General features: G+C 38.3%; 2 protein-coding genes across 2 annotated transcripts in view; one reads left to right on the top strand and one right to left on the bottom strand.

Moving 5' to 3' along the window:
- Window positions 1-17,623: 17,623 nt before the first annotated feature.
- Window positions 17,624-31,199, bottom strand: LOC114653143 (GTPase IMAP family member 8-like). The gene is made up of 3 exons (XM_051928799.1): window positions 31,063-31,199; window positions 25,167-26,318; window positions 17,624-18,504 (listed from the first exon to the last, which is right to left on the bottom strand). The coding sequence occupies exons 1-3, from the start codon at window positions 31,118-31,120 to the stop codon at window positions 17,792-17,794; spliced, it is 1,923 nt and encodes a 640-aa protein (XP_051784759.1). The 5' UTR covers window positions 31,121-31,199; the 3' UTR covers window positions 17,624-17,791.
- A 16,948-nt stretch (window positions 31,200-48,147) lies between these two features.
- The window catches only part of bmb (brambleberry), a 13,546-nt gene continuing 745 nt past the window's right edge, over window positions 48,148-60,948 (top strand). Inside the window, exons 1-12 of the mRNA XM_028804263.2 lie at window positions 48,148-48,269; window positions 49,936-50,174; window positions 50,302-50,430; window positions 50,565-50,750; window positions 52,089-52,311; window positions 53,021-53,137; window positions 53,727-53,906; window positions 54,679-54,885; window positions 56,128-56,266; window positions 56,785-56,849; window positions 56,966-57,096; window positions 57,698-57,798. Coding sequence (XP_028660096.1) covers window positions 49,947-50,174; window positions 50,302-50,430; window positions 50,565-50,750; window positions 52,089-52,311; window positions 53,021-53,137; window positions 53,727-53,906; window positions 54,679-54,885; window positions 56,128-56,266; window positions 56,785-56,849; window positions 56,966-57,096; window positions 57,698-57,798 — 1,706 coding nt within the window. The 5' untranslated portion in view covers window positions 48,148-48,269; window positions 49,936-49,946. The remainder of the gene's footprint in view (window positions 48,270-49,935; window positions 50,175-50,301; window positions 50,431-50,564; window positions 50,751-52,088; window positions 52,312-53,020; window positions 53,138-53,726; window positions 53,907-54,678; window positions 54,886-56,127; window positions 56,267-56,784; window positions 56,850-56,965; window positions 57,097-57,697; window positions 57,799-60,948) is intronic.

The following is a 60,948-nucleotide window of genomic DNA, read 5'->3' as shown; positions in this document are numbered from 1 at the left end:
AATGAATGGCTGTTCTTGGAGTGCATTACCAGCATTGTGAGGGAGAGTTACAACACTACGGACATATAGCAGGATTTCCCAAAGGCATGCAAGATCCTCATCACTGAGGACCTGAGCGGCTGGACCAGGCCAAGGGGACGCCCTTGTAACATGTGGTAGTGGCAAATAGATGGCTATTTCCAGAGAGAGGGACTGGACTGCCTGTCTGCCTGGGGTGTTGCCAACCAGGATCCCGAGCTGTTCCGTTGTAGGGTCGGTGCGGCAAAGCACTGTACCAGTGCATGCTCCCCAACCTGAAACTGACCTGACCTGGAACATGAGCAAGGATAGTGTTACCTTTGGTCCCAAATGATTGGTGGCATGAATGTGCAGGGAGGCAGTGCATGAGGCAGATAAGAGCTTATGTAGCTGCATGAAGGGAGTCATGGATCATCAGGGTGGCATTGCAGGGTGGCTGAGGAAAGAGGCAACAGTTTTGGTTGTAGAATGATCCTTAGAGAGAAATTTTCCTTGCTTTACACCCCCCAAAAATGTAAAAAGCCTCAAAAGCTAAATTTTGTGAGCTATGTGTTTCATAGTTGTGAAATCTCAAACAAAGCATATTTTAAAGTCAATTTCTCAAAACTGTATGTGAAATTAAACTCTAGTGTTTCGTTCTACACTACTAATGCTTTGAATTTTTCAAATGGTAATTTTTTTGCAAAAATATATGTAATAGCATTGTCAACAAAAATATATTTACTTAGTAGAATGTCACATTCATAGACTGTTTGCTTGCACATCATTGGTGAACTATACTGGAATTTATGTAAACCGTATTCCTGACACCAGTTTTCAGGTAGACCAGAGTACACTTCCCTGGGCTGCATCCGAGTACAGAAAACACTTTCACACCAACCACACAGACTGAACTTTAAAGTCAGACAGACCAAAACCTGTTGTGTAAAAACACTTCTGATTGGCCCAGAATGAGTAAGTGTTCCATATGATAAACTAATGTCCCTTCCAGGATTGGTTCATTCTTGTGCTTCATACTGCTTGTTTTGGCTTCTGACCCTCGTTATTCTTAAATATTCTTTGATGCTAAAAGTATCAAAATTTTAATTGGGAATAATTTCAATTTATAAGATCAAATATGAAAGACAATCAGCAAAGTTCCAACATGAGTGGACTTGGGTGTGTGAGAGAATAGGCTTCACCTTTCTGCAACCCCTATAATGGAGAAAATGGATTTTAAAATGGATATAATATTGTATGGAAGGATGGGTGGGTGATAATGTTCAGTTCATTATCACAGCAAAAACATTATTAAATGATAAGTCTTTAAAATTATTTTTTTTCTCAATTATCCCCAAAAGCAACTAGATTCTTCAATGTTATTTTGTTGGCACCTTGGAATGTTCTGCTGTTAGGGGAAAACAGGAAATAACCTTCATCCAATATCTCAGTTCCAGAAAGGTCTCATCATTCAGTCTTTATTTAACTCATATTCAATTACTATTGAAGTGTGTACAATATACTGAGATCCTTACTTACATGTCTTGAGCATTCAAATAAATAAATAAACACCTTGAGCATCCTACAAACTATGACAGTAGACAGGGCAGGCAGTAAATAGATCCAAGAGCAAAAAATTAATTCAGCGTCTAATAGTATCCTCAATAATCATTTGAGCTGAACATTAAATAAAGTTTAAAACAACATTACATTAACATTTAATTCATGTATTATTATTTTTCATGTTATCCATATTACTAACCGAGAATAAACCGGATATGGACGCAGGGACACAGCGATGGGACCATGAGACGTACTGCACAGGTGCGCATCTCATAAACCGCAAGCAAAGTCGTATCCACCGCGAACGAAGGAGTCACGGCCCAAGAACGAAAGAGCTCAACTAACGTGAATGAGAAATGAAGCATCAACGCCCCCATAGCTACCACTAACGACACAACCACACAAAAAAGAGGATTCTGCGCTGCACCCCAGAGTCAAACGTGAGAGGCTATGGAGGCCCCACAGGTCCACAAAGATAAAAGGCGCAGGCGTCACCGCCATATTGTGAGTGGCACTACTGCGGAGTGAAGGCGCAGGCGTCATCACCATATTGTGAGTGGCACTACTGCGGAGTGAAGTTAGGAATAATGTGCTGCTTGGGATTGTACAAACCGCTGAACACTTTACACCAAATTCAAACACAATACAGCTCAACGATACAAACACGAGCCCACCTGGATAAGATCAATGAACGCAGGCGCCTACAACGCGCATCTGAAACTGCGGAAGCAAAGCAGGCACGGGTTCAAAATGAAAGACCACAACTGACGAAGATAAATAATCTCTTTCAAATCTATTTCGGGTTACCCAAGACCAGGGGTTGGCGAGCGACGCGAGCAGGGGGCAGAGCCCCCTAGTTTCATGTATAACAGTGTATTGTTTTTTTCTTTCATTAAGTGTCCATTTTCATGTTTGGAGCTGCAAATTTTATCTGCTGTGGCATATGGCTGGGGTCCTTGCATGTCTGCAGTGCAGGATTTACGTATAAGCTACACAAGCTATAGCTTAGGGCCCCCGCTTTCTTGGGGGCCCCCAAAACAAATTGTCCGAGTGAGCAATTGTCATATATACTTAAATATACTACAGCATTATTTTTCCCAATCAGGCCCGGCCTTAGGCATAGGCGAAGTAGGCGACCGCCTAGGGCCCCGGCGTCTGGGGGGCCCCGGATCGACTCCTTGGTCTAATTTACACGCATTTCACAGAGCTTCCTAGGGGTTTCCGCCCCCCTCAGGGGGCCCCTGGACCCCCCTTTTGCCTAGGGCCCCATAATACCTAAGACCGGGCCTGCATGTCTGGGACACCTATGGAGTGGAAGGACTGGGGAAGAGAGCGTATTCAAGGCATTACCTCCCCAGGAATGCTAGATGGCAGCTCCTCTGGATTGCAGCTGTGCCTCGGACTTCCACAGGGGTCCTTGGGAGTTGGAATTTGAAGGAGCCAAAGTTGGGTTCCATGGGCTGAGCCCCTTTGGTGGAGCACTTCTGCCAGACCCGGGTGCTCTATAAAAGGAGCCGCCTCACTCCAGTCGGGGAGCCAGAGTCGGGAGGTAGAGGACAAAGCTTGCCAGGAGGAGTGGAGGCAGACAGAGAGAGAGAGAAACAGAAGAGGAAGAAGAAAAGAAAGTGCTGTCTACTGTACCTGCTGTAGAGGTGGGAAATGGGGGAAGGCGTTTCCCACGAGGAAAAACAAAAAAATAAAAATGTATGTGCAGAACTTGTGTCCTGTGTCTGTATCAGGTTTGGGTGGCAGGAGTGCCCTCTGCAGGCCACACTACTTACTCCAATTTTTATGGTAGGTTCTGCCAGTCCACAGGATTCTCATGACCTTTACCTACAGGCTGCAAGCTGTTTAAATTGAATATCAAGTTCAAATTTAAAAAAATGATTCATTGATATTAAATTGATTCATTTGTTTATTATATATAAATTTCTTTCTGTCATACATTATATTTTATTTATCCTCATGGATTAGTAAAAAATATGTTATAGGGAATGATGCTGCATTTGTTATGTTTAAGCAATGTTTAAGTTTCCTTTTTGTGTCATTTTTGTTAATTTTAAATTCTTTGATTTTGATATTGTTTATGCCATTTCTGTTATTTATTTATTTTTGCTATTGTTCTAGTTATGCATTTTATGCAAATTTTATTTTATTTCTTTATTATTTAGTTTCTGTATGCATATTTCTATTTTGCTATATTCTTTATGTTTTGTGGGTGAACCTCCAAGAAGCTGAGCTACCAACACCTCACCCCAAGGAACAGCCCCCATCTTTTATAGGCAAGTCAGGAGAGTGAGTTTCTTTAGTGTTTGAATGAGTATTGCTATTCCTTTGTTTGGTGTTCTAGCTTTGTGATTTTTTTTCAGCTATTGATTATGATTTGTGGATTTAGAATTGGACTTAGTTTCCTTGGATTGCCTTCTTGGCAACTCCTTTTGCTCCTTTTTTTTAGCCTTGAGCTATTTTCTTGTTAATAAATATTTTTATTGATGGACATTTTTGGGGGACTATTCTTTACTCAACCTAGAGTATTTTTTCCTTTCCCTTTGAAATGATATTTAAACTGTATTTATATATTTTTAACCCAAAGTGCCACTTGTCCAGGTGTAGGACAAACTCAGCCTTTTGAGTAGTCACTCAGACTGCAGGAAGTGAGCCTTTTCTGGACAGGTTAGGTAGCATCCTGGCCTGTGGTTGGCTGTAGTTTGGAAGAGCAGCACCTTCTCTGTTTCAGAGTGCACTGAATCAAAACAGTATTGCTGTTTCTCAAAGCAACTTGCACCATATCATCCATCCATCCAATATCCAACCCGCTATATCCTAACTACAGGGTCACCGGGGTCTGCTGGAGCCAATCCCAGCCAACACAGGGCGCAAGGCAGGGAAACAAACCCCGGGCAGGACACCAGCCCACCGCAGAGTGTGCACACACACACACACACCCAGCACAATTTTTAGAATCACCAATGCACCACTGGACTGTGGGAGAAAACCAGAGGAAACCCATGCAGACATGAGGAGAACATGTAAACTCCATGCAGGGAGGGCCCAGGTAGTGAACCCGGGTCTCCTAACTGTGAGGCAGCAGCACTACACACTGCGCCACCATGTCCCTCTCACCATATCATATCACACAATATCATACTAGAACATGTTTTTGTAATATTGCATCATCATTCAAAGTATGTTTTATCCAAATGAATTGTTTGTTTCTGTATTTTGATAAGTCCTGCGGTGGGTTGGCACCTTGCCTGGGATTGGTTCCTGCCTTGTGCCCTGTGTTGGCTGGGATTGGCTCCAGCAGACCCCCGTGACCCTGTGTTCGGATTCAGCGGGTTGGCTAATGGATGGATGGATGGATGTATTTTGATAAATTTACCAATATGAGGTTAAACATAAGGGCTTTTATTACAGAAAAAACTGTTCTGTACTGTTATGGATGCCTCAAACTATGATAAGACTTGCATGGTTTTACAACAGGTAAAGTTTATATATGACAGAAGTTATGTCTCATATGTTATGTTGGCCCGGGTCAATCCTATGTAGACTGTAGACTGCATGTTTTCCCCACATTGTGCTTCTACTGGGACTCCAGTTCCCTTCCATAGTGACAAGTCATGCTGTCAGTCATTGTTAATTGAGTGAGCTGCAGCTCTAATGGCCAGGAGGTTAAAAGAAGTGGAGAAGAGAAAACCCTGTATCCTCTGCTTTTAAGCATACTTGCTCTGTGATGGAAGCAGTCTGCTAAAAATGAAAACAGTAAGATTTTGTGTGCTCTAAAACAGATGTGTTTTTGGTACCAGATGCAAAAGCAGATTAGTAATAAACCTGGTAATAAGCCTGGTAAAATTAATTTGAATTTACCACAGATCTGCATAATTAAACTCATATTTTTTTTAAAAATTGTGAATAATTATTTTAATTTGCATTATTGGACAAGTAGATATGGCTAAAAGCCTAATAGGTGTCTCGAGAGGGCATGGCCATCCATCATGCATTTTTGACTTTAACCTATCGTATATAGTGAAAAGTCAAGCAAAATGACACCTTTTATTGGCTAACTAAAAAGATTACAATATGCAAGCTTTCGAGGCAACTCAGGCCCCTTCTTCAGGCAAAGATGTAATACAGAAACTGGATTTCTCACTTAAAGATTTACCAATGTTGTTTGTTGTCCTAGTGTGTATATAAACACAGGGAACTCCAGTTTCTGTATTAGCCAATAAAAGTTGTCATTTTGCTTGACTTTTCACTACATTCATAATGGCTAACACAGCAATAAACTCACAATTATTCAGTCCTTTACTTTCCTTCAGCCACCTCCACTCCTCTCTTGCATGCTCCGTCCTCTTCTACCCGACTCCGGCTTCCCCCCATGGAGAGAGGCGGCCCCTTTTATAATGCACCCAGATGTGTTCCAGGTGCTCTGTGACGATCTTCCGGTGGCACTTCCTGGTGTGGTGGAAATGCTGCAGTCCAGGGCTCCATAATCCTCCGGGTCCCATCTGGTGGTAGCCATGGGCCCCAACAGGGTTGAGCTTCTAAGCTCTGATCCCAGTGTCCTGATGCAGACCAGGGTGTCTGCCCTCTCGTGGTCCAGGAGAGGTATTGTCCCTCTCCTGGTCCTTCTAGGCATCCCGGCTGGGCAGGATCCCCAGCTGTCCGCCATAATATATATATATAATATAAAAAAATTGTGGGTCGAGACGTGATCATCTTGGGGAGACACTTTGACGTCACACGAGACTAGACATCACAACCTTGGGAAGCAAGACCCGTGAGATGGTGACTTTTGCACGACGCGCCCTACTTACAAACAATTTTTCACAAGTTCATGGACATCTAACCTCGCAGTTGTTGGAATGCTATTGGGAGACACACTTCATGTGCTCCCAGCTCTTAAAAATGTTTTACGATCTAGATGGCATGTGAATGACTAAGAAGGCTTCGAAAAGAGACATGAAAGTGTTGGAGAGAAAAGAAGGCAAAAAAGGATGCACAAGAGAACAATAATAAGCAGCTGCTGTATTAATGCATAGTCCATGGGAGATTCTATTATATCCCCCACAAGCTATAATGAAATGGAATATTCTAAATACTTCTTGTCCCTCTGACTACTGATTAGTGCCTGTTTGTGATCTGACCTTACAGTTGGTAAGGCATGGAGGGCAAACAGTTTTCAAAGCATATTGTATCCTATTGAATGTATTGGCCATATTGAATGTTCACTAAAGCTTTTTAAAATGAACTTTATTGAACTGAGAAATTTCTTTTGTTACACGTTTGACTGACGCTGGATCCTATCCTGCCACCTCAATAGGTGCTCGATTTTGAGAAACAGGAAAAAACGCAGCTACAAGATATATAATTGACAAATAAAACATACACTTTGTGAAAAAATGTTACACGATGGATAGAAATGATTTTCATTTTTGAATTCAGTGCCCAAAAATATATAAAAAATATACATGAAATATTCAAAACAATGTTTTCAATGTACAATTCTGATTAATTTTATCTACTCTCTGGATCTGTCTGTTGGATGTGCACCACACCCCAAACTGCATTTCAGGTTGGACCAGCTGGTATCAAAACAAAGGCGTTTTTGGAATCCAGCACATAATTCTATGTACGATAATCAGAAGAATCAAACTTATCAAGATGAAACAGCAAATATCTCCATAATGAGTTGTTTGTTTAAAATGTCACGAGGGCTGCCAGTTCAGCCATACCAAGTTGGAGGTTCCGCAGGTTGTTATGGGAACTTGCACTTACAGCGTATTAGAAGGGTCTAAAAGAAAGAGAAAGAAAGAAAGAAAGGGTAGGTGGATCAGTGGAGGTAAAAATCCAGAGAGTTGAAAAGAACAAAAATGCCAGGATCAGATTGAGTTGCTACAGAGGAAAGTAGGCCTGGCAGTCAGGGTGCCCTGTGTAAGAGGAACAGTGATTGCTCTGCCGGTTGTCCTATGTACACCTAAGGGAGGTGGTAGGACGAGGGAGTCAGGTTTGCAGTGTCCCTACATACGCCAAAGGATGTACAGTAAATGATGGTTGCTGACATCTCAGCTCTGCTGAGCAAACCAGTAGGATGAGTCGGGGAGATGAAATAGAGAGAGATAGACAGGCTATGGTTCAAGAGGAAGAAGCAGAAATTTAAGCTATTCCAGACTTTGGATTAATTCTTGTTGATTTAACCTAATTATTGGACTTATGTATTGCTTTTAACCTCTACAAATGCAGTTTTTATAAATTTATTTATTGAAAAATGTTGAATTGCACTGCACCTTTTTGAACACTGTTCAACTTTTGACTGTTTGGAATAAAAGCACTATGCAGTTTTGCACCGTGACCTGTGTAATACGAGTATAAGTTTAATATGTCACTGTACTGTGTAAATATATTCTATAAATCTGCCTTTTTCTACTCACATGCACAGTTGACACAGAGCCAGATTTAGCACAGGGGTTCACCATATAAGAACTGCTAGGAAAGCCTTATAAGATAAGACAGACAGACACAACTGAGAAATGGCCAGTCAGACTGATGACCATTGTATACTATTTTTGTCTGTCAAAGTCAGCATGAAACTGTAACCTCTTCTGCCTTGTTTGGAATTGGATGATTCACCTAAGTGGGGGCCTGCATGTGAAGAAAGAGTATAAAGTCTTGGAACATTGCTGGCACAGCTTTGAAGCTGATGGACGGATGGGAGATAACGTCATCCAATCCTGAAAATCCTTTCACAGCAACGGCGAAAATGGCAGACTCTACACATCGGGCCCCCACTCCTTAACTGGATTCTTGCCATTGGCTTCCTTTGTCTGTTATACAGCGTAAGCCGTAATTAAAAAAAGCTAAGTTATTTCTCTTATGTGATTTCTTACCACCATATCACTAAGGGAGGTGTGTCACGTTTTTAGTTTATATCTCTATAAAAACGGGTTATGTAAAATGCTGCAATCATGAAAGAACTAATTCCCAATGAGCTAGCACTTTCTGCTGGATACCACTTGTTTGTGTCCTCATTCACGATAGTCAGTCTTGGTTCATGACTATTGATGCCGCAGGAGACAGTTGATACCAAGGCTATGGGCACCCAAGGAATCACGATTATATGTGATATTTAATTTGGTTCTAGCTCTTCTATCAACAGCCAGAACTTAGAGTGCAAGAGAGAAGCTATCCTTGGATGGAGCACCTTTCCATCACAAGACCTATTCATGCACACATCTACCCTCACACAGGACCCCTTAAAATCATCTTTAGGATATGGTAGGAAAATCAGAGTATCCAGAAAAAATCAGACATGGAGGACATTTCAGCACAACAAAGACAGCAACCATGACCGTGAATAGAACCCAGGATACTGGATTTGTGAGTCAACATTGTGCCACTCATCTATATATATAATTTACTAACATGGCAAGCAAGACAGAGCCCCACCCACCAACAATTCACTAAGCAGTCGGCCATGGCATGCAAGACACACACAAGTCCATGGCAAGCAAGACGCACGCAATACAGAGCCACGCCCGCCAACTCACAGAGCCCCGCCCACCAACTCTAAGACCATGGGATACGCACGACAGAGCCCTGCCCGCCAACTCTAACCCTCCTCCCGAGTCCACCCTCGCTATCGAGGCACGCAGCACCTCACCAAACACCGCCTCAGTCGCTTTCGTCTCTGCTGCAGTACACATGCACCTCTGAGCCACGTTGACTTTTCATTGTTCTTTTCGGTTTCCAGTTGCTTTTCTATATATAATCCACCAAGTCGCCCGACTATGGGATACGCATGCACGCAAGACAGAGCCCCGCCCGCCAACTCTAACCCTCCTCCCACGTCATGGGGTACGCACGACAGAGCCCCGCCCACCAACTCTAGCACTTACTGTCACCGGTTGCATTAACAAGCAACCTTTGTGGCGTCACATGCATGTACTTGCACTGACGACAAATATGACAGCTCTTCCTCACGAACAAGATTTCACAAGACGGGAAAAACGGAACACCTGCAACATTACCTTCACATTGTTTTCCTTTTATTTCTGATCCCGTTCAACAACTATGTGGCAACATCGACTTCTCAACTGTGACTCTGGAACAACTCAGATACGCAAGCTATATTAAGCGTCACCAACGGAGACTCGCTACACCTTAATGAACAGGTACTGAAACTTATCCCTACCGACGAAGTAACTTTCACCAGTGTTAACTCCATCGTCACAGACGATCCTGCACATCAACTTTCATTCCCTAAAGAATTTCTTAGCAGTCTTACTCCCACTGGCATGCCTCCGCATAAACTCAAACTTAAAATAGGTTCAGTCATCATGCTTCTCAGGAACCTCATGCTAGCAAGAAGTCTCTGTAAAGGCACTAGACTGACTGTTACCAGCATTCACCGCAATGTACAAGAGTGTAAAACAATCGCAGCTGCTACCTCACAAACTGTCCATATTCCCCGGATTTCCCTGACCCCATCAGATTCAAATTTGCCTTTTACGTTTACACTCAGACAATTTCCTGTTAGATTGGCCTTTTCAATGACAATAAGGCACAGGGACAAACTTTCAAAAAGATAGGCCTGTATCTGCCAAAACCAGTTTTCAGTCACGGACAATTGTATGTTGGTCTCTCCAGAGTTCCATCTTTACATTCACTCACAGTCGTATCCTCAAACCCACCCCATTTGGACAACTGTGTCTTTCAGGAAGTGTTCACCCATCAATAAATAATTATGTGGCGTATGCTACACCGCGGGTTGGCTAGTTACAAATAAATCTAAATTAAAGACGCTTGCATTTCAATTATAGAGCAAGTTATTTTTAATTGAATAGCCTGTACTTATTTGCAACAGCAATTGTGTACATAATTTTGGCATAAATACAAGCAGGAACAAATGAAATATTCAGTCCATCTTGGGAGCACCTAGAAGTATATCCACATAGGAGGAGGAAGAGGTTGGGAGCTTCTGCTGATAGCTTGTTGAAACACACACCACACGACAAACCACCTGGATTGGGACCCTATTCACATAAGCATGCTGCATATTTGTCTTCTATCAAACAAGAACGAACATCCATCTATTTTCCTAGCCAACATATCCAGGACAGGATGAGAGGTGCCCTATCTTAGCAATCATTAGACGCTAGGCAGGAACAAAAAAAGGTGTAAGTCCATCATAGAGTGAACAGACAGACACCAAGAGCCAATTTAGAAACTTTAATTCACCTAACTTACATGTCGGTGGAAGCAAACCCACAAGGACATGGGGAGGAAATGCAAACTCCAAGCAGGGACCACCTACAGAAAAGTATATTCTCAAAGTTGATGATTTCCATATATTCAAAGGGAATCATGAGCATATATTAAAATAAGCATTATATCCTGGTGCACGTTAAAATTGTAAGGGGTTACGGTTAGTCTTAGACCATGAAGGAGTTCATTAAGAGAGGCCACAATTAATTTTAGCAGAGAAGAGTGGCCTGCCTGCCCTTTTACTTGCTTTGTTTCAAATTTCTGTGAATCAAGGATGTCGTGTTCTTTGAAAGAGGTGAGCTAATGAGCTGCTAGATTTTGTTTTAGGAATGCAGGTGCTGGGTCTACTGCTTGACTTCAATTAAACAAGTCTCTCGAAGCATTCAAGGCTTAATTATGGGAACACTATAGGCAAGCTTTCATATTAGTGTGCATATATAAACTGCTCAAAAAAATGAAAGGAACACTTTAATGCTGGATATCTATACTGATATGGACTGTATAATGGGTTAGGAACGAAAGCATGCCACATCGTTTGATGGAAATGAAAATTATCAACCTACAGAGAGCCGAATTCAAAGACATCCCAAAAATCAAAGTGAAAAAATGATGTGGCTGGCTTGTCCATTTTGCCAAAATTTCATTGCACAAACTCCAAATCGTACTCAGTAGTTTGTGTGGTCCCCACGTGCTTGTATGCATGCCTGATAATGTCGGGGTCTGCTCCTAATGAGACAACGGAGGGTGACCTGAGGGATCTCCTCCCAGATCTGGACCAGGGCATCACTGAGCTCCTGGACAGTCTGAGGTGCAACCTGGCAGCATCGGATGGACCAAAAAACATAATGTCCCTGAGGTGTTCTATTGGATTTAGGTCAGGCGAGTGAGCGTGGGGGCCAGTCAATGGTATAAATTCCTTCATCCTTCAGGAACTTCCTGCATACTCTCGTCACATGAGGCCGGGCATTGTCGTGCACCAGGAGGAACCCTGCTTACTCTCTCAGGTGGGCGTTAGCATAGCATAATCTCTTGGACCAATAGCGTGACTTTTCCGCATTTGATTTATACGATCGACATTATAAAAATACCAGAAATTATACGGTAAAATCAAGTCCCAACTTATCTGCGGGAGAACTTAAATGCGAGTATATACAGTAATTGAACCAGCATTAAAAAGTGAGAGCACTAAAATGTGTGATTATTGGTGGAATTAACTGCTTTTACATATGTAAATCAGGCAAGTGTTAATCAATAAATAAACCAAAAAGCATAATGTGTCATATGTTTAGCTAGAAATTAGAAACCTGAAAACATAAAAACAAACCAGCTTTGCTGCTTATAGCATATTCATGGTCATAATAGAGCTGGGTTTATGCACAAATTAACTTGACATTTTAATATATGATTACAGTAAACACTTTGGCTTCTGAGAAAATTAGTCTAAAATATTTTAATGGTTCTGCAAGGCATTTAAGCCACTCCTATTAATATATTAATTCAGTCTTTCAATCATTAGACATTAGAATGACATGAGAACAATCTATATGACAACAGGCCATTCAGCCCAACAAGGCCATTCTTAACCACTTAATTCCCCCAAAATAACATCAAGTCGAGTTTTGAAGGCCCCTAAAGTCCAACTGTCTACCACACTACTTGGTCACTTATTCCATGTGTCTGTGGTTCTCTGTGTAAAGAAAAACGTCCTAATGTTTGTACAAAATTTACCCTTAACAAGTTCCTAACTGTGTCCTTGCATTGTTATTAAACTCATTTTAAAGTCACAGTTTCAATCCACTGGACTAATTCCATTCATAATTTTAAACACTTCAGTCATATCATCTCTTAGTCTCCTTTTGCTAAAACTGACAAGGCTCAGCTCTTTTAATCTTTTCTTATAATTCATCTGTAGTCTTGGAATCAGCATAGTTGCTCTCCTCTGGACTTTTTATAACCCAGCTATGTCTTTTGTGTAGCCCGGAGACCCAAACTGTATGCAGTACTCCAAATGTGGTATAGCCAGTGTGTATCCTTCTTGAACTTGTACTCAACACATCAGGGCGCTATACAATCTGACATTTTGTTAGTCTTCTTAATGGCTTCTGAACACTGTTTGGCAGTTGATAGTGTGGAGTCCACTATGACTCCTAAGTCCTTTTCATAAAGTGGACTTTCGATTTTCAGACCTCCCATTGTATATTTAAATGTAACATTTTTACTTTGTAAGTGTAATACTTTATTTATTTACATTAAATTTCATTCACCACAAATCTGCCCAAGCCTGTATGCTATCCAAATCCCTCTGTAATGATTCAATTGATTCTAGATTATCTGCCAACCCTCCTAGCTTGGTATCATCTGTAAACTTAGCCAGATTGTTATTTTGTTTCCTATGCAAAACATTTACATATATTCAAAATAATAGTGACCCTTGCACTACCCCTATGGAATACCACTTTTAACGTCACCTAATTCTGATAATTCTGGTAAGGTTCAACATTCCATCTCCCTGTGTCTCCTGTGTTATTGCCATTTCTGCACCCATCTATACACAACACTCTGAACTCCCATTTCTTGATGCTCATCCTCTCATGTGGCACCTTATAAAATGCTATCTGAAAGTCAAGATAAATATTTGGTATTTAAATAACATGATATGCATCACTATGAAGATATACTTCTGTTACTTCCTCATAGATTTCCAGCACGTTAGTAAAACATGACTTCCCTTTTTTGAACCCATGTGGACTGTACAATAAATCTTCTTTTCTTGTCATGTGTTGCTCAATCTTATCCTTAATAATTCCTTCCATTAATTTACCTTGGATGCATGTTAAGCTTGCTGGCCTATAGTTGTTTGGATCGGCCCGATCACCCTTTTTATACAATAGAATAAAATTTGTCATTTTTCTTTTCTTTTTTTTAAATTGAATTTATTAAAAGTAGTTAACATTCCATACAAACAAGTCAAACTTAACAAAACTAATTTTAATTCAACCCCCACCAAAGAGAAAAAGAGGCAGGCCAACAGCCAGAGTAAAACTTTTAAGAGTAGAAAATAGGGAGTAGAATCCTTTTCCACAGTATAAGTGCTTATTCTTAAATGTTATTGATTAGATCCTGGCAGGTTTAAAAAAAAAAATTGAACAGATCCATTAAGTGAGAATTTGATTTTTTCCAATTTCAAATAGTACAGAACATCAGTTACCCACAGACTTAAAAGAGATGGGCTAGGATTCTTCCAGTTGAACAAATTAAGTCTACATGACAATAGTGAAGTAAAGGCATTTACAGTTTGTTGTCCTTCTCCACTATAAGCCCATTTGGGAGTACACCAAACACAGCTGTTAATGATTATTGATTGTGACACCAAGGCTGTCTGATAGGCATTTAAAATTTTGGTCCAGAATGATGTTAATTTGGTCCAGTGGAAAAATTGTGTTGATGGGAAGCTACATTTGGAGTGTAATTGTTCGTAGGACGCAAAGAATCTCAAAATGATTTAATCTCATATCATATCCAAATATTAAAAACCGTGTAAGTTTGAGAGGGCTGAAAAAGTTGTTATTGTGTAGAGGTGCCACTTCACTATCTTGAAGTGCTTCCTACATTGATTGGTTCCATATTCTGAGTGAATGAAGGACAATTGGATTCTTAGTTTATTGATGATAACTTGTATTTACTGGGGCACAAAGCAAGGAATATAAAGAAGTACTGCAGGATTTTATTTCTATTGTGGATCAAGCCTGTGTGTGTAAATCTGTTTGTGTCAATGTCCAGGTTTTTATAGCTTGTATATTTGCAGCGAAATGAAATTGAAAATTAGGTAGAGAATGTCAATTTCTGCTTTAGGTCATTGTAGGGTTGCCCTTTGGTTGCATGGTGGTTTCAAATTCCAAATAAAAGAGGTTATGATTAATTCTAATTTCTTAAAAAATGATTTGTTAATGTATATGGGTAGGCTTTGAAATAGAAAAACAAGCTTAGGAAAGACGTTCATCTTGATAGTATTAATTCTCCCTGCTAAAGTGAAATGGAGAGTAGACCATCTATGCACATCTTGTTTAAGTTTTCTATGCAAGCAGCATAATTTTGTTGAAAAAGAGCTTTATGTTTACTTGTGATGTTTACCCCTTGGTATTTAAACTGATCTGCGATGATAAAAGGGAAGGTGTCCAATCTAATGTTGTGTGTTAGAGAGCTCACTAGGAAAAGCACACTTTTATTCAAATTAATTTTGAATCCAGATATCTTTTGAAATTCTGTTAGTGCTATTAGGACTGCAGGTACAGTATTTTATTAATCTGATATATATATATTACCATATCATCTGCATATAGTGATATTTTCTGTTCAAGTCCATCTCTAATAATGCCCTTTATCTCAAAAGCATTTTGAAAGCAAATAGCCAATGGCTCAATGACGATTGCAAATAGCAGTGGTGACAGAGGGCATCCATATCTAGCATCACGTTTTAGTTTGAAGTAATCTTTATATATAATCTTCATTTCGATCTTGATCTTTGTCCGCAAATACACTGCCTTGTGTGGTGTTCCTGCTGTTTTCAATAGAGGGCAGTAGTGATGGAGGAGGAGAGGAAGTGAGGGGGAGGATCGTTGGATGAGGTTGGAGTGTGGTGGTTAAAGAGGATTGAACTAAAGGAGACTACGTGCTGTTTGTACTGGCTGAATACACAACACCTTGGTTGTTACTTTTGTTTACAAACACTGTCGGTAGCATTCTTTGTGTTTAGATCTGGCGTCGACACCGTGCTTTGTGTTTAGATCTGGCGTCGACACCTGCTACGTTGTCGAGACTGTGGTTTTTTGTGTTTCTATTGACCGTCATTGGCAGCACTTTGTCCAAATATCGAATGTTCACCCACTTCTTGGAGTCGACAGTCAGAGTATATAAGTCGGGCACACTTCTCTGATTTTCCATCAGTCTGCGTTTGGAGTTCAAAAAAGAAGCATTGGTTCTTCCTTACTCTTTGGATTGCCACAAAGCAACCTGCGAGATTGGAGAAAGGTTGAGAAGAGATCGTGAGAGGAAACGACAGCGTCATGAAAACGAGATTGACTGTGAACGGGGAGAAGCAGAAATGCTCCTCCAACACCACATAATTACTATTCGGACAGTGATTCTGAGTAGGCCGTTCCTATCGAATCAGTGTCCAAGGGTTTTGTTTTGTAATTTTGTTTCCCTTATAAAAAATCATAATGCTGTGCGACGAAGGGCCCGGTTCACGACTGGGAGACGCGTTTAAACAGGGAACCCTTCACAGACAACTTTAACACGCGCAACGTAGTTGGGCGCACATGGCTAGTTCTGAAATAATGTTGTTAATACAAACTAAAGCTTCTGGACTGGTATACAGTAGTTTGCACATATGTTTGGGGCAAACCCAAATTTGTGCAAGGTAGTGAATAGGTAGTCACATTCAGCCATATTGAAAGCTTTTTCTGCATCCAGAGATAATAAGATCTCCAGGGTGTTGGACTTTATGGGTGAATATTTTACATTAAACAGGCATTGAAGATTGGAAGCTAAGTGTCTGCCTTTAATGAATCCGGTTTGGTCTCTGTGATATAACCGAAGACCTTTCTGAATCCTTCTAGCTAACATCATTATTCAGAAGTGAGATTGGTCTGTATGATGAACATTGTAATAAGTCCTTATTTTTCTTAGGAAAGATGGTAATTAATGCTTGGAGAAAAGTTTGAGGTAAAATGTTATTGTCCCTGGCTTCAATAAATGTTGCTAATAAAAGGGGGGCTAACTTAATTGAAATTTTTTTGTAGAATTCGGCAGGGTAACCATCAGGGCCTGCAACTTTCCCACTCTGAAGTGAGTGCAGAGCTTCTAGTAATCCTGAGAGTCTCAGAGGTTTATCCAATTACTCTGCACTGAGAGTACCTAGCATTAGATTGTGTCTTGTCTTCTTTAAACTGAATAGAATATAAGGACTTAGAGTAGTCTCTAAGTGTATGCATTATAATATAATATTTGCCATTTTTCAGTCCTTCAGAATTTCCCCAGTGTGCAGTGATTTCCTTAAAATATACATCAAGGGTTTATATCTGTACCTGCTAATCCACCTTAAGAACTCAAGGATAAATATTATCTGATCCTGGTGATTTGTTTGATTTCAGCCTATTTAATCTGAGTACCACTTCACCCTCTACAATTTCTAAATCACTCAGTACTTTCTTAGTAGTCTGGGAGGTTATCTAATTCCTCACAATAGAAGACCTCAGAAAAATGCAAGTTTAGAGCATCCACTATTTCACTGTCTGTATATTTTATTTCCCATTTACTATTCCTGATACACTTCATCTTCTCCTCGACTATTCATTGAGTTTGTGTTAGAGTTTGATAATGACCGATTGATATTTCCTGATTTTTCTTTTCTTGGATTTTTGCAACTACTGTTTGTTGGATTCTGCTTTTTTATTGTGTGTTGAGTGTTTTTTGCTTTAGAATTTATTTTAGGCATACTCTTTACTTTATTTTTTCTCCCTTTTCTCTGTTTTTCTACTTTTACCTTCTTTATAAACATTCATTATTTTGGTTTGTCTCCACAAGTCAGAGTTTTTCAGAGTTTCTCCCTCTTATGAAGCATTTGTGACATTTTAGGACTTTATATTTTCATTCGCAGGAATAATTGATTAGACACACCTATACATAAATAAAAACACCCTTAATCTTTAAAACTCAGCAAGATATTGAAAATATGACTCATTCAGCTCCAATGTATCTTAAGGTATAACATAAGACAGCAGGTGCTGGAATTTATGTGTGCCATAAAGTGCACACCACCATCCTTTATTGGCCTATCCAGTATGAATGGAAAATGCTTAGCATTTTTATATATTCAATTATTATTGCAATTATAATTTTACCAAACAGCATCAAGCAAATAGTAACATAAAGAGTTGAAAGCTACCCTCATGTTTACTGCTATTATTTACTTGGCAATTCCCTTCAGCAGCTCTTCTTGACGCTTTACAATATTTTCTTCAGCTTTTCTATATATCTCATTGGTGTAGTGTGTGCCTCCATTACTTGCCACCATCTTGTCGATTTTCTCTAAAAGCTCTATCACTTGCTTTTGGTTGTTTGGGTTCTTATTGTTAACAACATGATATCTGTAGCCACATTTCCTCACCATCTCTTGTAGATCTTTGCTGCTGCGTTCAAGATAACTATCCACTGACTGAGCTCTGAGGTTATCCCCATGAGTAAACAGGATCATTGTATAACTCAAGGCCCGATCTCCAAATACGTTCTGGATGATCTTAATGGCATCACTCTCTTCTTTGCTGAATTGGCCCACCTTCAGTACCAGCAGAAAGACGTGAGGCCCTGGCGATGATAAAGAATAGCATTTTCCAATGTTGGACTTAACTTCTTCTACTGATAGTTTTTTGTCCAGCAAACCAGGGGTGTCAATAATTGAGACATGTCTTCCCTGAACCATTCCTTTTCTTTTCTCTACCTCCTTCACAGGCGAGGCTGAGAAGACCTCGTTCCTCGGCTCATCTGCCCCCAGTATTGTGCTGATTGCTGTGCTCTTTCCAACTCCAGCTTTTCCTCCAAGAATAATTCTTAAATCAGGGCCTGAGGCCACCCTTGGTCGTCTTTCCTCTGCTGGAGGTAGCTTTGCTCCTCCATTCTTTGCTGAAAAATAGAAAACATTCTTTCACCAAACTTTCTTGTTTTTATTATATTTGTTAAATGAAGAAAATCCAACATTACCAACTTGATTTTTACTTATATTGTGCATTTGTTGTTTTCTTTCTTTCATTGGTTCCTAAAGCAGAATTCTAAGAGTTTCATGTTTAATTATTTTTGTAATGTTCACAATCACAATGATGTTCCTTGGAGCACAAAGATAAAATGTAATTGCCTGTAATAAAGTTCCAATAAAGAATCAAAAATAGAGTGGATGAAAAAACACACTCTAAAAAGAGAAAAAGGGCTCTTTTTGATTTAAGGTAATTTTAGTAGTTGTAATGAACTATATTAATATGTTTGTTCACCTAACATAATTTTTTGCTTTCCTTCAAATTGAAAAACCTTGCTGTCGCTTAATGTAACTTCTTCTATTTAGTCTAAAGCAAAAAATCGCTTTGGAGACCGGGCTCGCACCAATGGCAGAAGACCTACATGAGCCCGACCCCTTTGACTTCACTTCCTGTCTCCCCCTTTAAAAGCCTCCACCTTTTCCCTATTCCCTTAGTTCTGTTTGGACTCGGTTTTGTGCACATCAGTGCTGTATTATTTTGAAAAGCAACTTTGCAGCCAGGAAACCAAATTATACGGGTGGCTGCCCCAAACCTTTATATGACTCTGCCTTGAGTTTGTGACAATATATATAGAATTTAAGTTGGCATTACAGTGAATACAATAATGGACAAAATTTTAATTTGAGTTCATCCATCCATTATCCAACCCGCTATATCCTAACTACAGGGTGACGGGGGTCTGCTGGAGCCAATCCCAGCCAACACAGGGCGCAAGGCAGGAAACAAACCCCGGGCAGGGTGCCAGCCCACCGCAGTTAATTTGAGTTTTTAAAGAAATTTGGTTTGAGCTAAATACATTTTTTTGCTTTTATTCAAGTTTTTGAAAAGGTTAAAACAAACTCAAATGAATTACGTTTACTCAAATACTTTTTAAAACTTGAAAGAAATCAATTAAATTGCTTGTTACCTTGTGAAGTAATTTATTTAGGTTGATCCAACAAAACATTTTTTACAGTGCAACAAGAAGGTCAAAATTCAAAAATATACAAGAGTGCAAGCACAGCAAAACACAGATAACTCACAGATAACTCATAGACTCCAGTGCGCATTCACCATGAACCACCAGGAACTGCAGGAACTCCAGATTTATAAGGCAGTTCCTTGTGACAATTGTCAGGTGGAGGACCACCCACAAAACACACAAACCATAACAAAGGCAGCTTATATAAAATAGTGTTTCCCAACCTTTGTTGATGTCCTAACTCAGTTTTTCACATACCATTGTGTTCGTGACCCACCATTCCTGTGAATTTAGCATGACCCAATCTCCCCTTTGGTGTATCGAGCACGATCATCAAACGGGATGGAAGGAGGCCCACGTGATCACCAGAGCGTCAGAGCGTTAGATGAATCAAGGGCAGTCATTAATACTTTTCCTTCTTGGTGAATCAAGCACAATTGTCAAGCAAAGGTTGTGGAGGTGGTCCAAAATTGGCCATGATCCACCTGCGATTCTGCAGCTGTGAAAGTACGGTTGTCAGAGGAGTGGGTAGGGGTGCAGTTTCGTCTGAGGTCAGCTGTGGCACTCCTGCAATATCTACAGGTTGGGAAATGCTGCCATATTAAAAACAAAAATAAAGAATGATGCACATAGTTGACATTAAAAGGATCAAAAACAAACACAAGAGACATGAAACATGAATTTGAGGAACCCTGGCTGAGACATGACAAAAAGCTGATATTAACCTCCTTAGTGTTAGACCTGAGCATCACTTGGGCTGTAAAAACAGTGCAAAAAGCGTTAGTCCTGAGCATCACTCAGGCAACTTTATAGACGTGTCTTGCATGAGTGTTAGACCTGAGGATTACTCGGGCTGTAAAAATGGCAGCAGCGTTAGTGCCGAGCATTGCTCAGAAAATGATACAGGCATGTCTAGTGTAAGAGACAGGCAATGGTGCAGACTCATCTTCTTCTAGTCTCATAATGGGGTCTTGTAAGAAAAGTTTTTCAGTAGCCCAGGTGTTGCGCGCTCTTGATAGTGATATAAGCAGTGATGACAAAGAGAATCTGACTTCAGGAAGTGGAATGGAAACAGACAGTGAAACTGATGAATCCGAATGCGACGTTCGTATCAATTGAAATTGTGTAGTTTGCTGTCTCAAAGCTGATCAGTTTGAAAAGAATATCTGCAAGGAATTACACTACTATTGTCCAGACTGTGACGCTGGATTATATATTTCACTGTGCTTCAAGATATTGGCATTATTTTTATTAATATTATTATTCATTATTATGATTTGTTTCATTAATATACTTTCTACACTTCTGACTCTGTACATTTAGTGTTTTCCATATTTTACACTAGAAAGATGACATTTAATAAATACATAATTTTTTCAATCCAAAAAATGCAACACTATTTATGTTTAAATATAACGTGAAGGAGGCTACAAAACAAAATGACGTGATTTGTTACAATTAATTAATGTCAACAAAGAGGTCTATTCATCTCAGTATTTTAATTTTATTCCCCATACTTAGTCATATGGTGCTTTCTTTAAAATTCTTAATTTATTGTATATTCCACCACATGTACCACCATATTTGTGCTTGCCTATCCATTGTCTTATACAGGGCTGTACTCAGCATTTTCTTTTATTTATGAAGTATCAGGCATCATACACTGATACTGACATTTGCAAATCCAAATTTCCTAATTTGTGTGGGGGGTTGGTTGATGAGCCAAATATTCAAAAGCCAATTTGACTTTAAAGTATTATGTGAAGCAAATGTTATATAATGAGACCAGACAAGCAAATGTGTGTTAATAAATAAACCAAATTCATAATCATAAATCATAATCAATCTTTACACCAAGCCAAAAACAAAACCCTAAACTGTATTCGAAGTTCACTCAATATAGTCGTTATACCAGTAAATCAACAAAAACAAAATGTACACACAACGTGTACTGTTGCTGTCCAACAACGACCCAAAACATCTGGGGTTGACCTTTGAGGCTGTTGCAATGATGACATTGTGTGTCAGAAACTGCTTTAGTAATTCTGCAGTAACATGGCAGCCATTTCATCAGAAAATGGAGGAGCCCACAAAAATAAAGAAGGAATCAAGAAAGAAACAATTTTAAATCCTAACTCTAATCGCAAACTTGTTGAAAATAAGCCCAAATCAAAAAAGTAGCAGTGGGAATAATTCAGCAACCCTAACTTTTATTTTCAATTCAGAAATCTCTTTACAAAATGAGATAAAAATGTTAAACTAAACATAATCATAACATAAACCGTCCTGCTTTTCATATTTATATGCAGAAATAATTTCCCAATGCACTCACTACCAGAAACCCCATCCCCATTTTAGTAGCCACTTTCCTGAGACCTTCACCCATGAAATGCTAAAGGGAGTACCTACACCATTCAAACATTCCCACCTGTCTTCTTCTTTTTTGACTGCAGATACCATTACGACTGAGTGGTACTGCTGCACCATCATTGTATTATTCTGTGTTCATTTACATAGATAGAACTTAGTTTGTCCCCAGGGGCAATTTACTTGCTTTCCAAAAAGTATTGCTGCACACAGAGCCGCTTGCACTGCAACAGGAATATGTAATTGATATATACAATAAAAATCTAAAATTGTGTTTGCAGCAATTATTTAAGAATTATATTGCAACAATTATGCAGTTAAAGTTTGATTTCAGGGAGAGCTGAGTTTTCCCCCTTCAATATTTGTTCTGGAAAAGGCATGAATTTAAGCAAATTTTCTATAAGGCATGTCTTTGTATTTTTTATACTAGTTAAAGTTTAATTGACAAGAACTTTAGAAGAAACAGGACCTGTCTTTCAGATTGTATTTCCTTTGGGGATTTTCTGGTGTACTGCTCAGCCAGTTTCTATGTCCCTAAATTAAGTCAATCATAGATGCTGTCATGAAAATCCCCTCCGTCCCCTCCAGGAGGCGCTCTCTTTCTGCAAACACAGGCTCATTCCACCACATTGTGCTAAGAGGTACCTCTGGGGGTCAATTCTGCCCACTGCTATCAGGCAATTCAGTGCTTCCACTCGATGTTCTCTTTTATTGCTTAATTGATTGATTGATTGATTGATTGGCTGTATTATTTGTCCTCTGAGTCTGTATTCTTGTTTTGTATGTCTCTGCTGCTTTATGCTTCTGAATTTCCCTATGAGATTGCTAAAGTTTATCTAATCTAATTGAATCTAATTATTACAAAGAACCCTTTAAAGTCAGTCTCTTTTTTGGCTGTTTCTGCTATTTTCATTTGAAAAGGCAATAACTTCATCATCCTTTACACAATATTCATGTTTTATCCCTCAAAATAAAGATCATACATTTCTCTTTGAGAATTTTTACACACACAAAGAAGGCAACAGGAAACATGTCTTTTGGTATGGACTTGTATGTGACCTTTATGTAGTATGTGAGCCTACCCCTTCAATAATATTACCCAGAGTGCTGTGCAGTAGAAGAATCCATGTGTTTTAGTGTAGTGTTTTTTTGGTAGAAGCAGCAGTGAATGCGCAAAAGCATCAGACAATTCAAATTGATTCAAGAGAAGTGAGTAACTGCTATTGAATTTGTCGGGAGCAAGCCTTAGTTAACTCATCCTTCCAATCTGCCACCGTCAGCAAGAAATGCTATACAGTGGAACCTCGGTTTGCGAGTAACTTGGTTTACGAGTGTTTTGCAAGACGAGCAAAAATTTGTATTAAATTTTCACTTGATAAACGAGCGAGGTCTTGCAGTACGAGTAGTATGTACTGTATACGCTTTGTCTGCTGAACGTCATGTGATCACAACTGAGCTGATGGTTCTTCTCTCTATCTCGCTGCGGGATTGTGGGCAATTGTATCTTATTCTCCGTCTGAGTCGGCGTGCCTCACTCATATAGTCAACATCCGTACGAACGTATAGTGTTTACTACAGCATTAGCATTGTGACTGTGTGCGTGCGCGCTCGTGTGTGTGTGTGTGCTCGCGTGCGTGCGTGCGAGTCCCCGTCTTGCACCCTAAAACACGAAGCTGAGTCTCAGTACTTTAGCAACACCAGCTTTATTCAGCTTGAAACAGCAACAGCGCGGTTATTTATACACAGACACAGCAGTCAGGCAGGGCCCTGCACATTTATAATGTTCCTTGTTTCTTATATCACCCATTGACGGCAGGCGCTTATAGCATGTCTGCGATCTTTTCGGATTTGCTTTTACGGAGAACTGCTACACCGCTGGGAGACTGCGATTGCTTTGGGACACTCTTCCACGTGTCGCCCCGTTGGGTGCAATCCCACAAGAGTTTAGAAACTCACTCACACCAGCCATGGTTCTTTTCAAAGGTAAAGTGCAAGTTAATTTGCTTTATGTATTTTTACTTTATATTTTGTATTAATCATTTTTATATGAATAGTTTTGTGATGTGGAACGAATCATCTGAGTTTCCATTATTTCTTATGGGGAAATTCACTTTGATATATGAGTGCTTTGGACTACGAGCATGTTTCCGGAACAAATTATGCTCGCAAATCCACTGTATTCTGATATTTCATTCTATAAATTTTATCTCAGGGAGGCATGACAGCGCAGTGGTTAGCATGGATGCCTCACAGCTCAGGTCAGATTTTTGCCCACAGTAATCAGTCCAGCATAGTTGGGAGACACTTCCTAAGCTGTCAAGTACACTTACACCATTACAATCCACATAAGACTCATTCAGTTACTCCTTTCCTTTGACTTCAGAGCATTTTTCTGAATTTGCCAAATTTTTCCAAACATTTCTGCAATTTCACCAAACTTGAGGCTAAGCGAATTCAGCAAAGTTTACTCATCACTAATAATTGTTTACATATACAATTTTAGCTAAGAATATCTTATTTATGTACATACTACATGCATTAACTATTGTGAAATATTTCACTGCACTTGGATAAATGCTAATTTGGAAAAAGAAATTTTGTATATTTTTTTTGTTGTTTATTTCACCTTATACAATTTCTTGTATTAGGAATTTGTTAGTTTTCGCATACCCCTTGGGGTCAGAGCGCAGGGTCAGCCATTGTACAGCAACCGTGGAGCAATTACAGGTCTTGCTCAAGGGCCCAACACAGTAGGATCTCTTTCGGCAGTGATGGGGATTTGAACCGGCAACCTTCTGGATACCAGCACAGATCCTTAGCCTCAGAGCCACCACTCCGCCCTAAATATATTCTTCATATAATAGTTTCCCTTCTGTGTAGAAGCATCAACTAAATGGTCTGCTCTGGCTGGTCAAACCTCTTCTGCTCTTATGCATTGCCACTACAAATTTTGATGAACTCTGTACACGTTATAGTAACGACCCTTTAAACCTATAAAGAAATAATAATGCTTAAAAACTCATTTCTACACTAAAGATAAACACATTTCTACACCTTGACAAGAGTTTCAAATAAAAAAAACCTTTAAACTACATTAAACCTTAAAATACATAAATTTCTGTTCATCCCAAAAACTAACACAAACATTGTGACACATGATGCTGCTCCTATTCTTGGTCAGTGGATTGTTCATTTTGATCTTTTTTATTGGGTGCTACAGGTCTGGTTTGCAGCTCTTGCTAAAGCGGTTGCCATTCCTTGAAGAACGCCGCTAGATTCCGCATGCTCTCCCTTTTCAAATTGATGTATAAATTGATTGTCATATTCTGCTGCTTCTCTTGCCTTCTCTTTGTATAAGCGATGTGCAGCATTTTCCTTCTTCTGATGCTCCACTTCCATCATTTTCATTTGCTTCACTTGCTCCCGTCTTTGCTGCTCTTCACTTGTTTTCAGGTTTTCTAGCTCTTTGCGCACTTTATCCATGGCCTCTACTAGTCGAACTCGTTGGTCTGAATCCTGTACTTGACTCAGCTTTTCCCTCATCTCATTAAGAAATTTCTCTTTTTGTTCCTTTTCTTCCTTTCTTTTGTTGGCCAGCTTTTCCAGATTTTTTTTAAATTCATCCACCGCCTGTAGGAATTTTGTCTTTAGGCTTTGCTTCTCAGTTTGGAATTCCCCATTTTCACTGTTCATAATCTCATTTTGTTTTTCAGTTATACATTTCTCTGCTCGCCGATAGTTGTCACTTGTGTAACAACATCCTCCATTTTTCTGCACCATGTCATCAATTTTCTCGAAAAGTTCCACAACCTGTTTCTGATCATGCATGTTCTTATTGTTCAAAAGGTGATAACGGAAATTACATTTCTGAATCAAATTTGTAAGTTCTTTATCGGCATCCTGAAGGAACTGTTTAATTTGTTTACCTTCTAGGTCATCACCACGAGTGAAGATAATCATAGTGTAGTTCTTGGCTTTTTTACCAAATATGTCCTTAACTATTTTTACTGCTTCCCTTTCCTCCTGAGTGAATCGTCCCACAGGAACCACAATGAGGAATGCATGAGGACCTGGGGCTGAGAGTGAGAAGCATCTTCCAATTTCATTCCTGATTTGGTTTTGAGGGATCTTTGTGTCAAATAAACCAGGAGTGTCGACTACATAGACCAGCTTCCCATGTGACACTGCTTTCTCTTTTTGGCACTTTGTTGTTACAGATACCGAACAGGGTTTGGAATCAAATGCCATCTTCCCCAGGATAGTGTTTCCTGTAGCACTCTTCCCAACTCCAGTTTTCCCTCCCAGAACTATTCTCAATTCTGGCAATTTTTTTTGTAGTAGAGATGTGTCATCTTGCTCTAAAGAATAAAAATTGCACGCATTTTAATACTGTTAAATTGAAGGTGTGTTTAGTTTTCAACATCTTTAAGGATAAAAACAGATACTTGAAAGGTGATATTTATTATATTAACTATCTTTGCTTTGCTAACTACCAATTTTTCAATTTGGTAACATTTAAAAATGAAACAGAAAAAGTAATTATTAATTTATTACTTACAGTTTATTTGTTTCTAGAATATTCACCTTTTTAAATACTTTGTGTGTTAAACATGTCTCCCTAAACTATATTAATCAATAATCAGAAATAATATTCCACAAATAAATGTTTAATTATTATTACGGTATATGGAACAAATGCTCTTCTTAGGACTCTCCCACAAACTTTAAACATGATTACGCAAGTTCAGTAAATAAATGAATGGACTGACACTTTGGGGCACAAATTTTCTTTACAGGTCAAAATCTACTAAGAAAATCATTAAAATCAATAGGATGATCACTTTTAAATTACTAATAATTGAGCCAAGTTTAAGTTAGAAAAAATTATATCAAGGGTGTACTGGGTAATCATCAGTGTGCCCCAGGGTCAATGCTGGCCGTTCTCCTGTTCTCTTTCTATTCACCTCCTCACTAGGCCCTATCATTGAGCCCCCATGTTTTTTTCTATTGATACACAGCTGCATCTGTTGTTCCCTCCAGAAGACCACATGGTATCAACTAAAATCTCTGCATGTCCCACTGATATTGCAGCCTGGATGAAGGAACACCATTTCCAGCTCAATGTGGCAAAGACAGACCTTCTTGTTATTCTAGCTCATTTGTCTCTCTTCAGGTTGGCTCATTATCGCTAACACCAATTCACTATGCAACCTTGGGGCTTTAACTGATGACAAACTGTCCTTCAGGAACTATGCTACTACTGTCTCTGTCTTGCACATTCACAAGATCAGACCGTATTTGACGGAATATGCAGCACAACTCCTGGTCCAGGCTTTGGTTTTGTCAACTATGTTTCTCTATTGTTGTTTTCTTGGTCCTGTATTCCTACTTCTTACCATCTCCACTGCAGTCAGTACAGTCATAAAATACAAGTAAATATGACTAAAAATGTTTAATTCCTGGTATCTGGAAGACTGAATATGGTACACATGACACAGGCTTACTCTAAAGCCAACTGGTTGAATGAAAATGAATGCCTTTCCTGCACCAACAATCTGGATGCTGTTCCAGAAGCAACAGAAACTTAATGTTAGGTCTACCATACCTAAGCAGGTATGTCACTTACAGAAATTCTTTAATGATTGCTACTAATGGGGTGTACTAAATAGGGGAATGAGACAAAGTATAGGAGGTGGAGAACTTTGAAAGTTGTCTGCAGCTCAATCTCAGCAAAACCAAGTAAGTGATTATTGACTTTCACCACACCAATGATGCTCTATGTCCACTCACTATTCAGGGAGTAGATGTAGAGGTGGTGCACTGCTACAACTACATGGGAGTCCACATCGGTGGCAGGTTGGACTGATCTTGTAACACAGAGGAACTATATAAGAAAGGGCAGAGCCAGCTCTTTTTTCTTAAGTGACACTCTTCACATCTTCTACAACTCTGTGATGATCAGTGTAATTTTCTGTGGTATGGTGTGCTCAGCTGGTAAAATCACTTCAAAAGATCAACGAAATGATTAAAAAGGCAGGATCAGTTATGGATGCATTCTGGACTTTCTGGAGGTAGTAGCAAAGCAGAGAATGAAAAAAAAGAGTGCCATTATGAACAATGCTGCACATCCTCTCTATGACACACTGACATTGAGGACATTCAGCCAATAAATTATTCATCAGAGTTGTGTCAAGAAATGTAACGGGCTCCTTCATACCAACAGCAATATGCCTGCATACTGCCTCACTGTGACTCTAACTACCAAATCAGACATTTTTTATTAATTTAGTTTCAGTCATTTCGGTGTGTGTTCAGACATATTATATTTAGTGAACTTCTATAAAAAAACAAATTGCCCCATGGGAACAAATAAGGCCCTACCTACAATTATGAACATGCTGTAATTTCACTCTTTTTTAGTTACTAGTATACTTCTTCATTCATTCTACATTGAAACCTTAACTAATTTAACATAGGTTGCTCCATATTTGAAAGGGTAATGTTAAAAGCCTAAAATGCCAGCTTCTAGTCACAAAATTTAATAATTAATTATATTTGCCAGTTAATTGCAGGGTCTGTGGCAAAGGTCACTTGCAGTTTCTTTTATTAAAGAAGCTTCTAGCATTCATGAAGCATTAGCTGAAAACTGCTATTACATAGATGTAGCACAGTGGCACAGAAGTTCATGACATTCCTTCACAGTTGTACGGACCTGAATTTAGTTCACAGCTGTTAGAATTTTCACTTTCTCAATGTGTTAATCTTAGTTTTCTCCATGTAAACTGATAATTAGAAATTGGCAGTGTGGTATCTCGTCCAAGGTTGCATCCTGTGTTGCTCCTGGCACTAACAGCCTAAACTTCAACCTATAAGTGACTGTTGTGGGCACTAGGTGGCATACAGCTCCCCAAACCCTGGACGCAATAGACACAGAGTCCAAGTCCAGCACACAACACGTGTTTATTAAGTGAGGGAAGCAGTTTTGTTTCGTTTCCCACCTTATGCAACACAGTACCAACAAGCACAAATACACAGTCCCTTTCGTCTTCTTGTCCCTCTCTTCTGTCTCTTGAGCACCTCTAATCCTCCTCCCGCAAGCTTTGCCCTCCACTTCCCAACTCTGACTCCCTGAATGGAGTGAGGTGGCCCCTTTTATAGAGCACCCAGAAGTGCTCCAGGTGTTCCACAATCTCCTTCTGGCCGCCATTCTCCATGAGTCCCCTGGCAGTGGCCACAGGCCCCAGCAGGGTTGAGTTTCCATGCTCCAAACCCGGGGTGCTGTAGCAAGCTACGGGGGCTGCCCTGTGTCATCCCTGGGGAGGTATTGCCCATGCAAGCTCCTTCCCCTGGTCCTTCCATTACAGAGGCGTCCATGCTGGGTACAAATCCCGGCTGTCCGTTACACTGTGTAGTGAGCAAAAAAAGTGACAAAAACACAAATGCACACTTCTGCATGAATCTCTGCCTCAAATAACAATGTATTGTTTCATGAATAGTAATGAGTAAAACAGCTTAGTTTTGTTTCACCGATAGTTTCATGAAACTGACACAAAAATAGGCGGTTTCTTCTAAAAAGAGTATTTTAGGGGTTTAAAAGATTTTTGGGGGGTTGGAAAGAAACGTCTATTGTTCCCTATTGCTTTGTTCACACCTCCATGTTTACCTGTGGTCTATTCCACAGCTGAATGATGCATGTAATCCTTCACACACCAATAAAATCAATTCTGTTTATGCCTCTTTTTCACATCATCACAAACAAGTGCAGTGTATTTTTTTAAAATGTGACATGCTGCATACTTGGTACAATTAAATGCACCGATGTGCACATCCCTATTTTTGGAAAAAAAATACATTCAATGACAACAAGCACAAATGAATGTCTTGTCTATACTTTAATATTATTTTCAGTCTATTGACTTCACCCAGATAACTAATAATCTTAACTTTTATTACAGTCATTAAATTCTTGAAAGGCAATACAAACAAGTTATGGCTCATTTATTAAGAATGTCACAAATCCAAAAAACGTCTGAAAACTCCTATTCACCTAAAGTTTTTGAAATGTCATTGAGTTGAGATTTGCAGATTCACATAGCGCCACTTTCAATTGCCCTACTTTGGTTATTGGTTCCATGTGTTTTCAATTATGTAGCTGCAGCAAGTTTATGAAACAAGCCATTTCTTCTAAAACCTGTAAATATATTGCGTAAAGTATAATGTGATAACATGCATTAAATGAACTGCTCTCACCTATCAGACATTTCATTAGTATTCTTCAGCAGCATATTTCCTACATTTTTATTTAAAAATTATGATTTTAACAGAGAGAAAAAAATTAAAAACATAAAAGTACAGTAATAAAACTTTTAAAACTTGCATAAACTCTCAGATGATTCTTCACTTTTGGGGAGTATTGATTAAAAGGATGACACAGAGGAGAGGAGTCTCTATGTTGTGTTGTGCTGGGATGGTAATATCACTGAAACATTAAAAGTGCAGGCTCAGTTATGGGGCACACTCTGGACCCTCAGAGAGAATGAAGACAAAAACGAATGCCATTAACAACAATGCTGCACATCCTTTCTCTGACACACAAACACTGAAGACATTCAGCCAACAAATTATTCAGTCGAAGTGTGTCATGAAATGTAAATGTAGCTCCTTTATACCAATAGCAATACACTTGTATAGTGTCTCACTGAGAAGTTATTGTTTTAAAGGCTTTAGGATCTTGTTGTCATGTGTACAGAGTACATTGAAATACTGGCATGTGCTAATAAGCATGCATTCACAATTCCATTAGTCAATCTAGTACCAATTCTCTAAAACTGAATGTAAAATATTATACACCTTGCCTTACCCTGAATTCAGTTATGTTACATTCAAGCATAAGCACTGGTAGAAGCGCACACTGAATGCTGTATATTTAATGGGATAAAACGATTTTCCAAAGGTAATGTGTTCATAACTCAGTCAGTGCTTACACAATTCATACCATAAAGTACATTTAGCTAATAAGAACATATACAAAACTTTTAAAATAATTAAATCCTGACCCTGGAACCAATGAAATAAAAGTATTTTAAAAACCTTATTAATTACCACAAAGTTGTTCCATCTTGACACGAATTTGGTTCACATTATTTGGTTGTTGATCCATTGTGTCTGTTTTCCTTGTAGTCCCTCTAACAGAGCAGAAAGGCAGTCAGAGGTGTGCGTGTATAATGCTGCTATTTATAATTTAGGCTGCCCATAATCCTGTTCTACAGAGGACTGGCACTCCCTCCCTGAAGTTAGGGAAGAAACAGGAAGCTATCAGGCATGTCAAGATTAAAATGCCACATTTACTTCATTCCAAAAAATGGAAAAAAATGTTTTGTTTACATATACTGTACACAGATGTGTTCAGTAAGATAATTAACTATTACATGTAATATTTTATTTAGTATCCTTTATTCATGTTTATATTTCCAGTCTTTGATGTTTTCCTTCTATCAAATTGAAGAATTAGATTCTAATATATACAAGTGAAAATGTAAAATGATTCTGTTTAAATTATAAAGAGCAGTTGCTCACTGAATAATACATGGAATACAGTATATTTAAACATGATCAATAATCTGATAATGCTATGTAAATAGAAGACTGACATTTAAAGGTTTTCTTCTAACGTTAATAGTGCGGTCGGTGCCTTTATAAGAACACATCTAACCAGATGCCTCAAACCAGTTCAGTCCAGTGCTGTATTTTTCATTGGGAAATAAGACATCAAACACAAAGTATGTGTTATAAGAACACTAAATAAATCTTATTTCATTTCGATCCTAGAGTATTAGTGTGTAGGATTTATTACATCACAAAAATGTTTAGTAAAGGGAAACAAAGATTTAATTTCTAGTTAAGTAATATGAAACATCTGTTTTCACTCTATGCATAAAAAAGCAATTCTTATTTCCATTCTTTCATGCACCTCCAGTGCAGGATTTACGTATAAGCTACACAAGCTATAGCTTAGGGCCCCCGCCTTCTTGGGGGCCCCCAAAACAAATTGTCCGAGTGAGCAATTGTCATATATACTTAAATATACTACAGCATTATTTGTCCCAATCAGGCCCGGCCTTAGGCATAGGCGAAGTAGGCGACCGCCTAGGGCCCCGGCGTCCGGGGGGCCCCGGATCGACTCCTTGGTCTAATTTTCACGCATTTCACAGAGCTTCCAGGGGGGCTCTGCCCCCTTCAGGGGGCCCCTGGACCCCCCTTTCGCCTAGGGCCCCATAATACCTAAGACCGGGCCTGTGCACCTCCCCTGAGTTTACACCACTGTCCCCATGGTCTTGTTTCTCTCTTCTGCTCAAACGAATTAGGTTGACTTATGTAGTTCCCGCCTTTAAGATTTTCTTGTAAATTTTGCCAAGTACTTTTTTTTTCTACTTTAAGTCCCATCCCAATCTTGACTCGTGCCACCCTTGCCAGACATACCCATATTTTTTTTTTTATATCTTCTAGGATTATGGCTAAAAGTACACTTCTCAAAAGAACTTCTCAAGGATTCCTTCTGTCAACATCCTAGTAGCATTATCTTGGTCACTTAATTTAGCACAAGTTGTATGGATGTTACCAAACTCTAAATGTATCCTGGAATTGTAAGCTTCATTTAAATGTCTGTCTTACATTAAACTGAATTGCAAAAGTTGGTTTCTAAAGACAAATTCAACACATCTAAAGGACAAGTGCCACCAACCTCCTCTTTCTTCGTACTTTTATTCTGGAGTTCTCTCTGTAAGTAGAGAGCTTTGATTCATGTCAGATAGGAAAGCCATCCAGAGACTCAACTTCTATCCTGGATTGTAAATACGATGTTTATTCTTAATATTTGTAATTCTTGTCTGGAATGCATGTCTCTGTTTCAGAATATTTTTTATATTCTAAGGTTCAGATGCAAATCTTTGAATCTCAAAATCCCAAGGTTGCACCTTGAAAATGAGAAAGGAGTTTTACACATAATGTATCATTACTATTATTTTTTCTCGGTTTGTGCTGGTTGCCTTTTACCAGGAACCCACTGGGATCTATAGGTCTTATTGCCAGATGGTCAGGACTTTATGAAGTATGCGGGCAGTTCTAAGGCGGTCGATCTTCTGCACTTGGGCTTTAACTAGAAGTTCTTCAAAATATTTTTGGAGACCTGTTTGAATAATTCCAAGTGCTCCAACCATGACTGGAAGCACGCAAGTTTTTGTGTTGTGTTCATATTTTCTACCACTTTGACTGAGACATTTGCACCATCTGGAACAGTCATATCAATGAGCAGACATCGCCTCTTGCTTCTGTCATGGGGAATGATGTCAATTGGGTCCAATGGTACGTTTGGCATTTACAGCCATATCGTACATAATGGCGGTGTTCTCCATCTCGATGATCTTTTCAGGCTGGTGATCATACCTGTGCTTAATAAATTCATTATTATTGTTAAGAAATTATGTTTGTACCACTTAGAGAACTTGGAGAACTTAGAGAACTTTATAAAGACCTGTGAAACAGCTAAGACTTTCCAAAAGCAGATTTCCAAATCCCAGAGAATTATTTGTTTTACTGTAGAAGCTCATTTACTAGAATTCATATCCTGTGTCTTCTCTGGAACAACCCATCACTCCTTTCATTCATATAAAAGGTATTTCATCTAAATGTACTCTATGGCATTTACAAAATGATATTATCAGTGACACTTTTGCTCTAACTTGCACACGTTGCACATTTAAAGTAGTTTCTAACTCTTATGCAAATGTGTAAAGTAACCATCCAACATGTGTTTCATTGATTACTTTGTAAACTCTGAATGTATTGTACTCGATATATTTAATATTCCTCTTGATAGTTTTGCATTTTTGCTGTAGTAGTGTTCAAGTTTTAAATATACATTATACTGTTAAAAACAGTGAATGAATAACTTACATTTTACTTTATACTTGTGTATGCATGGGAATATTAATAAAATTCACCTAGCTACACTTGATCATAGCTAAACCAATCAGGTGAATATAATAATTCAACTAATGCAAATACTGTATTTTGTGTTTATATTTTTATCATAATGCTTGAGAATAATCAAGAATATTACCTTTTTTTGTATTTCTTAACAATTACGCTGTAATGAAGTGACAGACTTTTCTCCGATATCTGAGTCGGTGTTATATCTGCAGTATTAAATGATCACAGCAGACAAATACACAAGCTTTTAAATGTATAACTTTCCATGTCCACCAGGAGCAGTTTTGCCCCCTTTGAGATGGATATATCATGCAGCTTTTGAACCTCAATCCTTTAGCCATGAAAGTATTAAGATATGAAACATGTTTCTTCCTACATCTCATAAATGTAATCAGTTAAAAAAAATCCTGGCATTGTTATGTACAGTGCATCCGGAAAGTATTCACAGCACATCACTTTTCCACATTTTGTTATGTTACAGCCTTATTCCAAAATGGATTAAATTCATTTTTTTCCTCAGAATTCTACACACAACACCCCATAATGACAACATGAAAAAAGTTTACTTGAGGTTTTTGCAAATTTATTAAAAATAAAAAAATTGAGAAAGCACATCTACATAAGTATTCACAACCTTTGCCGTGAAACTCGAAATTGAGATCAGGTGCATCCTGTTTCCCCTGATCATCCTTGAGATGTTTCTGCAGCTTAATTGGAGTCCACCTGTGGGAAATTCAGTTGAGTGGACATGATTTGGAAAGGCACACACCTGTCTATGTAAGGTCCCACAGTTGACAGTTCATTTCAGAGCACAAACCAAGCATGAAGTTAAAGGAATTGTCTGTAGACCTCCAAGACAGGATTGTCTCGAGGCACAAATCTGGGGAAGGTTACAAAAAAATTTCTGCTGCTTTGAAGGTCCCAATGAGCACAGTGGCCTCCATCATCCGTAAGTGGAAGAAGTTCAAAACCACCAGGACTCTTCCTAGAGCTGGCTGGCCATCTAAACTGAGCGATCGGGGGAGAAGGGCCTTAGTCAGGGAGGTGACCAAGAACCCGATGGTCACTCTGTCAGAGCTCCAGAGGTCCTCTGTGGAGAGAGAAGAACCTTCCAGGAGGACAACCATCTCTGCAGCAATCCACCATTCAGGCCTGTATGGTAGAGTGGCCAGACGGAAGCCACTCCTTAGTAAAAGGCACATGGCAGCCCACCTGGAGTTTGCCAAAAGGCACCTGAAGGACTCTCAGACCATGAGAAGGAAAATTATCTGGTCTGATGAGACAAAGATTGAACTCTTTGGTGTGAATGCCAGGTGTCACGTTTGGAGGAAACCTGGCACCATCCCTACAGTGAAGCATGGTGGTGGCAGCATCATGCTGTGGGGATGTTTTTCAGCGGCAGGGACTGGGAGACTAGTCAGGATAAAGGGAAAGATGACTGCAGAAATGTACAGAGACATCCTGGATGAAAACCTGCTCCAGAGCGCTGTTGACCTCAGACTGGGGCGACGGTTCATCTTTCAGCAGGACAACGACCCTAAGCACACAGCCAAGATATCAAAGGAGTGGCTTCAGGACACCTCTGTGAATGTCCTTGAGTGGCCCAGCCAGAGCCCAGACTTGAATCCAATTGAACATCTCTGGAGAGATCTTAAAATGGCTGTGCACCGACACTTCCCATCCAACCTGATGGAGCTTGAGAGGTGCTGCAAAGAGGAATGGGCGAAACTGGCCAAGGATAGGTGTGCCAAGCTTGTGGCATCATATTCAACAAGACTTGAGGCTGTAATTGCTGCCAAAGGTGCATCGACAAAGTATTGAGCAAAGGCTGTGAATACTTATGTACATGGGATTTCTCAGTTTTTTTATTTTTAATAAATTTGCAAAAACCTCAAGTAAACTTTTTTCACGTTGTCATTATGGGGTGTTGTGTGTAGAATTCTGAGGAAAAAAATGAATTTAATCCATTTTGGAATAAGGCTGTAATATAACAAAAGGTGGAAAAAGTGATGCGCTCTGAATACTTTCTGGATGCACTGTACATGATGAATTTACTATGTTGCTTAATCTTTTGGTCTTTCTTCTTTTTTATCAGTATGAGGCTGTGTAATGCTGTAGGAAAATTGCACTTTTACAGAATACTTAATACAGTTCATAATATTTACTTTCAATCTTGGAAATTAAGTAAAAAATTGTTAAAAGAGTGTAATTGTTGATTAGAATGTATATTTTTACGCTTAAATACACTGACCAGTGTGTATCTGCTTGTAAGAATACGAGTGAAATGGAGGCTTGGGACTGTAACAGTAACATGCTACAAGACTTGCCAAAAGTAACTTAATTAACAATTAACCAGACCATGAGAACTTATCACCTTTCTGAAATTTTTAACTGATGCCATATCTAAAGTATCTATCTATCTATCTATCTATCTATCTATCTATCTATCTATCTATCTATCTATCTATCTATCTATCTATCTATCTATCTTACTTAAGGAAGTCATCAAGACTCTATAAATTGAAATGATTTTAAAATAAAAATTAGAAAGAGAGAGACAGAGACAAGTGCTGAAGGGAAGCCATTTGATCAGACCCTTCCACTCCCAAATATCACACCTGGTTTAAGAAAACAAAGACTGCAACAACCAAAGTTACAGCCACCTGATGTGAAATGTGCTATATGACCCTGGTTTGAATCCTTCAGGTTGTATGTTTTCATATCTAACATTTGCACCTTCAAATAAACAAAAGTAAAGATTGAAATGGTTTGAGTATGGCTTTGCTGAAGTATCCTGTTGTTTACTGACATATAGCAGTAACCAATAATTGTTAATGAACAAAATGTGTCCAGTTAAATTGCATACTGCCAGTAGTAGCGATAAGCCATTGGCTTCTATTAGACTGTGTAACCCTTTTATGGGAAGCCATCAGGATACAAAAGTCTGACAGAAGTAGTGGTTCCTGGCTTTTGCTAGGGTATTCTGAAGTGTAGCCCTTTCAAGGGAAGCAGTAAGAAGACAGATAGATCCCGGCAGGGACACTTTGTGAGCGGAGAAATTTGTAGTCCCTGATGAGGTATTGAAGATGAAGTAGCTAGCCTCAGCTAGTTTTAAGATATTGTTGCTTTATATTTGAGATTAACTATGCTGAGTGAATGGTGAATAGATATGTTTTGCAGGACATTTGATTAAATCAAGGCTAATAGTTTAAGCGATTTCACTATTAACTTCTCCACCCATATGAAAAAACCACAGAGGTTTAAGTGCCTTTCCTGGACACTTTTACACCACAAAGCAGGCTGTAAAGTAGCCACCAGTTTTCTGACCATGTAGGATCGTGGAGAATCAAAGAGCACAAAGTAGTAACCATGATAATAATGAAATCTGTTGTTGATCTGGTGTGTTTCGGATTACTAGTGTAAAATATAATTGAAAATGAAACTCAGACTGGTTATACTAAGTTTTCATTAACATATTTAAAAATTATTAAAGAGCATGAGGTTGGCGCTGTGGTAGCACTACAGCCTCACAGTTGGGAGACCTGGGGACCCGGGTTCGCTTCCTGCGTGGAGTTTGCGTGTCTGCATGGGTTTCCTCCGGGTGCTCCGGTTTCCTCCCACCTGCAGATTAGGTGCATTGGCGATTCTAAATTGTCCCAAGTGTGTGCCTGGTATGTGGATGTGTGTGTGCCCTGTGGTGGGCTGGCGCCCTGCCTGGGGATTTGTTCCTTCCTTGCACCCTGTGCTGGCTGGGATAGGCTCCAGCAGACCCCCGTGACCCTGTGTTAGGATATAGCGAGTTGGATAATGACTGACTGACTAAACAGCATGATTTGATCTTTTTTGAACAAAGCTATACCAAGTGTAATTAATAACCCAAAGAGTTGTATTCCAAGCTGCAGCATTATCATGTAAGCATAAGCTCATTAAATCTGTTTATTCTCCTTAGTAAAAAATACCAAAAATGAAACTAACAAGCATGTTTGCGCAACTAGGCTTAGCTATTATTGTGCAAAGTCAACTGAGAGTCAAAAGTGAAACTACATTCACAATACAAAGCCATCATGACACTGAATGATACCAGACTGGTTGTTATTGCTTTCACTAGATAACTCAAGATAATCTCTGCTGGAAAGAATCTAACCATCCATGTTCTTACCAGTTCTGGGTGGCAGAGGGCCAACACACACCCAAGTGGCACCCAAGGGGATAGGGTGAGGATCATATGTAGATGGGTCACATTCATGCACACACACTCTCTTGAATGAGCAATTAGGATGAAACTGGAGAAGGCAAAGAAAAGGCAAAGCCTTGAAAAGTGTCTAGACTGAGAGAATATAACCAAATTAAATTTTATGAAGCGTGAGACTGTACAGCAATAGGCATGACTGATGATGTCTAAAGTTTTTTTTCAGATTGCACTAGTTTTTACATGTTGCTTTTGGCTCTTTTTGTTCCCATTATTAATCAGGGGCCAATGGAGATGGATGCTGGAAAGAGGATACCCTGTCACATGGAAGTTCTGCCTGACCTGGAAGTGCTTGAAGGATTCAATACCATTGTACCAGAAGTAATCCCATGGTACAACTTGAAAAACAGCCTGTCCACCTCAGCAAGTCAAGTCAGTCATGAGTAAAGGTGGGCAACACTTGCCTGGAGAGCAGGAAAGGGAATACGGGTGGCGGTATTACCATTAGATTGGTATCAGTGGAAGATATGGCATCTTCTGGATACGTTTTTGATTTGTAAGAAAGGTATTTTTGGAACTTGACCCAGTGTCTGGTGCAGTTGAGGTTTCGGGTGTGGGTCATCCCATACAGGTAATAACATATTGATTCATAGCCTATTTTTATTCGATGTATTATTCTAATTATTATAATGATTATGATGATGTTGTTTATCTTTTATCAGGTCAACAATGTGGAAATGTAAAAAGTTGACAAAACACCAGAGATAGAGAGTTGTGACTTGAATCATATGAATAAAAGATGGAGCTCCAAACTACATAACGAATTAGAATCTGATTCTGATTCTGAATAAAAATTATAGATTTCCAAAGTGGGTCATCAAATTCACAGCCATCTAGCAACAAAATACAAATGAATGTCAAAAAATAAAAGATACATACTAAAGCTGAAAGACTGAACAGTCATGTCCATTAAAAAAGTAAATCTCTCTTCCCATGTCTAAGTTTGTTGCTTAACCAGTTGTCTTGCTTGGAGTGGCATTGTGCCAGTGCCACTCTATTGAGAAAGAGTGTTTGGAATGTTTTAATAAAGACGTTCTGACAAGTGGATGCCTTTTCAAAAATAATGAGTTTATTGTTCCAAATTGCTCTTTAATGACCTATATGGTTCCCTACACTGAAAGAATTATTCATGAAATTGGGTGTGGGTGTTCTCTGAAATATTTAAAGTTGTCTGTCTACAGTATGTTATAATAACTAAAAGTGAACTTACATTTCAGAATTAACATAAAACAAAACCATTTTTGTTTCTTTTGTGATGTGTATGCATTTGTTGCATGGATGATGGCCCTGTTGGCAATGGAGAAATTTGAAGATATAAATCAGCTGAGCTAAACCTTGAGTGACCATGCTGCCTATGCCAAGTCAATTAAACAAATGCATGACTGAAGAAACAGATATTCAATTTGTAAACAGGAATATAATCAATTTAAACAGCCTGTTCTGGGAATAACAGCTTGTGAAGTAATCAGCTGGGATTTCAAAAATATGCAGCATATCACAAATTCATAAAATGTGTTTCTGTAACTTGGCATCCACCACTAAAGACAAATTCAACACATCTAAAAGACAAGTGCCACCAGCCTCCTCTTTCTTCTCTCCTACGTGCTGTAGTCCTCTCTGTAAGTAGCCAGAGCTTTGTTTCGCATCAGATACAGTATAAAAAAGCCATCTAACTTGTTTTGAATTCCTTCAGTATTGCAACAGGGTCCAATGCATGCCTGACAGTTTTGCTTCTCTGGTATTATTCTTTAAGGAACAATTATCCATTTACTATTTGAGGACCTTACTGAATTTAAAGACAGGTAAGGATCACCTAAACTAGTGGCCTGCTCTTTTTGTGCAGTGATGAATGTTTCATTAGACTGCACTATTGCTATATACAGTATGCATATATTGTGATCCATGTGCTGATCCAACTAAATAAGGTTTTAGAATTGAAAGAAATCTCAACAAATCCTGACAGGGACAAAGAAGAATTCAAGCCTAGAAGGGATGCTGATTGTAAGCACTATCCTAAAATAAAATAACATTCTGAAACCAATTTAATCCAATTTAGGGTCATGGTGGGCTAGAACCTACTGTACCTTGGCAGTCACAGTGCAAGTCAGAAACTAACCCAGGCTTCTGTGATTTTCATGCTCATTGTTTCAAGTCATGTCAAGACCGGCGGTCCTCATTATAATAGCCAGCTTGTGCTGTCACCTTCTTTGTGTTCAATTTTATCCTTTCTTTCTTACAAATTCAGTTTAGTGCTGCCAAAATGCATGTTTTGGGGAGCCATCTTTTCATGATAAAACCCACTTAATCTATTTTATGGTGAAAGGAGCCTTATCCAAGAACATTGTATGATAGGTACAAGTCAGTCTTTGTTGGGGCACACTCACAGACAGACAGACAAACACACACACACACACACTCTCTCTCACCAACATTAGATAGATTAAGAACTGTCAACAGCAGTTATGCAAGTCTTAAAGGAAAAGTCCATCCAAAAATGTTATTTTTTAAGGTACAGTAACTTACTCCACGTAGTCCGTAATGATGGCCAAGAAAAAATGTTTTAGTGGAAAAAGTACATAATAAAGATTCAGAATGAACAAGACCCAATAGTAACCAACAATGAGCAACTGAAAATAATGTGAAAAACGTCAAGAAGAAGAAAAAAAATTCTCATGTAACTCATGTTGCATAATTCACATGTCTGTTATCCTCAAAATATGTAAAATGCATATACTTTTTTCTAAAATATTATTACTTCTGGAAAATAAACAGGAAAGACACTTTCCCATTAATGAAGCACCTTTGAAATAACAGGATTCTTGACCATTTAATGACCCACTATTCTCCATTTTAGTTGAGGATACAAGTGGTATGAAATGCTCATATAACTCAGACACTTTATAAATACTCATCACTATACAAATAAATTGCTTTCTTTTATGACTAACTTCCTAAATATTAAATATACTGTTAAACCTTAGACTGGGAAATCAGAAGTTTTGATTTAATTACCAAATTAAAATCAAAGTCTTTTCTCACTTTTTTTAACATTTTGGGCTATGTAAACTTAATCAATCAATATAAACCTGCAAGATGCACAATAGATTTAAGTGTTATTAATTAACAGATATTGCACTGTGTGTACTGTAAATACCAAAACATACTGTATAGGCCAAAGCATTAGTCCAAACCAGTGTGCACTAAAATATCTGAACTGATGCTTACACAGAATATACCACCACACAAAGTAACCACAGCCCAGTAAGACCCACTTACAAGTGATTTTGAAATATTTTATAGTTAATAAGAAAGCAAAAGGGTCACTAGTTACCACTCAGGCATTCCATCGTAGATCACAGTTGATTCAGTGAATTTGATTCTGAAGCCTTTGTACTTGCTTTCCTTGCAGTCCAAAAAATGTAGGCAGCCAACCTGGGTGCATCTTATTTTGGTATTTAAAATGTATACAATCTGTAATCTTATCTAACAGCGAACTGGTATTCCTTCCTGGTACATGAAAGAAATTAACCTGTGAAGTACATAGCTCTTCAGAGAAGACACAAAATGCATTCCAAACCATAGTGACAGATAGGGGCCTCCGTGACCCCTTGAACCCTCAGACTAGACGTCAGACACCAGGTAAAAGTCCAAATAATGATTTATTAATAATAATAATTGTGCACAAAGCACCCTCCTCTCCAGAATACTCAATAATCAACAATACACAATAATCAATCCTCCACACTCCCAGACGCGTTGCCACCCTTCCACCCAGCTCAGCTCTGGGATTTCCCATAGTCCTTTTATAGTCCTGATCCGGAAGTGTTTCGTCCTCTCTGTCCACGTGACTAGGAACACTTCCGGGTCATATAAAAAACTCTTCTTCACCCCGGAGGCACGTCGTTTCTTCCTGTCATGTGATCTTGACGCACCTCCGGGTTATAGGGCACATAAGAGTCCGACAACCTCCCTACAGCGACTCCTGGAGGCCCCCATGGTATCCAGCAGGGCTGTGCACATAAACTACAGAGTCCATGATGCCCTGCGTTCATGCTGTCGGGAGAGCTCCTCCTGGCGGCCTGGGGGTGAGGGCCGGAGTAGAAAGCCGGCAATCCTTCACACCATGATACAATATGCAGTTTTCATACTGGACTATTCACAGATAATTGTGTAAATATACTTCATAGACATACAGTATCTGTTAAAAACAATAGTTAGGTATGCTATACAGATGATCTTCTTTGGTATTCTTAACAGCAGTTTTCTTCCCAGTTAAATACATCTTAAAACAGAACTTACACAGTCCTCTGAGCAAAGAAAGTGTTGATTTAATGATAGTTTTTTTTCTTAATGAATTTTAATCTCACCTTGATGATACATTATTGAGGTGATCTTATGGCTACCTAGTCATCTATTTTCCCTTTGTTTCTATCACATAATAACCCTTATTACTCAGAATGAAGTTACAAATTGATTATTAAAAAATAAACTTGGGAGGAAGAGCACAAAACAGAATGATAACTGTCAAGAACTTCATAAGGTTACATCTTAACTATTATCTATTATCTATACTTTATACAGCAGTTTTACTGGGTAGGTAGGTAAGTATGTCCAGCACTTCCGTATCATTCAGATACTACAAATGTCAGCTGTTGTCTGATTTGAAGATTCAGCAGAATCCATTTTGTGGAAAGTTTTTATTTATATTATGGCTTTATCCCCTTATTATAATAATATTTTATTGTTATTTTATTAATACCACATTGCAACCATTTTGTTATTTGTTCTTGCTTGTCATTTTCTATTTTTTGCTAATGAGGGCACACTGTTGTTACTACATAGTGCCCTAAATTGTAATATCTTTGTGCTGGAGTATCCAAGATGCCAGCGTATTATCTTTAGTGTCCACATTTTAGATACAAAACCAAAATAATGTCAGTGTTTTAATTAGTAAAGGCTTAAAATTCTAATTTGGTTTTAAGACTTTACTGCATGTTATTTTTTAACCTTCATACATTTTGATCTCCCTTTTTTTTTTTTTTATCTGTTTCTGAGTAAGTTTCTGTGTTCATCCCCTGATCCTATAAAATCTGCCTCGGGATGTGCCCTTTTCAATTTTAGACATCCTCTGTGCCTTGCGTTTAGCTATGTGGTCTCAGGCAGTTTGGCTTAGGATTTCTTGCCAGAGAAAGAACTCTTTTTTTAATTTACCAGCACATAAGGAGCATATAAAAAGTGTACATGTTTGCAAGTTTTGCTGAGCTCTTTACAAAACTGTCACAAAAAAACAAAACAAAAAAAAACACTCACTTTTTTCAACAAAGCAACCATTGAACTAAACTAATTTTCATTGAAAGTGAAACTAAGGGAATTCTTTTTTGACAAATGTCTAATAAAAGGTAGACACTCTATTTGCCTCATGTCCAAATAAACACACATACCTGACTTTCTTTCCACTTGCAGAGGACAGTTACTCAAAACATGGAAAATGGTGCCAACAAGTCAGTGTGGATTCCCACAGGAATTATAAGTTACACAAAGCTACAAACACACTGGTTATACAAAACATTGTAAGGTCCTCTTTACTTTCTAAATATATAAAATATGCTGAACCCTGCATTGCCTTCCAGCTTTCCCAGAACACGCTTTACTTAGGTGAGCATGGCAAGATTTAAAGCTTAGGCCGTTTACATGAAAAAAGTTTAAGCACTCCAATACAGGATAATAATTATTGCTATGCTGGTGAAAGTATACAGTGCATCCAGAAAGTATTCACAGCGCATCACTTTTTCCACATTTTGTTATGTTACAGCCTTATTCCAAAATGGATTAAATTCATTTTTTCCTCAGAATTCTGCACATAACACCCCATAATGACAACGTGAAAAAAGTTTACTTGAGGTTTTTGCAAATTTAATAAAAATAAAAAAACTGAGAAATCCCATGTCCATAAGTATTCACAGCCTTTGCTCAATACTTTGTCGATGCACCTTTGGCAGCAATTACAGCCTCAAGTCTTGTTGAATATGATGCCACAAGCTTGGCACACCTATCCTTGGCCAGTTTCGCCCATTCCTCTTTGCAGCACCTCTCAAGCTCCATCAGGTTGGATGGGAAGCGTTGGTGCACAGCCATTTTAAGATCTCTCCAGAGATGTTCAATCGGATTCAAGTGTGGGCTCTGGCTGGGCCACTCAAGGACATTCACAGAGTTGTCCTGAAGCCACTCCTTTGATATCTTGGCTGTGTGCTTAGGGTCGTTGTCCTGCTGAAAGATGAACCGTCGCCCCAGTCTGAGGTCAACAGCGCTCTGGAACAGGTTTTCATCCAAGATGTCTCTGTACATTGCTACAGTCATCTTTCCCTTTATCCTGACTAGTCTCCCAGTCCCTGCCGCTGAAAAACATCCCCACAGCATGATGCTGCCACCATCATGCTTCACTGTAGGGATGGTGCCAGGTTTCCTCCAAACGTGACGCCTGGCATTCACACCAAAGAGTTCAATCTTTGTCTCATCAGACCAGATAATTTTCCTTCTCATGGTCTGAGAGTCCTTCAGGTGCCTTTTGGCAAATTCCAGGTGGGCTGCCATGTGCCTTTTACTAAGGAGTGGCTTCTGTCTGGCCACTCTACCATACAGGCCTGATTGGTGGATTGCTCCAGAGATGGTTGTCCTTCTGGAAGGTTCTCCTCTCTCCACAGAGGACCTCTGGAGCTCTGACAGAGTGACCATTGGGTTCTTGGTCACCTCCCTGACTAAGGCCCTTCTCCCCCGATCGCTCAGTTTAGATGGCCAGCCAGCTCTAGGAAGAGTCCTGGTGGTTTTGAACTTCTTCCACTTACGGATGATGGAGGCCACTGTGATCATTGGGACCTTCAAAGCAGCAGACATTTTTCTGTAACCTTCCCCAGATATGTGCCTCGAGACAATCCTGTCTCGGAGGTCTACAGACAATTCCTTTGACTTCATGCTTGGTTTGTGCTCTGACATGAACTGTCAACTGTGGGACCTTATATAGACAGGTGTGTGCCTTTCCAAATCATGTCCAGTCAACTGAATTTACCACAGGTGGACTCCAATTAAGCTGCAGAAACATCTCAAGTATGATCAGGGGACACAGGATGCACCTGAGCTCAATTTTGAGCTTCATGGCAGAGGCTGTGAATACTTATGTACATGTGCTTTCTCAATTTTTTTATTTTTAATAAATTTGCAAAAACCTCAAGTAAACTTTCTTCACATTATCATTATGGGGTGTTGTGTGTAGAATTCTGAGGAAAAAAATGAATTTAATCCATTTTGGAATAAGGCTGTAACATAACAAAATGTGGAAAAAGTGATGCGCTGTGAATACTTTCTGGATGCACTGTATATTTACTGAACATGGCATAACCTTTAGCTGACTTTGAATTGTGTTTACAACCAACAAGACTGTTTTAAGAAGTGCAAAATCAATATACTGTGGTAATATACTGCCCTCTAGCTGCCAGAAATCTCTTTACTAGCTCTTACAGTCATATAAATGGTTCTGTTATTTAAGCATAACACAAACCTAATGTGTAGATAGATAGATAGATAGATAGATAGATAGATAGATAGATAGATAGATAGATAGATAGATAGATAGATAGATAGATAGATAGATAGATACTTTATTAATCCCAAGTGTAAAACGAGTACTTAATGCAGCCTAATGGACTGTTCCATAAGGCCTAGTTAATATAATGCACTCTAGCCTCCTTCTGAAGTCATTCACTTTTAACATTAAAAAAATGATTTTTCCCATTCTTTTGACTTTTTTGACTCTTCTGCCAAACCTATGGTAAGAGCTATATGATGTCTGTGTAAGTCTGGATTTGTAAGACTTTTGACATTTAGAAATAATTGTCATAGCATAGCCTGCTTAATCTAATCCTTGGTCATGGAATATAATTTGCCAGTATTAGGAGCAACACAGGAATCAAACCTGAGTGTAATTAGTCCATTACAGAGCATACCCATGCACACAACCACACACAAAAGGTGATGTGAAAACTAGATTACCCTGGGAAAATCATAGCTGACAAAGTGCAAAGTCAAAAAAAGACAGATGCAAGATGCAGGTTGTATTCATGTGGCAGCAGCGCTAACTACCACATCACTGTTCTGATCAAGATGAAAAAATAATAAATATTATTACAATATAATAAAGAATCTGATGCAATAAAGCAGGTATTATGAAAATACTTTTATCACTGTCCACAATTAGACAGAGTACAAAAACCATTTAAAAAACTAACATAATATTGGGTTATACAGCATGCTATATGAAGTATAAGTCAAGAGAGGTGATTCTTAACTTATATAGAACTTTTGTGAGACCATCACATAATTTTAAAAATTGTGATTCAACCAGAACAAAAAGTACAGACTGATAATGCATGAACTGCCATCAAGTAACAGATCTGAAAGTAGTACTATAGACTTTCAAATATTGATTTGACATTTTTGAACCGTTTAGAGAACATGAAATGGTTAGCTTTATTGGGTTGAACGGCTTGTTCTTATTCTTTTCTATTGTCTTTCCTGCCTTCTAGAAAAGTAATTTTGAGTGACAGTTACTGTAATTTTTAAATCAATATCTTGTCAGTACCAATTGCAAGAAAATTCTCAATACTAGGAAAAGGGCAAAGATAAAGAACTGCCTCGCTGTCTATGGATATTTGGATAGGACTGAAGCATCAAACTGTGAGCACTGCAGACGTTTTTTTCCATAGAGTGGTATTTTGGGGAGCTCACCCCTGACCATTCTGGGGTGGAATGTGAGAGTCATGCACATTCCATGTCAAAATAAAATGGTAAGCTATGAATTGTTGAGCCAATAAACAAAACCTGACTAAGCATTATCTGTCAGTTTGGGTGCTTTCACGTTAATGTTAAAAAAGAATGTCCAAGTGATAAAACGCTTTCTGAAAATGTCGATAGCCAAGGCACCACGTAGTATTAACTAAAACAGAAATGTGTCCTATACCAAATTTATCATTTATATATTGATATTAAATGCTTTTTTTAGTTATAATTAAATTTGGAAATTTAGAATATTTAAGACTAAATAAAGAAACCTAAACCTAAACCTCCTCAATGCAATTTCACAAATGATCATTTACAGGGATCTCATGCCTCTTTAAGGGGGAGTGGAGAGCCCACCAGCTTCCCTGTATCTCTCATTACAGTGTTAAATTTTTATGCAATTCTGTATGTTTTAAAATTACTACATATTACTGAGAGAGCAACATTTGGCAGATTTTACCTAACTCTTGAGCAAGATAGTGTGTAATTAAAAGAATAAATGAAAAAGATCTCATTTTTCATGTTCGAGTACCATATCATTCTGAATAGGTAGCCAGTCAATTGAATGGTCCATACATACACATACACACAGTCATGCTGGGCCAATTTAGAGTTGACAAATAAATCTAACCTACATGTCTTTAGGAATGTAAGAAATAAATTGACCACACAGATTAAACCGCAGGCAGAGAGAACAAGAGAGCATTCAAACTCTGTGGCATGAGAATCAAACCCAGTATGCCATTTATCTGAGAAGGCGTCAATAACCACTGTACTACAATTCCACTCGTAAGGTTAAATTCTTTTAGTTGAACAGCCTTACCAATTTAGTTTGAACTACCCCATGAATTAATCAGTCCGCGAGCACTGCGGACAGGCGATGATGAGCTAAATTGTTTTTGGTGTTCCATCTACTCCGTCTAAATCCCTAACTAAACAGACCTACGCTCCCAAACACCTACAGCCACTCCTTCACAAGCTTGAGGAGAGGAACACAGGCTCCAAAAAAAAAAAACCCGCGCGCTATTCTGATTGGCCGTTTATTGCCATCGTGACTTTTTCTATTGGCTCAGGAGACCCTGTCCGCCAACACATCCTATTGGCTACATGTAGTACTTTAAATGTGTTGGACTCTGCGCTAACGATGTAACAGCACAGGTGCAGAGTTAGTAAAGCTGCTGTAAAAAGTGCGCTTGATTTTTTAATATTTTTTGTTTATACTTAATCAGCTAATCATTACGTGGTAAGTTTTTGCAAAGTCAGTTGGTACTATCAAACTGTTTGTTCGACGCGTAGCCAAATTTTGCAATTTGCTCTAAATTAATTTTAGCCATGAACATGTGTGAAGACGAGATAGAGCGATGTGTTAGAACGTGATGTTCTGTCTGCTGGAGCATTTTGAAGGTGTTCTTTTTTTTAACCAGGCTATAAAAATGTAATCGGCGAAGACAATATTTATAACACACACTTATGGAAAAGAATATTTGAGCTTGTAGGAAGCAAACATCCCAACGATAAATCGGTGAGGCATAATACCAAATATCAGCATGTGGGAAAGGTCATACTCTTAAAATGCCCTGTTCTTGTTTGTATTATGCGTATTCGGTGTTTCATTTCCTCAGTTGGTGTACTTCAAAGGTTTTAGAAAACACTATGACCAGCAATCGAGGGGTAGCACAACTGCCTTATACTTCTAAAATTATGGCGTTTATCTCTGTGACGTGTGAAACTTGAATGTATTGATCATATGTACGTTTTTTCCTTCTACCCCCTCGGTTTTTTTTACACAACCCAAAAGTCGTACATGTTAGGATAGTTGTTGGTTTTGAATTGGTCTCGCGTTATGTTTATGTATTTAAGTAATTAAGTAACTATCAAATTCGAATTATTTTTCCACTTAAATATAAGTATGCCATAATTGCGTATATTATGGCATGCTACCGTTAAGACCTTGTGGATCACTGGTGTAAACACTATTCGAAAATGGTGTCACATATATTGTGACATGAAACGGTAAGCGATTTTTTTACTTTTCTTGGCGGTCATATAATTACAATATAATGTTGCAGTCTAGCAAAGCTCGTGTTTGAAAATGTACTTTTTAAAAAAAATATTTTGTGTTATATCTGTATCGGGTGGGTTCGCTAGCTAGAACCTAGATAGCATTATGAAGAAAAGAAAATATTTTGTGCATGACGATCTTTGATTTCTCTGAGATTTTACAGGTAACAAACACAGAGAGGTTTCGAGTTAAAGTTGTTACACACACCAATCTTGGCGCCGGAGAGTGGCGACAGTGTTTCATTTTGATTAACACACGCAAGCAGGAATATCCCTGTGCTCTGTGAACGTGACGATGATGACCCTATAAACCTCTTAATCCTGTTAATTTCTTCGTTTGAAGTTAATTAGTCAATATATTATTTGCCAATATGATGACAGAATCTTGTGGAGTAATTGCAGTAGGATTCATTACCCCTTACGTTCTGTGCATTTATACACGTATAAATTTTACTGTTTACTAGACTATTTTAGCAGAATTAAGTGTTTCAGAAATGCACAGTGGCAGAGCCACCACTTTAAAACCTGTTGCTTGCTCATGTCTGAAGATTCAAGTATAAATATTGTAATTGTTATAATTGAAATTAGAGAAATTTCAATTATAATTATCAGTTATGACAACGTTCCAATTGTAAATATTATTGTTGTATTCGATTTTGTTAAAATGAATTTGGATAGGCTAGGTAAAGTTAGTCTAAATGTTTGTCTTAGGACTAAATCAACCGTTGACACACAAATTAACACTGATTTGCAGTGTAGTTCTAGCTGTTTGTTCATCTCTATTTCTCTTTGGAGTTTTTTGTTTGTTTGTCAAATAGGCAGTTTCTTTTTTCTCAATCTTTACACAGGCTAGTGCAGAATGCAAAAACCTACCTGGATGTTTGCCTTGTGCATGCTGTGTTTGGTCCCAGGCCAAGTAGCAGCATTTTTTGAGTGGATGAAGAGGTCTGTAACACCAGATTCCACAGCTACACCCCCAGATCTTTCTGCTGGAGTCCCTGCCTTTGAGATGACCACTGCAGATGAGCGTTTTCTGGCTGAGGCAAAACAGCTCGAACTGTCACCACTGGAGAGCTGCCACTATAAGGTAGAGAATAACCTCTAACATGATTTATGCACCCTTTTGTAGGTGTATATGGTCATTGTTGCTTGAATACAGTACAGTAACGTTATGAATGTTACCATTCTAGTCTGTGCTCTCATTTTTACAATAGGTGGTTGTACAACTAAAGTCTTCATGTAGCAGCCTATCTGAAGAGGAACTAGGTAAACTGGGAGTGGCTCTGTTTAACTGTCAAGCAGCTGCAGAAGGACGTAGGACCTACTTGTGCACCCCAGAAATGGTTTGTGTTTTAAACATTTTATAAAACATTTTGATGTACTGGATGTTATTTTTGATAACTTTGCCTAAATTGTATACTCCTTAATATTTGCCAAGACTTTTTTTTTTTCTTTAACTTTTATTTAATCTTTACAGACGCTTAAACAATGTACTGCAGAAATGGACCCAGACACCTGGAATGCTTATCACATAGTGAGCAATCGAGCACGCTCTGTCTGCTATGCCACCCGCCATTTGCAGTTTAGGAAGAAAACGGAGATGACCGTTAACTCTCTCATCTCTACAGCAACCAATCAGCTTGACACAATGAAAGCCCTAAAGGTGAGCAAAATAAATTAACATCTATTTCTAAAACAACATGAATAGTAATAACCTTGTTTTACATTCATTATGAATGTTGACTCTATGGCATTCCTTTAAGTGACTTTCTCATTGCCTCACAATAAGACTGCGTACCTGCACTAGAAACGTGCAGTTTCTGGTGCACGGTCTTGGAAGAATACCCATCATGGTGAGAGATTTTTCAGAAGGTTTTATGAGAAACTCTTGTTTTCACAATTTTAAGCAAATGGAAAAGCCTTATTTTGTGAATCATGCAGTTAAATCTGTTTTGTTACTGATTTGCATCTCCTTATCTGTTGTATTTTCAAATTGATACGAGTTTCGCTAAAAATAAGGCTTATTTAAGGCTTTCTTTTCAGGCTTTAAATATACACTCTTTTGCTCAGTTTAGTTTTGGATTTGCAATATTTATTTATGCCTGGGTTAGGTTGTGTTTTTGTTGTATTTTTCTTTAGTGTTGCCATTTGACAGACTCATGGTCCTGATCTGGGCCAAGTTATTTTACTGTCTGAAGAGTGTTTCTTTTTTTTTTTTTATACTTAAAATAAATCTTTCCTCCACTGGTCAATGGTCAAAAAAATCTAAGGTACTGTATTGAATTCCAGAATCAAATATACCATAAAAATGGGTATAGCAAATCATTCTCAAATCTGCTAAATCAATTGCATGGTCACAGTGGGGTGCCAGAACCAATTATGGCAGGATGTAGCTTAGGGTAGAGTGCCAGTCCATCACCATGCTCTCACACACACACCCCACTCTCACAACTGCACAAATCCAATTTGTAATCGCCAATTCACCTAAAATGCATGTCTTTGGGGATGGGGAAGAAGAAATCTAGAGTACTCTGTGGGGGGAAAACCCATGAACATACTGGGAAAATGTGTGGCAACTCCAAGCAGAGATTTTTATCTCAGGATTCTGGATCTGTGAGACTGTCTGCAAAATAAACCATTTCTGTAGGTCACTGCCGTTTCTGTTTGCGTCTGTTCAGAGTCATTGTAGGTCTATTGCTGTCAACAAGGTTGATTCTACTATTCTTCACTTGTCTCGGCTAATAGGATTTCAAAATGAGCAGTGTTGTGCATTAGATTAAAACTCCTTGTAACTCGAGCCTTCACCTGCAATGTGTTCTCTAGAGCAACAGTAAACTCGTACTATAGATATTTGGGCAAAGTAAAATACTGTTCACTGCAGTTCAGTGTAAATTATTACTAAACATCAGTCTAAGTTTGGGTTTATTTAATTTTGATAAGCATTTTTAATGCAACTAAGGCTAGTTTGATTGATTTTTAACCATGTGGTTCCTATTTTCAGGATGGTCAGAGGGAGCTGAAGGAGTTGACTAGTGCCTCTTTGGATAAAGTTCTTAGCAGCCAGAGTTCCTTATTAGAACAGCAGAGTGTTCTGCAGGAAGGCCAAAGTAAGCTGGAGACCTCTATTGATACCAACTTGGAGCGTCTGGCACAGGAAAGAGCACTAATTGCAAGTGGACAGCAGCTTGTGGCACAGCTCATTGAAAATATAACTTGGCGCATGGGTGAGAGTGATTGATTTCTAGATTTTTTTTTTTTTATTATTATTTTTTTTTATATGTAAACAAATTTTTTTATAAATTGTTTCTAACATCTTCTGTGTGTTGTTGTAATATCTGATTATAATAAGGAATGATGAGTATATACTCTTGTACTCTTTTTAGTTTCATGCTTGAAAAGTAATAGCAACATTTGATGCTTTAGCAAAACGTAAGCATAAGAGTGCATGATTAACATCTTACGGTTGGCTTTTCTGTCATAGGTACTGTTCAGCACAAGAGATCTTTTGATTTGTTTCTAACTTTTGACAAGTTGATTCCTATACTACTAATTTTACTTTGTTTACTTCTTGCCTCTTTCTTTTGTGCCATTCCTAATCTGACCCGACATTCCTTTACATCACCTATCAAATTTTTACATTAAGCCAAAAACTGATTTTTGTAAGTGCTTCTGTAATTGCAATGAAAATACTCCTCATTTCATCATACATTTTGTGCACACTGTTGTAAGAGTTTAAGGAGTTTTCAATGTGTAGTCAGACTCCTAACCACTAAAATTTACACTTTTGGAAATATGAGTCATGAGTGTCAGATAGCCAGAGGTCATTTGTGCAAGCTCTTTTCTTGTTTACAATGCTCATTAGCACTGTAAAATGTAGCCTTTTCTGGGAGGCTGCAAATGCTGGTCTGCTAATGTGTTTTTCTTGATATGTAGAAAATGTAAGCAAGCATTTGAAGGATCAAAGTGTGGATCTCGAAGATGGACATAAGGCTATTCTTTCGGACCTGGCAGAAGTAAGAATTAGAGCCCAGGAAATCTATTCTAAAATAGGTATTACCTTCCACTCTTTAAGGTGGTGTGGGGTTTTTTTTGTTTTTTTTTTATTTTAAGTGAACTTCAGCCCACATTTGGCACAAAAATGATCTTGACATGAAAAACTTGTTACAGGTTCCTGGCCTTCATTTACTAAATTAATATTGCAGCATGATTAGATTAATTATATCATCTGAAAATAAGTATTGGTTAAATGCAGTAATATATAATATAAAATCTATGAATATTGATAGCAGTTGAAGTATGTGTGCTGACTGAGCAACACAATTCCTGTTTTAGTCTAGTTTACGTAGATATTAGTAAGTACATTAAACAAAATCTGAATACTTTTGTCCTAGTACTGTGAGTGGACTATTTAATAATATTGGTTAAATGCTGCTTTGAAGAACTGTAAATCTAAGTGCCACTTGGTTATGACATAATGTTGGCCTTTGCCTTGAATGTATTTTTCCAAGTGTTTGTTTTGTGCACTGCTTATGAAGTGTTCTGTTTCAATCTTAGTAATAGAGTTTTTGTTTTGAGAGCAGATTAAAGCAGCTCTATAATAGAATCCTGTTTATGTATAACTGTATATGATTTCTCCTAGAGTCTAATGCAGCAGGATTTGTTGTCTACCAGAATCGCACTGTACATTACTACGAACAACTGATGAGTAATCTCCAGCGAATGAATACCACATTGGGAAATCTGGCTGATTTTGTGGACTCCATGCACAATAGCATGGAACACCGGCTTCAGCACATCCAGAGCTTCATCAGTTGGGCAGGTAAGCCTCAAGTGTGTTCATCTCCAAGGCACAGGCTTTTAATAGGGCATAATGCAAGGCATATTTTAAATTACTTTGAATTTTTCATAATGCTTTTTGTTTTGTCCTGTGCAAAATATTTTTGAAACATTGACCTTGAGCTCAAATACCATTATACTTTCTTTTAGTTTTAAAAGTCTTAAGTAAAAGTGATCCAGCACAGGTTGTTTATTTGGAAATGTGAATTTATGCATGTAATCGCAGAGGCAGTGCATTCAAAACTAGAAAGTATTTCTTCAACATGGCTTATCAAAGTCATTGAAGGAATTCCAGTTCCTATGGCTCAGCCAAAGATGTTCTGGTGTGTTTTTTTTTGTTTTGTTTTTTTTAACAAAAAGAAATGCAACCTAATTAGATGCAGCATAGTTGCTCTATGCATGTGAAAGCTTTCTCAGAATAAATAGAGCAGATGCCAACCATGATAAATTCCCTGTTGCATGGATGTGTAGTACATAACTATATATAGTTGCTCCTCTACAATGTTATGGATAAAGATTTTGAAGTTGAAAACAGCACATAATTTTAAAAGTATAGGAGCTCAACCTCTTGTATTCCCTTACTGTTCACACAGTAGGAATAATTGGCCTTCCACTAAGTACTTGACCTCTAACCAACAGTGAAGTTTTTAAAATCTGCTACTATAAACATTTTCCCAAAATATCACTTGAGCATTAAATATTTGAATTTTTTTTTTTTTTTTTTTTTTGTGTGTGTGCACATTCCACGCCTATAGGGTTTAACCTGGCAACATTGTCTACCTGTATCTTACATTCTGGCTACTTCCTTCTGGCTGCTCTTCTCATGTCATTTTTGCAAACTCCTGGATTTTCACGGGCAGTACTTCTAGTATTGGTTGTCCTAAATGCTTTGGCAGAACTCAACCACCAAACGGCAATGGATTTCCGCAGCTTGTCAGTCTTTTTGATAATTACAGCAATTGGTAAGTTAACACAGTACTTTATAATGTGAGTCTGTTTGACACTTGCAAGTGTGATAGCACTGTATTATTAAATTGAATGTACAAAGAATATCAATGATTGCACTGTCGCATGCTTCATAACAAACCATTTTCATGAGTGATACCTTTTCAATTTTTTCCCTACCTGGGTACTAACATTTTGATAGGATTATATGTGAAATTTAAACTTTGACTAACTTAAAGCAAAATAAAGATTAATTTAAGTACTACATTGGTATTACAGTTTAAGCATGCTTTCACAAAAGGCTTTTGGGGGTTGTAATAACTGTTCCTTTTATGTGAAAATAATGTACAAATATATGTAAAGAGATGGATTTTTGTATATTTTGGTGTAAAATTATCTTAGCAATAAAGTACACTGGATTAGTAATACAGAAAAAAAATAGTAGACTGGTGAAAAGTATGTGGTATACTTTGTGTCTGAATCTTTAATAGATTTTATTTCACTGTTTTATAATGAAAAGCAACTGTGGTATTCTACTATAGTAGAGTAGTGTCTCGAGTATTATGACAACAGAACGAATCGCAATAGCGACTTGTGTGGGTAAACAGTTGAGTTTAGAAATGGATGTGCCTAATCTGGAGTTTTCATAGCTTTATGTTCATCTTTGTTATGTAAATGAGCACTAGTATAACCTGTTGGTCATAATACCTTATTCCAGTATATGCTTTGCAGAGAGGAAGATAAATATTGTATAAATACAATTTTTAGTTTTGGAGCACAACATATGGTGTGTTGTACAGAACATCTCTTAAATTCACTGTAAACCTTTTTTTTTAATATCTAAAATTGTCATGAGTAGGAGTTATTGTTTGCTTTGTCTGAAATGCAAAGTAAGCTGAGGAAGGAAAGGTTGACTTTTGCCTTGGGTAGAACTTGATGGTTGTAATCGAGTTAATTATACAACTTTTTGCCATGGGGGGATACTAACTTCAAGGTCTATACACGTGTATCAAACAAATCTTACCTTGCTATTGAAGCATAGGTAATCTGCCTTTCAAAAAAAATCTTATGTCCGAAGTTTATATACAGTATATAGATAGATAGATACTTTTATTAATAATCACTCTTGGTAAAGTTGCATTGCATAAAATGTTTGCATATATCAAAGAATTACCACAAGTGTTATACCTGCTTTTTAGTTTTTAAATAAATGTTCTTTCTACTTTTTTTTTTTTTTTTTTTTGCTTACTCTTTCCAAGGTAACTGGTTTCTTCTGAAGCTTGCAAAGGGGTATGCATTATCACGCCATCAGAGTAAACCACTTGCTATGCCTTTAACTTGCAGCACTTCTAAGTATGAAACCAAATGTGATGGAATATACTCGTCCACTCCAAAGGAGTAAGTTGTTTTAAACATGCAATTAATCATCATACTGATTTGCTTTTGAAAAAATTAAACTAGTGTATAGTTTTGAACTTTGGAGGCCCAATTTCCAATTTAGGGGGGTTGGGGATATATTTAAAATCTACATTGATCTTGGCCTTTGACTTTCAGTGATAATACTCCAATAATATCTACATGGGCTTGAATAAATAAAAGGGTTGTTTTTTTTTTTTTTTTGTCTTCCATGCTGTAACATACAAAAGAAAGTAATAAGTACACAGTATATGATGTACATTTATATAGTTTGCTGGTGAAATTTTACCTAACAATTACATAATTCAAAACTTTGTTTTAATACTAAATTTGATACTTACAGATCTGTACAGTTCTGAAATAATGTGGTTGAATTGTCCATGAAATAGCATGTGCTAATAAGATTTTCAGGATGTTTCCATGGGTTTTATGTAATTTTTAATAAATTGGTATAAAAACTGAGTTAATTCTGGAGTTTCATAATGGTTTTTTCTGTGAAGGAAGCTGTTCAAGGAAGAAATTGATTCTCCTTTAACGGCAATGGAACATGACAGCTTTTTGTTTGGTGAGTACTGGCTTACAGTCTTCTTAAAATCTCGTTACCACTTACTTTAGAAGTAAACTTTAGCTAGTCGAAGTGTCACTTACAGGTTTACACTTCTGCCATTTAAATTTTCCTAGAACAACCCCTCATTAATGAACTCTCAACACAAGTAGCTGAAGACATAATGACTAAAAAAATGCGTCGGCAATCGGAAGGCTTGCCAAATCACTCCACTCCTGTACTGAAAAAGAGAGCGAGTCTTCCTTTGGTAAGTCTTGCTGTGTGTCTGTATGATTGTTGTAGTTTGTTTGTTTGGGAGGTTTTTATGTATGTTTTTAAATGTTGATCATCTTAAGATATTTACTATTCAAATTTTGGGATTGTAAACTGTGACATATAAAAGTGTAAAGACTTCGAATTAGAAAAATGTGCTCCTTGTTCTATATTCGTCACTTTTCTGGCATTTTATTGATTGCATTTGTTGTTAGTTTTCAGGTTTTACCTTCTCACCGTCTTGTGCACAGTTTTACTCTAGGCCGTACGGTGTTCTTTAGAGAGAATTATAGGAGATTGTCACTTTTCAAACTTTTTCCATAATGCTGGTATTACACTTCACTGTGCATGTTGATCATAGGTTTATCAAATTTATATAATTCCACATACTATTTTCAAAGAGAGTGCATCAAAAATATAAAAAGCATTTCCCTCGTCATTTACACCAGAGATTTCCAAAGAGATAAGGTAAAAGGCAAAATTAAAACTCTGATGGTTTGTGTTTTGCCGTTTTTTTTTGTTTTACATGATACATTTCAATATGAAGTTATTGCTAAAGTATGGTAATATACAGTATTTTCTTCCTTTCTTTATAGGTGACCCAAGAGGTCCTTCCCCAGAGGCAACTAGCTTCATTACTTGAGACAGTGTCAGAATTAAGAAATACGAGTCTTAATCAATCTGTTGCCAGCAACGAGTAAGTATCAACCAGGAAAAGCATATATGGATATCCATCTGTGATCCACTTAAAAGACCACACTCTTCTGATTTTGTTTACAACTTGTGTAACCTACAATAGTGTTTTAGTTAATTTTTCCTCTCCCCCCAGCAACTCCGTGTTCCTACAAAAAAGGTTAAGTAATATATAGCCAACATTAGAGGGTCAACTCCGTCAACGTTTACAAAAAAAAAGGGAAATTTAGGCAAGACAGAGTGAATTCTTCAGAGGAGGCAGTATTTGTGCATTTTATTATTAACTAGCAAAATACCTGCGCTTCGCAGCGGGGAAGTAGTGTGTTAAAGAAGTTATGAAAAAGAAAAGGAAACGTTTTAAAAATAACAGGATTGTCAATGTAATTGTCGTAGACTTATTTTAGTATTGAGAGTGAATTTGATGATTGTAAAGAGTTTAATTTGATTGTAAATGTTGTGTATGAGAAATGCACATTTTTAGGATATAAGGATCTTTTTGTAAAATGATCAAGCTGTCTGCTTAGCTTACTCTTGAGCTTGCAATGTACAATTGGCCATGTGAGAAGCAGTCTTGTGTCAAGTCAATGGCGACTTTTTTTTAGAGCCTGGCCCTGTGACTTATTTACTGTCATAGTGAAGCAGACCCTTACTGGAAATTTTGAGGCGTTTTGAATTGGAATGGGAGGTCTGAGGGTATGAGATGGATGCATGGAATAAATAGTCTCCCCTGAGTCAGTTCCAGTGAAGACAGTTGCTTCAATTAGGTTCTTGTGCAGAGATTTGATCAGAAGCCTGGTGCCGTTACAAAGCTTTGGTGGCTGTAAGTTTTTCGTAGTAGCATAATTGGTGCACCAACCTTCAAAAGTAGAGTATGCGGAGGCATGCCCAGAGGGTTAAGAGTGTGAAAAAACTCTACCAGATAGTGTACCGCGTCCTCTAGTTCTACAACAGAGTCAACAGACTTCTATGTTTCTCTTTCGGAAGTTAGTTGAAGTAAAATGTTTATATGTGAAGTCATGTCATTTTTGTGGTGTTGGAATAGCTCTCTCCCTCAACCATGAGATGTCCTTTAAATACAGATTTCGTAGGTTGGGGTAAACCTTTTCAATAATGGTTTGTAAGGCATTTACCAGGAGACAGAGATTGTTGGGAACATTGATTTTACAGTTCTGTTCAATTAAATTGCCATCACCTATTTTGAGGAGGAGTGGCAAACTCCCCGGCTTTTTTGTCGCAGTTCAAGTAAACCCTCATGTTTATTAAGGTAAGAATGTTGGTCTTGGGCTATAGGTATGAAGACTTCAGACATGCTTTAACTTTGTCGGCGAGTGTTCCTCTTGGGACAACTGGAAAGGTCTGCTGGAAGTCTCCAGCCAGCAAGACTGTCAAGCCTCCCATTTTTGTCGTTTTTCTGATGTCTTGTAGGGTCCTGTCTAAAGCCTCAACACCTGCTCTGTGTGCCATAGTGCATTTATCCCATACAATGAGCTTACAGTCATACAGCACTTGCGCCATGGTGCTCTGCTTGGATATGTTACACATGGGGGAATCAGTATGGGTGAGGTTTAGAGGTAGCCTGAAAGAAGAATGCGCAGTCCTTCCACCCTTAAAGCAGTGGAGTAAAGCCGAAGGGAGCAGTGAGCATGACGAACAGCTGAAGAAAGTAAGGAAGCGAGTGTGGGGGCGCAGGATGTTGTTAATGTATATAAGCAGGGAGCCAACCATGTGGTAGGTGCGCGAACAGTGGCCAAGCAGTAAAAGGAAGGGGGACCGGGGGCGGCCATTGTGCATCTCTGCCGTGAAATAAATCCTCTGTTAACAGAAATAACGAATGAAACCGCCAAAAGGAGAGGTCAGTTTTCGAAGGTTCCTTACGGCATAGTGGTGAGAACCTCCAAAAAAAAAGATGTTATTTTCGAAAGTTCATTATGGGGCATGGCGCAAAATGCAACATACCTAACATTTGTAAGTACAGTGTAAAGGATGAGCATGGGAAATTTAGGCTTCCTACATATATTGGAAGTCGCACAAATAGTGAGGCGGGGTTTCCTGTGTGTGTGTGTGTGTATGTATATGAGAGAGTTTAAGGGGTACACCCGTTAACCTCCACCCTACCCCTTGTGTGTTGCAATAGGACATGAAACATATCTAACTTTGGTAAACTGTAAGGAATGTGTACACGAAATTTCAGGTTCCCACTTGTATGGAAAGTGGAAGTCGGTGAGGGATTTGCCTTTTTTATATGTATAGATTAACTGTTTAGGGATTTTTTTTTATTATTTTTTTTTTGGGTCCATGTGGGTTTTGTCCCACATCCCAAACATACATGTTGGGTTAACTGGGAACTCTCTAAATTGGCTCAATGGGAATGTACCAAACTCAGACTCGGAGAATTGCATCTTGTCCTGAGTTTTCAGGTTGAATTCAGATTTTTATTATTGTACAGCAAGCTCCACTGATTGCAGTTCAGAGAGTTGTAATAAGATCACAGATGAAGTACAATTTCAAACTTTATATAATGCATACACATAGACACACGTTTGTTAAACACTATAAAATAAAATGTTTCCAAACTGATTAACATAAATAGTCCAACTATATCTGTCCATTGACATTATTGTTAAACAATGGCCAGTTGACAGTAAAGGAGAGGAAAACAAACTTGTTTTCAGCAGCATCAATAAAGAACATGTAGTCTCTAAGTGTGTCTGTTTTCAGTTATAACTACGTCAGACACAGTCCTATACACGGAGGCCAACAAGCCAGTCACTCCTTTTGGGCTGCCTAATATGAAAAATATGGGGAGAAGTCAGGAGATACACCCTTTGTATTTATAAAAGTGAACTGTGCTTTGCTTGCTTATTTGAGTCAAAACCTGAACTCACTTGGAGGTCAGTGATGCATCCAAACTGAAGGAGACTTGGTTTGTACCATAACCTTGCTGCTGTAATTTGAATGTTCTCCCAATTTCAGTTTGACCCACCCTGTATTTCTGTGTATTGGTGTGTGCATCATGCACTAGAAACTATTTTATGCCCATTGTTATCCTATATAGACGATGGATTAAACTCCTTAATTTACATAAAATGCTTCATTCAAGCTTCTTGTTTTGGTTAGTATTCTTGCACTAATGTCCTTTTTTATTTTGTGGACA

This window comes from Erpetoichthys calabaricus, chromosome 6, assembly GCF_900747795.2.
Source record: "Erpetoichthys calabaricus chromosome 6, fErpCal1.3, whole genome shotgun sequence".
Classification (NCBI taxonomy): Eukaryota; Metazoa; Chordata; class Cladistia; order Polypteriformes; family Polypteridae; genus Erpetoichthys; species Erpetoichthys calabaricus.
This window is presented reverse-complemented; position numbering and strand designations above follow the sequence as displayed.

What these genes read in the sequence shown, in the direction of transcription:
- LOC114653143 (XM_051928799.1), bottom strand. Translation starts at nt 31,120, where the DNA reads ATGGATCAACAACCAAATAATGTGAACCAAATTCGTGTCAAGATGGAA. An exon ending in CAAGATGGAACAACTTTGTG is followed by an intron (nt 26,319 to 31,062) that starts GTAATTAATAAG and finishes TTTATTCTTTAG; the next exon opens with AGCAAGATGACACATCTCTA. An exon ending in CCAGACCTGTAGCACCCAAT is followed by an intron (nt 18,505 to 25,166) that starts AAAAAAGATCAA and finishes TCTATTTTTCAG; the next exon opens with CAAAGAATGGAGGAGCAAAG.